This window comes from Cervus elaphus, chromosome 22 (genome assembly GCF_910594005.1).
Source record: "Cervus elaphus chromosome 22, mCerEla1.1, whole genome shotgun sequence".
Lineage (NCBI taxonomy): Eukaryota > Metazoa > Chordata > Mammalia > Artiodactyla > Cervidae > Cervus > Cervus elaphus.
In genome coordinates, this window is record NC_057836.1 from 65,757,017 (window position 1) to 65,829,105 (window position 72,089).

Sequence of the window (72,089 nt, forward strand, 5' to 3'; positions counted from 1 at the left end):
GGTACGCGGAGATCAGTGCCTCCAAAGGAGACGATGCCTGACTCCTTCTGAAACTTGATAGGAGTCCCAGGATTCCTGTGGCACGTGGAAAGGGACCCTTGGTCTCCCGCCTCAGCTGGAGAGGCGTCCCAATTGCCCTGCCAAGCCTCGAGGAGAATCCCGAGTTGTCCCTCGCAACTAGGCAGGAGTCCTGACATCTCTGAAGAAACACGTGTGTGAAAGGGCCATCCCCGACGTAACTCGAGAATATACCCCAGGTTCCCGCCGCAACTCGAGAAAAACCATGAGACTTCCCCCTCACCACGAGATGAGGCCCGATTCCCCTTCACTGCGTGCAGAGCATTTCCGTGTTGCCCATCACACATGAAAGGAGCCTTGATTTCCTTGATGGCACTCCAGAGAAACACCAAGAACACTGTTTCAAGGCTAGAGAGATCCCGAGGTCACTGTAGCAACACAGAAGAGCTCCGTGGACCAAAAATTAACTCGAGATGAGAGCTTAGTCCCTGGCTTCGACTCCAGAGGAATACCACCTTACCACAAGCACCTCAAGAGGAGGCTTCCCTCAGCTCTAGCTATGTGAGAGGGACCCTGAGTTTACGGCCTCAAGTGGAATGGACACCGCGATGCCCTGACTCGAAATAAGGCCGGATATCCCTGCAGTGACTTGAATGCAGACTCGTCTTGCATCTCCCAAGACGAAAGGATGTCTGAATCCCCTGTGCAGACCATAGAGAAAGACCTACTTCCCCACCTAATCGCGAATGTAGGCCTCACATCCCTCGAAAACTCCAGAGGTACGAGGAGATCAGTGCCTCCAAAGGAGACGATGCCTGACTCCTTCTGAAACTTGATAGGAGTCCCAGGATTCCTGTGGCACGTGGAAAGGGACCCTTGGTCTCCCGCCTCAGCTGGAGAGGCGTCCCAATTGCCCTGCCAAGCCTCGAGGAGAATCCCGAGTTGTCCCTCGCAACTATGCAGGAGTCCTGACATCGCTGAACAAACACGTGGGTGGAAGGGCCATCCCCGTCGTAACTCGAGAATATACCCCAGGTTCCCGCCGCAACTCGAGAAAAACCATGAGACTTCCCCCTCGCCCCGAGATGAGGCCCGATTCCCCTGCAGTGCGTGCAGAGCAATTCCGTGTTGCACATCACACATGAAAGGAGCCTTGATTTCCTTGATGGCACTGCAGAGAAACCCCAAAAACACTGTTTCAAGGCTAGAGGGATCCTGAGGTCACTGTAGCAACACGAAAGAGCTCCGTGGACCAAAAATCAACTCGAGATGAGAGGTTAGTCCCTGGCTTCGACTCCAGAGGAATACCACCTTACCACAAGCACCTCAAGAGGAGGCTTCTCTCAGCTCTAGGTATGTGAGAGGAACCCTGAGTTTGCGGCCTCAAGTGGAATGGCCACCGCGATGCCCTGACTCGAAATAAGGCTGAATATCCCTGCAGTGACTTGAATGCAGGTTCGTCTAGCATCTCCCAAGACGAAAGGAGGTCTGAACCACAAGTGGAGACCACAGAGAAAGACCTTGTTCCCCACATCATCGCGACCGGAGGCCTCACATCCTTTGAAAACTCCAGAGGTACGCGGAGATCAGTGCCTCCAAAGGAGACGATGCCTGACTCCTCGTGAAACTTGATACGAGTCCCAGGATTCCTGTGGCACGTGGAAAGGGACCCTTGGTCTCCCGCCTCAGCTGGAGAGGCGTCCCAATTGCCCTGCCAAGCCTCGAGGAGAATAACGCGTTGTCCCTCGCAAGTAGGCAGGAGTCCTTACGTCGCTGAAGAAACACGTGTGTGGAAGGGCCACCCCGGCGTAACTCGAGAATATACCCCAGGTTCCTGCCGCAACTCGAGAAAAACCATGATACTTCCCCCTCGCCGCGAGATGAGGCCCGATTCCCCTGCACTGCGTGCAGAGCAATTCCGTGTTGCACATCACACATGAAAGGAGCCTTGATTTCCTTGATGGCACTCCAGAGAAACCCCAAGAACACTGTTTCAAGGCTAGAGGGATCCTGAGGTCACTGTAGCAACACGAAAGTGCTCCGTGGACCAAAAATCAACTCGAGATGAGAGGTTAGTCCATGGCTTCGACTCCAGAGGAATACCACCTTACCACAAGCACCTCAAGAGGAGGCTTCTCTCAGCTCTAGCTATGTGAGAGGGACCCTGAGTTTACGGCCTCAAGTGGAATGGAGACCGCGATGCTATGACTCAAAATAAGGCCGGATATCCCAGCAGTGACTTGAATGCAGGCTCGTCTTGCATCTCCCAAGACGAAAGGATGTCTGAATCCCCTGTGGAGACCACAGAGAAAGACCTAGTTCCCCAGCTCATGGCGACCGGAGGCCTCACATCCTTTGAAAACTCCAGAGGTACGCGGAGATCAGTGCCTCCAAAGGAGACGATGCCTGACTCCTCGTGAAACTTGATAGGAGTCCCAGGATTCCTGTGGCACGTGGAAAGGGGCCCTTGGTCTCCCGCCTCAGCTTGAGAGGCGTCCCAATTGCCCTGCCAAGCCTCGAGGAGAATCCCGAGTTGTCCCTCGCAACTATGCAGGAGTCCTGACACCGCTGAACAAACACGTGGGTGGAAGGGCCATCCCCGTCGTAACTCGAGAATATACCCCAGGTTCCCGCCGCAACTCGAGAAAAACCATGAGACTTCCCCCTCGCCGCGAGATGAGGCCCGATTTCCCTGCACTGCGTGCAGAGCAATTCCGTGTTGCACATCACACATGAAAGGAGCCTTGATTTCCTTGATGGCACTGCAGAGAAACCCCAAAAACACTGTTTCAAGGCTAGAGGGATCCTGAGGTCACTGTAGCAACACGAAAGAGCTCCGTGGAACAAAAATCAACTCGAGATGAGAGGTTAGTCCCTGGCTTCGACTCCAGAGGAATACCACCTTACCACGAGGACCTCAAGAGGAGGCTTCTCTCAGCTCTAGGTATGTGAGAGGAACCCTGAGATTGCGGCCTCAAGTGGAATGGCCACCGCGATGCCCTGACTCGAAATAAGGCTGAATATCCCTGCAGTGACTTGAATGCAGGTTCGTCTTGCATCTCCCAAGACGAAAGGAGGTCTGAACCACAAGTGGAGACCACAGAGAAAGACCTTGTTCCCCACATCATCGCGACCGGAGGCCTCACATCCTTTGAAAACTCCAGAGGTACGCGGAGATCAGTGCCTCCAAAGGAGACGATGCCTGACTCCTCGTGAAACTTGATACGAGTCCCAGGATTCCTGTGGCACGTGGAAAGGGACCCTTGGTCTCCCGCCTCAGCTGGAGAGGCGTCCCAATTGCCCTGCCAAGCCTCGAGGAGAATCCCGCGTTGTCCCTCGCAAGTAGGCAGGAGTCCTTACGTCGCTGAAGAAACACGTGTGTGGAAGGGCCATCCCCGGCGTAACTCGAGAATATACCCCAGGTTCCTGCCGCAACTCGAGAAAAACCATGATACTTCCCCCTCGCCGCGAGATGAGGCCCGATTCCCCTGCAGTGCGTGCAGAGCAATTCCGTGTTGCACATCACACATGAAAGGAGCCTTGATTTCCTTGATGGCACTCCAGAGAAACCCCAAGAACACTGTTTCAAGGCTAGAGGGATCCTGAGGTCACTGTAGCAAAACGAAAGTGCTCCGTGGACCAAAAATCAACTCGAGATGAGAGGTTAGTCCCTGGCTTCGACTCCAGAGGAATACCACCTTACCACAAGCACCTCAAGAGGAGGCTTCTCTCAGCTCTAGCTATGTGAGAGGGACCCTGAGTTTGCGGCCTCAAGTGGAATGGAGACCGCGATGCTCTGACTCGAAATAAGGCCGGATATCCCTGCAGTGACTTGAATGCAGGCTCGTCTTGCATCTCCCAAGACGAAAGGATGTCTGAATCCCCTGTGGAGACCACAGAGAAAGACCTAGTTCCCCACCTCATCGCGACCGGAGGCCTCACATCCTTTGAAAACTCCAGAGGTACGCGGAGATCAGTGCCTCCAAAGGAGACGATGCCTGACTCCTCGTGAAACTTGATAGGAGTCCCAGGATTCCTGTGGCACGTGGATAGGGACACTTGGTCTCCCGCCTCAGCTGGAGGGGCGTCCCAATTGCCTTGCCAAGCCTCGAGGAGAACCCCGAGTTGTCCCTCGCAACTAGGCAGGAGTCCTGACGTCGCTGAAGAAACACGTGGGTGGAAGGGCCATGCCCGTCGTAACTCGAGAATATACCCCAGGTTCCCGCCGCAACTCGAGAAAAACCATGAGACTTCCCCCTCGCCGCGAGATGAGGCCCGATTCCCCTGCACTGCGTGCAGAGCCATTCCGTGTTGCACATCACACATGAAAGGAGCCTTGATTTCCTTGATGGCACTCCAGAGAAACCCCAAGAACACTGTTTCAAGGCTAGAGGGATCCTGAGGTCACTGTAGCAACACGAAAGAGCTCCGTGGACCAAAAATCAACTCGAGATGAGAGGTTAGTCCCTGGCTTCGACTCCAGAGGAATACCACCTTACCACAAGCACCTCAGGAGGAGGCTTCTCTCAGCTCTAGGTATGTGAGAGGGACCCTGAGTTTGCGGCCTCAAGTGGAATGGACACCGCGATGCCCTGACGCGAAATAAGGCCGGATATCCCTGCAGTGACTTGAATGCAGGCTCGTCTTGCATCTCCCAAGACGAAAGGATGTCTGAATCCCCTGTGGAGACCACAGAGAAAGACCTAGTTCCCCAGCTCATCGCGACCGGAGGCCTCACATCCCTTGAAAACTCCAGGGGTACGCGGAGATCAGTGCCTCCAAAGGAGACGATGCCTGACTCCTCGTGAAACTTGATAGGAGTCCCAGGATTCCTGTGGCACGTGGAAAGGGACCCTTGGTCTCCCGCCTCAGCTGGAGAGGCGTTCCAATTGCCCTGCCAAGCCTCGAGGAGAACCCCGAGTTGTCCCTCGCAACTAGGCAGGAATCCTGACGTCGCTGAACAAACACGTGGTTGGATGGGCCATCCCCTTCGTACTTCGAGAATATACCCCAGGTTCCCGCCACAACTCGAGAAATACCATGAGACTTCCCCCTCGCCGCGAGATGAGGCCCGATTCCCCTGCACTGCGTGCAGAGCAATTCCGTGTTGCACATCACACATGAAAGGAGCCTTGATTTCCTTGACGGCACTCCAGCGAAATCCCAAGAACACTGTTTCAAGGCTAGAAGGATCCTGAGGTCACTGTAGCAACACGAAAGAGCTCCGTGGACCAAAAATCAACTCGAGATGAGAGGATAGTCCCTGGCTTCGACTCCAGAGGAATACCACCTTACCACAAGCACCTCAGGAGGAGGCTTCTCTCAGCTCTAGCTATGTGAGAGGGACCCTGAGTTTGCGGCCTCAAGTGGAATGGACACCGCGATGCCCTGACGCGAAATAAGGCCGGATATCCCTGCAGTGACTTGAATGCAGGCTCGTCTTGCATCTCCCAAGACGAAAGGATGTCTGAATCCCCTGTGGAGACCACAGAGAAAGACCTAGTTCCCCAGCTCATCGCGACCGGAGGCCTCACATCCTTTGAAAACTCCAGAGGTACGCGGAGATCAGTGCCTCCAAAGGAGACGATGCCTGACTCCTCGTGAAACTTTATAGGAGTCCCAGGATTCCTGTGGCACGTGGAAAGGGACCCTTGGTCTCCCGCCTCAGCTGGAGAGCCGTCCCAATTGCCCTGCCAAGCCTCAAGGAGAATCCCGAGTTGTCCCTCGGAACTAGGCAGGAGTCCTGCCATCGCTGAACTAACACGTGTGTGGAAGGGTCATCCCCGTCGTAACTCGAGAATATACCCCAGGTTCCCGCCGCAACTCGAGAAAAACCATGAGACTTCCCCCTCGCCGCGAGATGAGGCCCGATTACCCTGCACTGCGTGCAGAGCATTTCCGTGTTGCACATCACACATGAAAGGAGCCTTGATTTCCTTGACGGCACTCCAGCGAAACCCCAAGAATACTGTTTCAAGGCTATAGGGATCCTGAGGTCACTGTAGCAACACGAAAGAGCTCCGTGGACCAAAAATCAACTCGAGATGAGAGCTTAGTCCCTGGCTTCGACTCCAGAGGAATACCACCTTACCACAAGCACCTCAAGAGGAGGCTTCTCTCAGCTCTAGCTATGTGAGAGGGACCCTGAGTTTGCGGCCTCAAGTGGAATGGACACCGCGATGCCCTGACTCGAAATAAGGCCGGATATCCCTGCAGTGACTTGAATGCAGTCCTCGTCTTGCATCTCCCAAGACGAAAGGGTGTCTGAATCCCCTGTGGAGACCACAGAAAAAGACCTAGTTCCCCACCTCATCGCGACCGAAGGCCTCACATCCCTTGAAAACTCCAGAGGTACGCGGAGACAAGTGCCTCCAAAGGAGACGATGCCTGACTCCTAGTGAAACTTGATAGGAGTCCCAGAATTCCTGTTTCACGTGGAAAGGGACCCTTGGTCTCCCGCCTCAGCTGGAGAGGTGTCCCAATTGCCCTGCTAAGCCTCGAGGAGAATCCCGAGTTGTCCCTCGCAACTAGGCAGGAGTCCTGCCGTCGCTGAACTAACACGTGTGTGGAAGTGCCATCCCCGTCGTAACTCGAGAATATACCCCAGGTTCCCGCCGCAACTCGAGAAAAACCATGAGACTTCCCCCTCGCCGCGAGATGAGGCCCGATTCCCCTGCACTGCGTGCAGAGCAATTCCGTGTTGCACATCACACTTGAAAGGAGCCTTGATTCCCTTGATGGCACTCCAGAGAAACCCCAAGAACACTGGTTCAAGGCTAGAGGGATCCCGAGGTCACTGTAGCAACACGAAAGAGCTCCGTGGGCCAAAAATCAACTCGAGATGAGAGGTTAGTCCCTGGCTTCGACTCCAGAGGAATACCACCTTACCACAAGCACCTCAAGAGGAGGCTTCTCTCAGCTCTAGGTATGTGAGAGGGACCCTGAGTTTGCGGCCTCAAGTGGAATGGACACCGCGATGCCCTGACTCGAAATAAGGCCGGATATTCCTGCAGTGACTTGAATGCAGGCTCGTCTTGCATCTCCCAAGACGAAAGGATGTCTGAATCCCCTGTGGAGACCACAGATAAAGACCTAGTTTCCCACCTCATCGCGACCGGAGGCCTCACATCCTTTGAAAACTCCAGAGGTACGCGGAGATCAGTGCCTCCAAAGGAGACGATGCCTGACTCCTCGTGAAACTTGATAGGAGTCCCAGGATTCCTGTGGCACGTGGAAAGGGACACTTGGTCTCCCGCCTCAGCTGGAGAGGCGTCCCAATTGCCCTGCCAAGCCTCGAGGAGAACCCCAAGTTGTCCCTCGCAATTAGGCAGGAGTCCTGACTTCGCTGAACAAACACGTGGTTGGAAGGGCCATCCCCGTCGTAACTCGAGAATATACCCCCGATTCCCGCCGTAACTCGAGAAAAACCATGAGACTTCCCCCTCGCCGCGAGATGAGGCCCGATTCCCCTGCACTGCGTGCAGAGCAATTCCGTGTTGCACATCACACATGAAAGGAGCCTTGATTTCCTTGACGGCACTCCAGCGAAAACCCAAGAACACTGTTTCAAGGCTACAGGGATCCTGAGGTCACTGTAGCAAAACGAAAGAGCTCCGTGGACCAAAAATCAACTAGAGATGAGAGCTTAGTCCCTGGCTTCGACTCCAGAGGAATACCACCTTACCACAAGCACCTCAGGAGGAGGCTTCTCTCAGCTCTAGCTATGTGAGAGGGACCCTGAGTTTGCGGCCTCAAGTGGAATGGACACCGCGATGCCCTGCCGCGAAATAAGGCCTGATATCCCTACAGTGACTTGAATGCAGGCTCGTCTTGCATCTCCCAAGACGAAAGGATGTCTGAATCCACTGTGGAGACCACAGAGAAAGACCTAGTTCCCCACCTCATCGCGACCGGAGGCCTGACATCCCTTGAAAACTCCAGAGGTACGCGGAGATCAGTGCCTCCAAAGGAGACGATGCCTGACTCCTCGTGAAACTTGATAGGAGTCCCAGGATTCCTGTGGCACGTGGAAAGGGACACTTGGTCTCCCGGCTCAGCTGGAGAGGCCTCCCAATTGCCCTGCCAAGCCTCGAGAAGAACCCCGAGTTGTCCCTCGCAACTAGGCAGAAGTCCTGACTTCGCTGAACAAACACGTGGTTGGAAGGGCCATCCCCGTGGTAACTCGAGAATATACCCCAGGTTCCCGCCGCACCTCGAGAAAAACCATGAGACTTCCCCCTCGTCGCGAGATGAGGCCCGATTCCGCTGCACTGCGTGCAGAGCAATTCCGTGTTGCACATCACACATGAAAGGAGCCTTGATTTCCTTGATGGCACTCCAGAGAAACCCCAAGAACACTGTTTCAAGGCTAGAGGGATCCTGAGGTCACTTTAGAAACACGAAAGAGCTCCGTGGACCAAAAATCAACTCGAGATGAGAGGTTAGTCCCTGGCTTCGACTCCAGAGGAATACCACCTTACCACAAGCACCTCAAGAGGAGGCTTCTCTCAGCTCTAGGTATGTGAGAGGGACCCTGACTTTGCGGCCTCAAGTGGAATGGACACCGCGATGCCCTGACTCGAAATAAGGCCGGATATCCCTGCAGTGACTTGAATGCAGGCTCGTCTTGCATCTCCCAAGATGACAGGATGTCTGAATCCCCTGTGGAGACCACAGAGAAAGACCTAGTTCCCCACCTCATCGCGACCGGAGGCCTCACATCCTTTGAAAACTCCAGAGGTACGCAGAGATCAGTGCCTCCAAAGGAGACGCTGCCTGACTCCTCGTGAAACTTTATAGGAGTCCCAGGATTCCTGTGTCACGTGAAAAGGGACACTTGGTCTCCCACCTCAGGTGGAGAGGCGTCCCAATTGCCCTGCCAAGCCTCGAGGAGAATCCCGAGTTGTCCCTCGCAACTAGGCAGAAGTCTGACGTCGCTGAACAAACACGTGTGTGAAAGGGCCATCCCCGTCGTAACTCGAGAATATACCCCACGTTCCCACCGAAACTCGAGAAAAACCATGATACTTCCCCCTCGCCGTGAGATGAGGCACGATTCCCCTGCACTGCATGCAGAGCAATTCCGTGTTGCACATCACACATGAAAGGAGCCTTGATTTCCTTGATGGCACTCCAGAGAAACCCCAAGAACACTGTTTCAAGGCTAGAGGGATCCTGAGGTCACTGTAGCAACACGAAAGAGCTCCGTGGACCAAAAATCAACTCGAGATGAGAGTTTAGTCCCTGGCTTCGACTTCAGAGGAATACCACCTTACCACAAGCACCTCAAGAGGAGGCTTCTCTCAGCTCTAGGTATGTGAGAGGGACCCTAATTTTGCGGCCTCAAGTGGAATGGACACTGCGATGCCCTGATGAGAAATAAGGCCGGATATCCGTCCAGTGACTTAAATGCAGGCTCGTCTTGCATCTCCCAAGACGAAAGGATGTCTGAATCCCCTGTGGAGACCACAGAGAAAGACCTAGTTCCCCACCTCATGGCGACCGGAGGCCTCACATCCTTTGAAAACTCCAGAGGTACGCGGAGATCAGTGCCTCCAAAGGAGACGATGCCTGACTCCTCGTGTAACTTTATAGGAGTCCCAGGATTCCTGTGGCACGTGGAAAGGGACCCTTGGTCTCCCGCCTCAGCTGGAGAGGCGTCCCAATTGCCCTGCCAAGCCTCGAGGAGAATCCCGAGTTGTCCCTCGCAACTAGGCAGGAGTCCTGACGTCGCTGAACAAACAGGTGTGTGGAAGGGCCATGCCCGTCGTAACTCTAGAATATACCCCAGGTTCCCGCCGCAACTCGAGAAAAACCATGAGACTTCCCCCTCGCCGCGAGATGAGGCCCGATTCCCTGCACTGCGTGCTGAGCAATTCCGTGTTGCACATCACACATGAAAGGAGCCTTGATTTCCTTGATGGCACTCCATAGAAACCCCAAGAACACTGTTTCAAGGCTAGAGGGATCCTGAGGTCACTGTAGCAACACGAAAGAGCTCCGTGGACCAAAAATCGACTAGAGATGAGAGGTTAGTCCCTAGCTTCGACTCCAGAGGAATACCACCTTACCACAAGCACCTCAAGAGGAGGCTTCTCTCAGCTCTAGGTATGTGAGAGGGACCCTGAGTTTGCGGCCTCAAGTGGAATGGACACCGCGATGCCCTGATGCGAAATAAGGCCGGATATCCCTGCAGTGACTTGAATGCAGGCTCGTCTTGCATCTTCCAAGACGAAAGGATGTCTGAATCCCCTGTGGAGACCACAGAGAAAGACCTAGTTCCCCACCTCATCGCGACCAGAGGCCTCACATTCTTTGAAAACTCCAGAGGTACGCGGAGATCAGTGCCTCCAAAGGAGACGATGCCTGACTCCTCGTGAAAATTTATAGGAGTCCCAGGATTCCTGTAGCACGTGGAAAGGGACCCTTGGTGTCCCGCCTCAGCTGGAGAGGCGTCCCAATTGCCCTGCCAAACCTGGAGCAGAATCCGGAGTTGTCCCTCGGAACTAGGCAGGAGGCCTGACGTCGCTGAAGAAACACGTGTGTGGAAGGGCCATCCCCGTCGTAACTCGAGAATATACCCCAGGTTCCCGCCGCAACTTGAGAAAAACCATGAGACTTCCCCCTCGCCGTGAGATGAGGCCCGATTCCCCTGCACTGCATGCAGAGCAATTCCGTGTTGCACATCACACATGAAAGGAGCCTTGATTTCCTTGATGGCACTCCAGAGAAAACCCAAGAACACTGTTTCAAGGCTAGAGGGATCCTGAGGTCACTGTAGCCACACGAAAGAGCTCCGTGGACCAAAAATCAACTAGAGATGAGAGGTTAGTCTCTCGCTTCGACTCCAGAGGAATACCACCTTACCACAAGCACCTCAAGAGGAGGCTTCTCTCAGCTCTAGCTATGTGAGAGGGACCCTGAGTTTGCGGCCTCAAGTGGAATGGAGACCGCGATGCCCTGACTTGAAATAAGGCTGGATATTCCTGCAGTGACTTGAATGCAGGCTCGTCTTGCATCTCCCAAGACGAAAGGATGTCTGAATCCCCTGTGGAGACCACAGAGAAAGACCTAGTTCCCCACCTCATCCCGACCGGAGGCCTCACATCCTTTGAAAACTCCAGAGGTACGCGGAGATCAGTGCCTCCAAAGGAGACGATGCCTGACTCCTCGTGAAACTTGATAGGAGTCCCAGAATTCCTGTGGCACGTGGAAAGGGACCCTTGGTCTCCCGCCTCAGCTGGAGAGGCGTCCCAATTGCCCTGCCAAGCCTCGAGGAGAATCCCGAGTTGTCCCTCGCAACTAGGCAGGAGTCCTGACGTCGCTGAACAAACACGTGGGTGGAAGGGCCATCCCCGTCGTAACTCGAGAATATACCCCAGGTTCCCGCCGCAACTCGAGAAAAACCATGAGACTTCCCCCTCGCCATGAGATGAGGCCCGATTCCCCAGCACTGCATGCAGAGCAATTCCGTGTTGCACATCAAACAAGAAAGGAGCCTTGATTTCCTTGATGGCACTCCAGAGAAACCCCAAGGACAGTGTTTCAAGGCTAGAGGGATCCTGAGGTCACTGTAGCAACACGAAAGAGCTCCGTGGACCAAAAATCAACTCGAGATGAGAGCTTAGTCCCTGGCTTCGACTCCAGAGGAATACCACCTTACCACAAGCACCTCAAGAGGAGGCTTCTCTCAGCTCTAAGTATGTGAGAGGGACCCTGATTTTGCGGCCTCAAGTGGAATGGACACCGCGATGCCCTGACTCGAAATAAGGCCGAATACCCCTGCAGTGACTTGAATGCAGGCTCGTCTTGCATCTCCCAAGATGAAAGGATGTCTGAATCTCTTTTGGAGACCACAGAGAAAGACCTAGTTCCCCACCTCATGGCGACCGGAGGCCTCACATCCTTTGAAAACTCCAGAGGTACGCGGAGATCAGTGCCTCCAAAGGAGACGATGCCTGACTCCTCGTGAAACTTGATAGGAGTCCCAGGATTCCTGTAGCACGTGGAAAGGGACCCTTGGTCTCCCGCCTCAGCTGGAGAGGCGTCCCAATTGCCCTGCCAAGCCTCGAGGAGAATCCCGAGTTGTCCCTCAGAACTAGGCAGGAGTTCTGACGTCGCTGAAGAAACACGTGTGTGGAAGGGCCATCCCCGTCGTAACTCGAGAATATACCCCAGGTTCCCGCCGCAACTCGAGAAAAACCATGAGACTTCCCCCTCGAGGCGAAATGAGGCCCGATTCCCCTGCACTGCATGCAGAGCAATTCCGTGTTGCACATCACACATGAAAGGAGCCTTGATTTCCTTGATGGCACTCCAGAGAAACCCCAAGAACACTGTTTCAAGGCTAGAGGGATCCTGAGGTCACTGTAGCAACACGAAAGTGCTCCGTGGACCAAAAATCAACTTGAGATGAGAGGTTAGTCCCTGGCTTCGACTCCAGAGGAATACCACCTTACCACAAGCACCTCAAGAGGAGGCTTCTCTCAGCTCTAGCTATGTGAGAGGTACCCTGAGTTTGCGGCCTCAAGTGGAATGCACACCGCGATGCCCTGACTCGAAATAAGGCCGGATATCCCTGCAGTAACTTGAATGCAGGCTCGTCTTGAATCTCCCAAGACGAAAGGGTGTCTGAATCCCCTGTGGAGGCCACAGAGAAAGACCTAGTTCCCCACCTCATCGCGACCGGAGGCCTCACATCCTTTGAAAACTCCAGAGGTACGCGGAGATCAGTGCCTCCAAAGGAGACGATGCCTGACTCCTCGTGAAACTTTACAGGAGTCCCAGGATTCCTGTAGCACGTGGAAAGGGACTCTTGGTCTCCCGCCTCAGCTGGAGAGGCGTCCCAATTGCCCTGCCAAGCCTCGAGGAAAACCCCGAGTTGTCCCTCGCAACTAGGCAGAAGTCCTGACGTCGCTGAACAAACACGAGGTTGGAAGGACCATCCCCGTCGTACTTCGAGAATATACCCCAGGTTCCCGCTGCAACTCGAGAAAAACCATGAGACTTCCCCCTCGCCGCGAGATGAGGCCCGATTCCCCTGCACTGCATGCAGAGCAATTCCGTGTTGCACATCACACATGAAAGGAGCCTGGATTTCCCTGACGGCACTCCAGCAAAACCCCAAGAACACTGTTTCAAGGCTAGAGGGATCCTGAGGTCACTGTAGCAACACAAAAGAGCTCCGTGGACCAAAAATCAACTCTAGATGAAAGCTTACTTCCTGGCTTCGACTCCAGAGGAATACCACCTTACCACAAGCACCTCAAGAGGAGGTTTCTCTAAGCTCTAGGTATGTGAGAGGGACCCTGAGTTTGCGGCCTCAAGTGGAATGGACACCGCGATGCCATGACGCCAAATAAGGCCGGATATCCCTGCAGTGACTTGAATGCAGGCTCGTCTTGCATCTCCCAAGATGAAAGGATGTCTGAATCCCCTGTGGAGACCACACAGAAAGACCTAGTTCCCCACCTCATCGCGACCCGAGGCCTCACATCCTTTGAAAACTCCAGAGGTACGCGGAGATCACTTCCTCCAAAGGAGACGATGCCTGACTCCTCGTGAAACATTATAGTTGTCCCAGGATTCCTGTGGCACGTGGAAAGGGACCCTTGGTCTCCCGCCTCAGCTGGAGAGGCGTTCCAATTGCCCTGCCAAGCCTCGAGGAGAATCCCGAGTTGTCCCTCGCAACTAGGCAGGAGTCCTGACGTCGCTGAACAAACACGTGTGTGGAAGGGCCATCCCCGTCGTAACTCGAGAATATACAACAGGTTCCCCCCGCAACTCGAGTAAAACCATGAGACTTCCCCCTCGCCGCGAGATGAGGCCCGATTCCCCTGCACTGGGTGCAGAGCAATTCCGTGTTGCACATCACACATGAAAGGAGCCTTGATTTTCTTGATGGCGCTCCAGAGAAACCCCAAGAACACTGTTTCAAGGCTAGAGGGATCCTGAGGTCACTATAGCAACACGAAAGAGCTCCGTGGACCAAAAATCAACTCGAGATGAGAGGTTAGTCCCTGGCTTCGACTCCAGAGGAATACCACCTTACCACAAGCACCTCAAGAGGAGGCTTCTCTCAGCTCTAAGTATGTGAGAGGGACCCTGATTTTGCGGCCTCAAGTGGAATGGACACCGCGATGCCCTGACTCGAAATAAGGCCGAATACCCCTGCAGTGACTTGAATGCAGGCTCGTCTTGCATCTCCCAAGATGAAAGGATGTCTGAATCTCCTTAGGAGACCACAGAGAAAGACCTAGTTCCCCACCTCATGGCGACCGGAGGCCTCACATCCTTTGAAAACTCCAGAGGTACGCGGAGATCAGTGCCTCCAAAGGAGACGATGCCTGACTCCTCGTGAAACTTTATAGGAGTCCCAGGATTCCTGTAGCACGTGGAAAGGGACCCTTGGTCTCCCGCCTCAGCTGGAGAGGCGTCCCAATTGCCCTGCCAAGCCTCGAGGAGAATCCCGAGTTGTCCCTCAGAACTAGGCAGGAGTCCTGACGTCGCTGAAGAAACACGTGTGTGGAAGGGCCATCCCCGTCGTAACTCGAGAATATACCCCAGGTTCCCGCCGCAACTCGAGAAAAACCATGAGACTTCCCCCTCGAGGCGAAATGAGGCCCGATTCCCCTGCACTGCATGCAGAGCAATTCCGTGTTGCACATCACACATGAAAGGAGCCTTGATTTCCTTGATGGCACTCCAGAGAAACCCCAAGAACACTGTTTCAAGGCTAGAGGGATCCTGAGGACACTGTAGCAACACGAAAGAGCTCCGTGGACCAAAAATCAACTAGAGATGAGAGGTTAGTCCCTGGCTTCGACTCCAGAGGAATACCACCTTACCACAAGCACCTCAAGAGAAGGCTTCTCTCAGCTCTAGCTATGTGAGAGGGACCCTGATATTGCGGCCTCAAGTGGAATGGACACCGCGATGCCCTGACTCGAAATAAGGCCGGATATCCCTGCAGTGACTTGAATGCAGGCTCGTCTTGCATCTCCCAAGATGAAAGGATGTCTGAATCCCCTGTGGAGACCACAGAGAAAGAACTAGTTCCCCACCTCATGGCGACCGGAGGCCTCACATCCTTTGAAAACTCCTGAGGTACGCAGATATCAGTGCCTCCAAAGGAGACGATGCCTGACTCCTCGTGAAACTTTATAGGAGTCCCAGGATTCCTGTGGCACGTGGAAAGGGACCCTTGGTCTCCCGCCTCAGCTGGAGAGGCGTCGCAATTGCCCTGCCAAGCCTCGAGGAGAACCCAGAGTTGTCCCTCGCAACTAGGCAGGAGTCCTGACATCGCTGAAGAAACACGTGGGTGGAAGGGCCATCCCCGTCGTAACTCGAGAATATACCCCAGGTTCCCGCTGCAACTCGAGAAAAACCATGAGACTTCCCCCTCGACGCGATATGAGGCCCGATTCCCCTGCACTGCATGCAGAGCAATTCCGTGTTGCACATCACACATGAAAGGAGCCTTGATTTCCTTAATGGCACTCCAGAGAAACCCCAAGAACACTGTTTCAAGGCTAGAGGGATCCTGAGGTCACTGTAGCCACACGAAAGAGCTCCGTGGACCAAAAATCAACTAGAGATGAGAGGTTAGTCCCTCGCTTCGACTCCAGAGGAATACCACCTTACCACAAGCACCTCAAGAGGAGGCTTCTCTCAGCTCTAGCTATGTGAGAGTGACCCTGAGTTTGCGGCCTCAAGTGGAATGGAGACCGCGATGCCCTGACTCGAAATAAGGCTGGATATTCCTGCAGTGACTTGAATGCAGGCTCGTCTTGCATCTCCCAAGACGAAAGGATGTCTGAATCCCCTGTGGAGACCACAGAGAAAGACCTAGTTCCCCACCTCATCGCGACCGGAGGCCTCACATCCTTTGAAAACTCCAGAGGTACGCGGAGATCAGTGCCTCCAAAGGAGACGATGCCTGACTCCTCGTGAAACTTGATAGGAGTCCGAGAATTCCTGTGGCACGTGGAAAGGGACCCTTGGTCTCCCGCCTCAGCTGGAGAGGCGTCCCAATTGCCCTGCCAAGCCTCGAGGAGAATCCCGAGTTGTCCCTCGCAACTAGGCAGGAGTCCTGACGTCGCTGAACAAACACGTGTGTGGAAGGGCCATGCCCGTCGTAACTCTAGAATATACCCCAGGTTCCCGCCGCAACTCGAGAAAAACCATGAGACTTCCCCCTCGACGCGATATGAGGCCCGATTCCCCTGCACTGCATGCAGAGCAATTCCGTGTTGCACATCACACATGAAAGGAGCCTTGATTTCCTTGATGGCACTCCAGAGAAACCCCAAGAACACTGTTTCAAGGCTAGAGGGATCCCGAGGTCGCTGTAGCAACACGAAAGAGCTCCGTGGACCAAAAATCAACTCGACATGAGATTTTAGTCCCTGGATTCGACTCCAGAGGAATACCACGTTACCACAAGCACCTCAAGAGGAGGCTTCTCTCAGCTCTAGGTATGTGAGAGGGACCCTGAGTTTGCGGCCTCAAGTGGAATGGAAACCACGATGGCCTGACTCGAAATAAGGCCGGATATCCCTGCAGTGACTTGAATGCAGGCTCGTCTTGCATCTCCCAAGACGAAAGGATGTCTGAATCCCCTGTGGAGACCACAGAGAAAGACCTACTTCCCCACCTCATCGCGACCGGAGGCCTCACATTCTTTGAAAACTCCAGAGGTACGCAGAGATCAGTGCCTCCAAAGGAGACGATGCCTGACTCCTCGTGAAACTTGATAGGAGTCCCAGGATTCCTGTGGCACGTGGAAAGGGACCCTTGGTCTCCCGCCTCAGCTGGAGAGGCATCCCAATTGCCCTGCCAAGCCTCGAGGAGAATCCCGAGTTTTCCCTCGCAACTAGGCAGGAGTCCTGACGTCGCTGAAGAAACACGTGGGTGGAAGGGCCATCCCAGTCGTAACTCGAGAATATACCCCAGGTTACCATCGCAACACGAGAAAAACCATTAGACTTCCCGCTCGCCGCAAAATGAGGTCCAATACCCTGCACTGCGTGCAGAGCAATTCCGTGTTGCACATCACACATGAAAGGAGCCTTGATTTCCTTGATGGCACTCCAGAGAAACCCCAAGAACACTGTTTCAAGGCGAGAGGGATCCGGAGGTCACTGTAGCAACATGAAAGAGCTCCGTGGACCAAAAATCAACTTGAGATGAGAGGTTAGTCCCTGGCTTCGACTCCAGAGGAATACCACGTTACCACAAGCACCTCAAGAGGAGGTTTCTCTTAGCTCTACGTATGTGAGAGGGACCCTGAGTTTGCGGCCTCAAGTGGAATGGAAACCGCGATGCCCTGACTCGAAATAAGGCCTGATATCCCTGCAGTGACTTGAATGCAGGCTCGTCTTGCATCTCCCAAGACGAAAGGATGTCTGAATCCCCTGTGGAGACCACAGAGAAAGACCTAGTTCCCCACCTCATCGCGACCGGAGGCCTCACATCCCTTGAAAACTCCAGAGGTACGCGGAGATCAGTGCCTCCAAAGGAGACGATGCCTGACTCCTCGTGAAACTTGATAGGAGTCCCAGGATTACTGTGGCACGTGGAAAGGGACCCTTGGTCTCCCGCCTCAGCTGGAGAGCCGTCCCAATTGCCCTGCCAAGCCTCGAGGAGAATCCCGAGTTGTCCTTCGCAACTAGGCAGGAGTCCTGCCGTCGCTGAACTAACACGTGTGTGGAAGGGTCATCCCCGTCGTAACTCGAGAATATACCCCAGGTTCCCGCCGCAACTCGAGAAAAACCATGAGACTTCCCCCTCACCGCGAGATGAGGCCCGATTCCCCTGCACTGCGTGCAGACCATTTCCGTGTTGCACATCACACATGAAAGGAGCCTTGATTTCCTTGACGGCACTCCAGCGAAACCCCAAGAATACTGTTTCAAGGCTAGAGGGATCCTGAGGTCACTGTAGCAACACGAAAGAGCTCCGTGGACCAAAAATCAACTCGAGATGAGAGCTTAGTCCCTGGCTTCGACTCCAGAGGAATACCACCTTACCACAAGCACCTCAAGAGGAGGCTTCTCTCAGCTCTATCTATGTGAGAGGGACCCTGAGTTTGCGGCCTCAAGTTTAATGGACACTGCGATGCCCTGACTCGAAATAAGGCCGGATATCCCTGCAGTGACTTGAATGCAGGCCTCGTCTTGCATCTCCCAAGACGAAAGGGTGTCTGAATCCCCTGTGGAGACCACAGAGAAACACCTAGTTCCCCACTTCATCGCGACCGGAGGCCTCACATCCCTTGAAAACTCCAGAGGTACGCGGAGACAAGTGCCTCCAAAGGAGACGATGCCTGACTCCTAGTGAAACTTGATAGGAGTCCCAGGATTCCTGTTTCACGTGGAAAGGGACCCTTGGTCTCCCGCCTCAGCTCAAGAGGTGTCCCAATTGCCCTGCTAAGCCTCGAGGAGAATCCCGAGTTGTCCCTCGCAACTAGGCAGGAGTCCTGCCGTCGCTGAACTAACACGTGTGTGGAAGTGCCATCCCCGTCGTAACTCGAGAATATACCCCAGGTTCCCGCCGCAACTCGAGAAAAACCATGAGACTTCCCCCTCGCCGCGAGATGAGGCCCGATTCCCCTGCACTGCGTGCAGAGCAATTCCCTGTTGCACATCACACATGAAAGGAGCCTTGATTTCCTTGATGGCACTCCAGAGAAACCCCAAGAACACTGTTTCAAGGCTAGAGGGATCCCGAGGTCACTGTAGCAACACAGAAGAGCTCCGTGGACCAAAAATCAACTCGAGATGAGAGGTTAGTCCCTGGCTTCGACTCCAGAGGAATACCACCTTACCACAAGCACCTCAAGAGGCGGCTTCTCTCAGCTCTAGGTATGTGAGAGGGACCCTGAGTTTTCGGCCTCAAGTGGAATGGACACCGCGATGCCCTGACTCGAAATAAGGCCGGATATCCCTGCAGTGACTTGAATGCAGGCTCGTCTTGCATCTCCCAAGACGAAAGGATGTCTGAATCCCCTGTGGAGACCACAAAGAAAGACCTTCTTCCCCACCTCATCGCGACCGGAGGCCTCACATCCTTTAAAAACTCCAGAGGTACGCGGAGATCAGTGCCTCCAAAGGAGACGATGCCTGACTCCTCGTGAAACTTGATAGGAGTTCCAGGATTCCTGTGACACGTGGAAAGGGACCCTCGGTCTCCCGCCTCAGCTGGAGAGGCGTCCCAATTTCCCTGCCAAGCCTCGAGGAGAATCCCGAGTTGTCCCTCGCAACTAGGCAGGAGTCCTGCCGTCGCTGAACAAACACGTGTGTGGAAGGGCCATCCCCGTCCTAACTCGAGAATATACCCCAGGTTCCCGCCGCAACTCGAGAATAACCATGAGACTTCCCCCTCGCCGCGAGATGAGGCCCGATTCCCCTGCACTGCATGCAGAGCAATTCCGTGTTGCACATCACACATGAAAGGAGCCTTGATTTCGTTGATGGCACTCCAGAGAAACCCCAAGAACACTTTTTCAAGGCTGGAGGGATCCTGAGGTCACTGTAGCAACACGAAAGAGCTGCGTGGACCAAAAATCAACTCGAGATGAGAGGTTAGTCCCTGGCTTCGACTCCAGAGGAATACCACCTTACCACAAGCACCTCAAGAGGAGGCTTCTCTCAGCTCTAGGTATGTGAGAGGGACCCTGACTTTGCGGCCTCAAGTGGAATGGACACCGCGATGCCCTGACTCGAAATAAGGCCGGATATCCCTGCAGTGACTTGAATGCAGGCTCGTCTTGCATCTCCCAAGATGACAAGATGTCTGAATCCCCTGTGGAGACCACAGAGAAAGACCTAGTTCCCCACCTCATCGCGACCGGAGGCCTCACATCCTTTGAAAACTCCAGAGGTACGCAGAGATCAGTGCCTCCAAAGGAGACGATGCCTGACTCCTCGTGAAACTTTATAGGAGTCCCAGGATTCCTGTGGCACGTGAAAAGGGACACTTGGTCTCCCGCCTCAGCTGGAGAGGCGTCCCAATTGCCCTGCCAAGCCTCGAGGAGAATCCCGAGTTGTCCCTCGCAACTAGGCAGAAGTCTGACGTCGCTGAACAAACACGTGTGTGGAAGGGCCATCCCCGTCGTAACTCGAGAATATACCCCACGTTCCCACCGCAACTCGAGAAAAACCATGATACTTCCCCCTCGCCGTGAGATGAGGCACGATTCCCCTGCACTGCATGCAGAGCAATTCCGTGTTGCACATCACACATGAAAGGAGCTTGATTTCCTTGATGGCACTCCAGAGAAACCCCAAGAACACTGTTTCAAGGCTAGAGGGATCCTGAGGTCACTGTAGCAACACGAAAGAGCTCCGTGGACCAAAAATCAACTCGAGATGAGAGTTTAGTCCCTGGCTTCGAATTCAGAGGAATACCACCTTACCACAAGCACCTCAAGAGGAGGCTTCTCTCAGCTCTAGGTATGTGAGAGGGACCCTAATTTTGCGGCCTCAAGTGGAATGGACACTGCGATGCCCTAACGAGAAATAAGGCCGGATATCCCTCCAGTGACTTAAATGCAGGGTCGTCTTGCATCTCCCAATATGAAAGGATGTCTGAATCCCCTGTGGAGACCACAGAGAAAGACCTAGTTCCCCACCTCATGGCGACCGGAGGCCTCACATCCTTTGAAAACTCCAGAGGTACTCGGAGATCAGTGCCTCCAAAGGAGACGATGCCTGACTCCTCGTGTAACTTTATAGGAGTCCCAGGATTCCTGTGGCACGTGGAAAGGGACCCTTGGTCTCCCGCCTCAGCTGGAGAGGCGTCCCAATTGCCCTGCCAAGCCTCGAGGAGAATCCCGAGTTGTCCCTCGCAACTAGGCAGGAGTCCTGACGTCGCTGAACAAACAGGTGTGTGGAAGGGCCATGCCCGTCGTAACTCTAGAATATACCCCAGGTTCCCGCCGCAACTCGAGAAAAACCATGAGACTTCCCCCTCGCCGCGAGATGAGGCCCGATTCCCTGCACTGGGTGCTGAGCAATTCCGTGTTGCACATCACACATGAAAGGAGCCTTGATTTCCTTGATGGCACTCCATAGAAACCCCAAGAACACTGTTTCAAGGCTAGAGGGATCCTGAGGTCACTGTAGCAACACGAAAGAGCTCTGTGGACCAAAAATCAACTAGAGATGAGAGGTTAGACCCTGGCTTCAACTCCAGAGGAATACCACCTTGCACAAGCACCTCAAGAAGAGGCTTCTCTTAGCTCTAGGTATGTGAGAGGGACCCTGAGTTTGCGGCCTCAAATGGAATGGACACCGCGATGCCCTGACGCGAAATAAGGCCGGATATCCCTGCAGTGACTTGAATGCAGGCTCGTCTTGCATCTCCCAAGATGAAAGGATGTCTGAATCCCCTGTGGAGACCACAGAGAAAGACCTAGTTCCCCACCTCATCGCGACCGGAGGCCTCACATCCTTTGAAAACTCCAGAGGTACGCGGAGATCAGTGCCTCCAAAGGAGACGATGCCTGACTCCTTCTGAAACTTGATAGGAGTCCCAGGATTCCTGTGGCACGTGGAAAGGGACCCTTGGTCTCCCGCCTCAGCTGGAGAGGCGTCCCAATTGCCCTGCCAAGCCTCGAGGAGAATCCCGAGTTGTCCCTCGCAACTAGGCAGGAGTCCTGACATCTCTGAAGAAACACGTGTGTGAAAGGGCCATCCCCGACGTAACTCGAGAATATACCCCAGGTTCCCGCCGCAACTCGAGAAAAACCATGAGACTTCCCCCTCACCACGAGATGAGGCCCGATTCCCCTTCACTGCGTGCAGAGCATTTCCGTGTTGCCCATCACACATGAAAGGAGCCTTGATTTCCTTGATGGCACTCCAGAGAAACACCAAGAACACTGTTTCAAGGCTAGAGAGATCCCGAGGTCACTGTAGCAACACAGAAGAGCTCCGTGGACCAAAAATTAACTCGAGATGAGAGCTTATTCCCTGGCTTCGACTCCAGAGGAATACCACCTTACCACAAGCACCTCAAGAGGAGGCTTCCCTCAGCTCTAGCTATGTGAGAGGGACCCTGAGTTTACGGCCTCAAGTGGAATGGACACCGCGATGCCCTGACTCGAAATAAGGCCGGATATCCCTGCAGTGACTTGAATGCAGACTCGTCTTGCATCTCCCAAGACGAAAGGATGTCTGAATCCCCTGTGCAGACCATAGAGAAAGACCTACTTCCCCACCTAATCGCGAATGTAGGCCTCACATCCCTCGAAAACTCCAGAGGTACGAGGAGATCAGTGCCTCCAAAGGAGACGATGCCTGACTCCTTCTGAAACTTGATAGGAGTCCCAGGATTCCTGTGGCACGTGGAAAGGGACCCTTGGTCTCCCGCCTCAGCTGGAGAGGCGTCCCAATTGCCCTGCCAAGCCTCGAGGAGAATCCCGAGTTGTCCCTCGCAACTATGCAGGAGTCCTGACATCGCTGAACAAACACGTGGGTGGAAGGGCCATCCCCGTCGTAACTCGAGAATATACCCCAGGTTCCCGCCGCAACTCGAGAAAAACCATGAGACTTCCCCCTCGCCCCGAGATGAGGCCCGATTCCCCTGCAGTGCGTGCAGAGCAATTCCGTGTTGCACATCACACATGAAAGGAGCCTTGATTTCCTTGATGGCACTGCAGAGAAACCCCAAAAACACTGTTTCAAGGCTAGAGGGATCCTGAGGTCACTGTAGCAACACGAAAGAGCTCCGTGGACCAAAAATCAACTCGAGATGAGAGGTTAGTCCCTGGCTTCGACTCCAGAGGAATACCACCTTACCACAAGCACCTCAAGAGGAGGCTTCTCTCAGCTCTAGGTATGTGAGAGGAACCCTGAGTTTGCGGCCTCAAGTGGAATGGCCACCGCGATGCCCTGACTCGAAATAAGGCTGAATATCCCTGCAGTGACTTGAATGCAGGTTCGTCTAGCATCTCCCAAGACGAAAGGAGGTCTGAACCACAAGTGGAGACCACAGAGAAAGACCTTGTTCCCCACATCATCGCGACCGGAGGCCTCACATCCTTTGAAAACTCCAGAGGTACGCGGAGATCAGTGCCTCCAAAGGAGACGATGCCTGACTCCTCGTGAAACTTGATACGAGTCCCAGGATTCCTGTGGCACGTGGAAAGGGACCCTTGGTCTCCCGCCTCAGCTGGAGAGGCGTCCCAATTGCCCTGCCAAGCCTCGAGGAGAATCCCGCGTTGTCCCTCGCAAGTAGGCAGGAGTCCTTACGTCGCTGAAGAAACACGTGTGTGGAAGGGCCACCCCGGCGTAACTCGAGAATATACCCCAGGTTCCTGCCGCAACTCGAGAAAAACCATGATACTTCCCCCTCGCCGCGAGATGAGGCCCGATTCCCCTGCACTGCGTGCAGAGCAATTCCGTGTTGCACATCACACATGAAAGGAGCCTTGATTTCCTTGATGGCACTCCAGAGAAACCCCAAGAACACTGTTTCAAGGCTAGAGGGATCCTGAGGTCACTGTAGCAACACGAAAGAGCTCCGTGGACCAAAAATCAACTCGAGATGAGAGGTTAGTCCCTGGCTTCGACTCCAGAGGAATACCACCTTACCACAAGCACCTCAGGAGGAGGCTTCTCTCAGCTCTAGGTATGTGAGAGGGACCCTGAGTTTGCGGCCTCAAGTGGAATGGACACCGCGATGCCCTGACGCGAAATAAGGCCGGATATCCCTGCAGTGACTTGAATGCAGGCTCGTCTTGCATCTCCCAAGACGAAAGGATGTCTGAATCCCCTGTGGAGACCACAGAGAAAGACCTAGTTCCCCAGCTCATCGCGACCGGAGGCCTCACATCCCTTGAAAACTCCAGGGGTACGCGGAGATCAGTGCCTCCAAAGGAGACGATGCCTGACTCCTCGTGAAACTTGATAGGAGTCCCAGGATTCCTGTGGCACGTGGAAAGGGACCCTTGGTCTCCCGCCTCAGCTGGAGAGGCGTTCCAATTGCCCTGCCAAGCCTCGAGGAGAACCCCGAGTTGTCCCTCGCAACTAGGCAGGAATCCTGACGTCGCTGAACAAACACGTGGTTGGATGGGCCATCCCCTTCGTACTTCGAGAATATACCCCAGGTTCCCGCCACAACTCGAGAAATACCATGAGACTTCCCCCTCGCCGCGAGATGAGGCCCGATTCCCCTGCACTGCGTGCAGAGCAATTCCGTGTTGCACATCACACATGAAAGGAGCCTTGATTTCCTTGACGGCACTCCAGCGAAATCCCAAGAACACTGTTTCAAGGCTAGAAGGATCCTGAGGTCACTGTAGCAACACGAAAGAGCTCCGTGGACCAAAAATCAACTCGAGATGAGAGGATAGTCCCTGGCTTCGACTCCAGAGGAATACCACCTTACCACAAGCACCTCAGGAGGAGGCTTCTCTCAGCTCTAGCTATGTGAGAGGGACCCTGAGTTTGCGGCCTCAAGTGGAATGGACACCGCGATGCCCTGACGCGAAATAAGGCCGGATATCCCTGCAGTGACTTGAATGCAGGCTCGTCTTGCATCTCCCAAGACGAAAGGATGTCTGAATCCCCTGTGGAGACCACAGAGAAAGACCTAGTTCCCCAGCTCATCGCGACCGGAGGCCTCACATCCTTTGAAAACTCCAGAGGTACGCGGAGATCAGTGCCTCCAAAGGAGACGATGCCTGACTCCTCGTGAAACTTTATAGGAGTCCCAGGATTCCTGTGGCACGTGGAAAGGGACCCTTGGTCTCCCGCCTCAGCTGGAGAGGCGTCCCAATTGCCCTGCCAAGCCTCAAGGAGAATCCCGAGTTGTCCCTCGGAACTAGGCAGGAGTCCTGCCATCGCTGAACTAACACGTGTGTGGAAGGGTCATCCCCGTCGTAACTCGAGAATATACCCCAGGTTCCCGCCGCAACTCGAGAAAAACCATGAGACTTCCCCCTCGCCGCGAGATGAGGCCCGATTACCCTGCACTGCGTGCAGAGCATTTCCGTGTTGCACATCACACATGAAAGGAGCCTTGATTTCCTTGACGGCACTCCAGCGAAACCCCAAGAATACTGTTTCAAGGCTATAGGGATCCTGAGGTCACTGTAGCAACACGAAAGAGCTCCGTGGACCAAAAATCAACTCGAGATGAGAGCTTAGTCCTTGGCTTCGACTCCAGAGGAATACCACCTTACCACAAGCACCTCAAGAGGAGGCTTCTCTCAGCTCTAGCTATGTGAGAGGGACCCTGAGTTTGCGGCCTCAAGTGGAATGGACACCGCGATGCCCTGACTCGAAATAAGGCCGGATATCCCTGCAGTGACTTGAATGCAGTCCTCGTCTTGCATCTCCCAAGACGAAAGGGTGTCTGAATCCCCTGTGGAGACCACAGAAAAAGACCTAGTTCCCCACCTCATCGCGACCGAAGGCCTCACATCCCTTGAAAACTCCAGAGGTACGCGGAGACAAGTGCCTCCAAAGGAGACGATGCCTGACTCCTAGTGAAACTTGATAGGAGTCCCAGAATTCCTGTTTCACGTGGAAAGGGACCCTTGGTCTCCCGCCTCAGCTGGAGAGGTGTCCCAATTGCCCTGCTAAGCCTCGAGGAGAATCCCGAGTTGTCCCTCGCAACTAGGCAGGAGTCCTGCCGTCGCTGAACTAACACGTGTGTGGAAGTGCCATCCCCGTCGTAACTCGAGAATATACCCCAGGTTCCCGCCGCAACTCGAGAAAAACCATGAGACTTCCCCCTCGCCGCGAGATGAGGCCCGATTCCCCTGCACTGCGTGCAGAGCAATTCCGTGTTGCACATCACACTTGAAAGGAGCCTTGATTCCCTTGATGGCACTCCAGAGAAACCCCAAGAACACTGGTTCAAGGCTAGAGGGATCCCGAGGTCACTGTAGCAACACGAAAGAGCTCCGTGGGCCAAAAATCAACTCGAGATGAGAGGTTAGTCCCTGGCTTCGACTCCAGAGGAATACCACCTTACCACAAGCACCTCAAGAGGAGGCTTCTCTCAGCTCTAGGTATGTGAGAGGGACCCTGAGTTTGCGGCCTCAAGTGGAATGGACACCGCGATGCCCTGACTCGAAATAAGGCCGGATATTCCTGCAGTGACTTGAATGCAGGCTCGTCTTGCATCTCCCAAGACGAAAGGATGTCTGAATCCCCTGTGGAGACCACAGATAAAGACCTAGTTTCCCACCTCATCGCGACCGGAGGCCTCACATCCTTTGAAAACTCCAGAGGTACGCGGAGATCAGTGCCTCCAAAGGAGACGATGCCTGACTCCTCGTGAAACTTGATAGGAGTCCCAGGATTCCTGTGGCACGTGGAAAGGGACACTTGGTCTCCCGCCTCAGCTGGAGAGGCGTCCCAATTGCCCTGCCAAGCCTCGAGGAGAACCCCAAGTTGTCCCTCGCAATTAGGCAGGAGTCCTGACTTCGCTGAACAAACACGTGGTTGGAAGGGCCATCCCCGTCGTAACTCGAGAATATACCCCCGATTCCCGCCGCAACTCGAGAAAAACCATGAGACTTCCCCCTCGCCGCGAGATGAGGCCCGATTCCCCTGCACTGCGTGCAGAGCAATTCCGTGTTGCACATCACACATGAAAGGAGCCTTGATTTCCTTGACGGCACTCCAGCGAAAACCCAAGAACACTGTTTCAAGGCTACAGGGATCCTGAGGTCACTGTAGCAAAACGAAAGAGCTCCGTGGACCAAAAATCAACTAGAGATGAGAGCTTAGTCCCTGGCTTCGACTCCAGAGGAATACCACCTTACCACAAGCACCTCAGGAGGAGGCTTCTCTCAGCTCTAGCTATGTGAGAGGGACCCTGAGTTTGCGGCCTCAAGTGGAATGGACACCGCGATGCCCTGCCGCGAAATAAGGCCTGATATCCCTACAGTGACTTGAATGCAGGCTCGTCTTGCATCTCCCAAGACGAAAGGATGTCTGAATCCACTGTGGAGACCACAGAGAAAGACCTAGTTCCCCACCTCATCGCGACCGGAGGCCTGACATCCCTTGAAAACTCCAGAGGTACGCGGAGATCAGTGCCTCCAAAGGAGACGATGCCTGACTCCTCGTGAAACTTGATAGGAGTCCCAGGATTCCTGTGGCACGTGGAAAGGGACACTTGGTCTCCCGGCTCAGCTGGAGAGGCCTCCCAATTGCCCTGCCAAGCCTCGAGAAGAACCCCGAGTTGTCCCTCGCAACTAGGCAGAAGTCCTGACTTCGCTGAACAAACACGTGGTTGGAAGGGCCATCCCCGTGGTAACTCGAGAATATACCCCAGGTTCCCGCCGCACCTCGAGAAAAACCATGAGACTTCCCCCTCGTCGCGAGATGAGGCCCGATTCCGCTGCACTGCGTGCAGAGCAATTCCGTGTTGCACATCACACATGAAAGGAGCCTTGATTTCCTTGATGGCACTCCAGAGAAACCCCAAGAACACTGTTTCAAGGCTAGAGGGATCCTGAGGTCACTTTAGAAACACGAAAGAGCTCCGTGGACCAAAAATCAACTCGAGATGAGAGGTTAGTCCCTGGCTTCGACTCCAGAGGAATACCACCTTACCACAAGCACCTCAAGAGGAGGCTTCTCTCAGCTCTAGGTATGTGAGAGGGACCCTGACTTTGCGGCCTCAAGTGGAATGGACACCGCGATGCCCTGACTCGAAATAAGGCCGGATATCCCTGCAGTGACTTGAATGCAGGCTCGTCTTGCATCTCCCAAGATGACAGGATGTCTGAATCCCCTGTGGAGACCACAGAGAAAGACCTAGTTCCCCACCTCATCGCGACCGGAGGCCTCACATCCTTTGAAAACTCCAGAGGTACGCAGAGATCAGTGCCTCCAAAGGAGACGCTGCCTGACTCCTCGTGAAACTTTATAGGAGTCCCAGGATTCCTGTGTCACGTGAAAAGGGACACTTGGTCTCCCACCTCAGGTGGAGAGGCGTCCCAATTGCCCTGCCAAGCCTCGAGGAGAATCCCGAGTTGTCCCTCGCAACTAGGCAGAAGTCTGACGTCGCTGAACAAACACGTGTGTGAAAGGGCCATCCCCGTCGTAACTCGAGAATATACCCCACGTTCCCACCGAAACTCGAGAAAAACCATGATACTTCCCCCTCGCCGTGAGATGAGGCACGATTCCCCTGCACTGCATGCAGAGCAATTCCGTGTTGCACATCACACATGAAAGGAGCCTTGATTTCCTTGATGGCACTCCAGAGAAACCCCAAGAACACTGTTTCAAGGCTAGAGGGATCCTGAGGTCACTGTAGCAACACGAAAGAGCTCCGTGGACCAAAAATCAACTCGAGATGAGAGTTTAGTCCCTGGCTTCGACTTCAGAGGAATACCACCTTACCACAAGCACCTCAAGAGGAGGCTTCTCTCAGCTCTAGGTATGTGAGAGGGACCCTAATTTTGCGGCCTCAAGTGGAATGGACACTGCGATGCCCTGATGAGAAATAAGGCCGGATATCCGTCCAGTGACTTAAATGCAGGCTCGTCTTGCATCTCCCAAGACGAAAGGATGTCTGAATCCCCTGTGGAGACCACAGAGAAAGACCTAGTTCCCCACCTCATGGCGACCGGAGGCCTCACATCCTTTGAAAACTCCAGAGGTACGCGGAGATCAGTGCCTCCAAAGGAGACGATGCCTGACTCCTCGTGTAACTTTATAGGAGTCCCAGGATTCCTGTGGCACGTGGAAAGGGACCCTTGGTCTCCCGCCTCAGCTGGAGAGGCGTCCCAATTGCCCTGCCAAGCCTCGAGGAGAATCCCGAGTTGTCCCTCGCAACTAGGCAGGAGTCCTGACGTCGCTGAACAAACAGGTGTGTGGAAGGGCCATGCCCGTCGTAACTCTAGAATATACCCCAGGTTCCCGCCGCAACTCGAGAAAAACCATGAGACTTCCCCCTCGCCGCGAGATGAGGCCCGATTCCCTGCACTGCGTGCTGAGCAATTCCGTGTTGCACATCACACATGAAAGGAGCCTTGATTTCCTTGATGGCACTCCATAGAAACCCCAAGAACACTGTTTCAAGGCTAGAGGGATCCTGAGGTCACTGTAGCAACACGAAAGAGCTCCGTGGACCAAAAATCGACTAGAGATGAGAGGTTAGTCCCTAGCTTCGACTCCAGAGGAATACCACCTTACCACAAGCACCTCAAGAGGAGGCTTCTCTCAGCTCTAGGTATGTGAGAGGGACCCTGAGTTTGCGGCCTCAAGTGGAATGGACACCGCGATGCCCTGATGCGAAATAAGGCCGGATATCCCTGCAGTGACTTGAATGCAGGCTCGTCTTGCATCTTCCAAGACGAAAGGATGTCTGAATCCCCTGTGGAGACCACAGAGAAAGACCTAGTTCCCCACCTCATCGCGACCAGAGGCCTCACATTCTTTGAAAACTCCAGAGGTACGCGGAGATCAGTGCCTCCAAAGGAGACGATGCCTGACTCCTCGTGAAAATTTATAGGAGTCCCAGGATTCCTGTAGCACGTGGAAAGGGACCCTTGGTGTCCCGCCTCAGCTGGAGAGGCGTCCCAATTGCCCTGCCAAACCTGGAGCAGAATCCGGAGTTGTCCCTCGGAACTAGGCAGGAGGCCTGACGTCGCTGAAGAAACACGTGTGTGGAAGGGCCATCCCCGTCGTAACTCGAGAATATACCCCAGGTTCCCGCCGCAACTTGAGAAAAACCATGAGACTTCCCCCTCGCCGTGAGATGAGGCCCGATTCCCCTGCACTGCATGCAGAGCAATTCCGTGTTGCACATCACACATGAAAGGAGCCTTGATTTCCTTGATGGCACTCCAGAGAAAACCCAAGAACACTGTTTCAAGGCTAGAGGGATCCTGAGGTCACTGTAGCCACACGAAAGAGCTCCGTGGACCAAAAATCAACTAGAGATGAGAGGTTAGTCCCTCGCTTCGACTCCAGAGGAATACCACCTTACCACAAGCACCTCAAGAGGAGGCTTCTCTCAGCTCTAGCTATGTGAGAGGGACCCTGAGTTTGCGGCCTCAAGTGGAATGGAGACCGCGATGCCCTGACTTGAAATAAGGCTGGATATTCCTGCAGTGACTTGAATGCAGGCTCGTCTTGCATCTCCCAAGACGAAAGGATGTCTGAATCCCCTGTGGAGACCACAGAGAAAGACCTAGTTCCCCACCTCATCCCGACCGGAGGCCTCACATCCTTTGAAAACTCCAGAGGTACGCGGAGATCAGTGCCTCCAAAGGAGACGATGCCTGACTCCTCGTGAAACTTGATAGGAGTCCCAGAATTCCTGTGGCACGTGGAAAGGGACCCTTGGTCTCCCGCCTCAGCTGGAGAGGCGTCCCAATTGCCCTGCCAAGCCTCGAGGAGAATCCCGAGTTGTCCCTCGCAACTAGGCAGGAGTCCTGACGTCGCTGAACAAACACGTGGGTGGAAGGGCCATCCCCGTCGTAACTCGAGAATATACCCCAGGTTCCCGCCGCAACTCGAGAAAAACCATGAGACTTCCCCCTCGCCATGAGATGAGGCCCGATTCCCCAGCACTGCATGCAGAGCAATTCCGTGTTGCACATCAAACAAGAAAGGAGCCTTGATTTCCTTGATGGCACTCCAGAGAAACCCCAAGGACAGTGTTTCAAGGCTAGAGGGATCCTGAGGTCACTGTAGCAACACGAAAGAGCTCCGTGGACCAAAAATCAACTCGAGATGAGAGCTTAGTCCCTGGCTTCGACTCCAGAGGAATACCACCTTACCACAAGCACCTCAAGAGGAGGCTTCTCTCAGCTCTAAGTATGTGAGAGGGACCCTGATTTTGCGGCCTCAAGTGGAATGGACACCGCGATGCCCTGACTCGAAATAAGGCCGAATACCCCTGCAGTGACTTGAATGCAGGCTCGTCTTGCATCTCCCAAGATGAAAGGATGTCTGAATCTCTTTTGGAGACCACAGAGAAAGACCTAGTTCCCCACCTCATGGCGACCGGAGGCCTCACATCCTTTGAAAACTCCAGAGGTACGCGGAGATCAGTGCCTCCAAAGGAGACGATGCCTGACTCCTCGTGAAACTTGATAGGAGTCCCAGGATTCCTGTAGCACGTGGAAAGGGACCCTTGGTCTCCCGCCTCAGCTGGAGAGGCGTCCCAATTGCCCTGCCAAGCCTCGAGGAGAATCCCGAGTTGTCCCTCAGAACTAGGCAGGAGTTCTGACGTCGCTGAAGAAACACGTGTGTGGAAGGGCCATCCCCGTCGTAACTCGAGAATATACCCCAGGTTCCCGCCGCAACTCGAGAAAAACCATGAGACTTCCCCCTCGAGGCGAAATGAGGCCCGATTCCCCTGCACTGCATGCAGAGCAATTCCGTGTTGCACATCACACATGAAAGGAGCCTTGATTTCCTTGATGGCACTCCAGAGAAACCCCAAGAACACTGTTTCAAGGCTAGAGGGATCCTGAGGTCACTGTAGCAACACGAAAGTGCTCCGTGGACCAAAAATCAACTTGAGATGAGAGGTTAGTCCCTGGCTTCGACTCCAGAGGAATACCACCTTACCACAAGCACCTCAAGAGGAGGCTTCTCTCAGCTCTAGCTATGTGAGAGGTACCCTGAGTTTGCGGCCTCAAGTGGAATGCACACCGCGATGCCCTGACTCGAAATAAGGCCGGATATCCCTGCAGTAACTTGAATGCAGGCTCGTCTTGAATCTCCCAAGACGAAAGGGTGTCTGAATCCCCTGTGGAGGCCACAGAGAAAGACCTAGTTCCCCACCTCATCGCGACCGGAGGCCTCACATCCTTTGAAAACTCCAGAGGTACGCGGAGATCAGTGCCTCCAAAGGAGACGATGCCTGACTCCTCGTGAAACTTTACAGGAGTCCCAGGATTCCTGTAGCACGTGGAAAGGGACTCTTGGTCTCCCGCCTCAGCTGGAGAGGCGTCCCAATTGCCCTGCCAAGCCTCGAGGAAAACCCCGAGTTGTCCCTCGCAACTAGGCAGAAGTCCTGACGTCGCTGAACAAACACGAGGTTGGAAGGACCATCCCCGTCGTACTTCGAGAATATACCCCAGGTTCCCGCCGCAACTCGAGAAAAACCATGAGACTTCCCCCTCGCCGCGAGATGAGGCCCGATTCCCCTGCACTGCATGCAGAGCAATTCCGTGTTGCACATCACACATGAAAGGAGCCTGGATTTCCCTGACGGCACTCCAGCAAAACCCCAAGAACACTGTTTCAAGGCTAGAGGGATCCTGAGGTCACTGTAGCAACACAAAAGAGCTCCGTGGACCAAAAATCAACTCGAGATGAAAGCTTACTTCCTGGCTTCGACTCCAGAGGAATACCACCTTACCACAAGCACCTCAAGAGGAGGTTTCTCTAAGCTCTAGGTATGTGAGAGGGACCCTGAGTTTGCGGCCTCAAGTGGAATGGACACCGCGATGCCATGACGCCAAATAAGGCCGGATATCCCTGCAGTGACTTGAATGCAGGCTCGTCTTGCATCTCCCAAGATGAAAGGATGTCTGAATCCCCTGTGGAGACCACACAGAAAGACCTAGTTCCCCACCTCATCGCGACCCGAGGCCTCACATCCTTTGAAAACTCCAGAGGTACGCGGAGATCACTTCCTCCAAAGGAGACGATGCCTGACTCCTCGTGAAACATTATAGTTGTCCCAGGATTCCTGTGGCACGTGGAAAGGGACCCTTGGTCTCCCGCCTCAGCTGGAGAGGCGTTCCAATTGCCCTGCCAAGCCTCGAGGAGAATCCCGAGTTGTCCCTCGCAACTAGGCAGGAGTCCTGACGTCGCTGAACAAACACGTGTGTGGAAGGGCCATCCCCGTCGTAACTCGAGAATATACAACAGGTTCCCCCCGCAACTCGAGTAAAACCATGAGACTTCCCCCTCGCCGCGAGATGAGGCCCGATTCCCCTGCACTGGGTGCAGAGCAATTCCGTGTTGCACATCACACATGAAAGGAGCCTTGATTTTCTTGATGGCGCTCCAGAGAAACCCCAAGAACACTGTTTCAAGGCTAGAGGGATCCTGAGGTCACTATAGCAACACGAAAGAGCTCCGTGGACCAAAAATCAACTCGAGATGAGAGGTTAGTCCCTGGCTTCGACTCCAGAGGAATACCACCTTACCACAAGCACCTCAAGAGGAGGCTTCTCTCAGCTCTAAGTATGTGAGAGGGACCCTGATTTTGCGGCCTCAAGTGGAATGGACACCGCGATGCCCTGACTCGAAATAAGGCCGAATACCCCTGCAGTGACTTGAATGCAGGCTCGTCTTGCATCTCCCAAGATGAAAGGATGTCTGAATCTCCTTAGGAGACCACAGAGAAAGACCTAGTTCCCCACCTCATGGCGACCGGAGGCCTCACATCCTTTGAAAACTCCAGAGGTACGCGGAGATCAGTGCCTCCAAAGGAGACGATGCCTGACTCCTCGTGAAACTTTATAGGAGTCCCAGGATTCCTGTAGCACGTGGAAAGGGACCCTTGGTCTCCCGCCTCAGCTGGAGAGGCGTCCCAATTGCCCTGCCAAGCCTCGAGGAGAATCCCGAGTTGTCCCTCAGAACTAGGCAGGAGTCCTGACGTCGCTGAAGAAACACGTGTGTGGAAGGGCCATCCCCGTCGTAACTCGAGAATATACCCCAGGTTCCCGCCGCAACTCGAGAAAAACCATGAGACTTCCCCCTCGAGGCGAAATGAGGCCCGATTCCCCTGCACTGCATGCAGAGCAATTCCGTGTTGCACATCACACATGAAAGGAGCCTTGATTTCCTTGATGGCACTCCAGAGAAACCCCAAGAACACTGTTTCAAGGCTAGAGGGATCCTGAGGACACTGTAGCAACACGAAAGAGCTCCGTGGACCAAAAATCAACTAGAGATGAGAGGTTAGTCCCTGGCTTCGACTCCAGAGGAATACCACCTTACCACAAGCACCTCAAGAGAAGGCTTCTCTCAGCTCTAGCTATGTGAGAGGGACCCTGATATTGCGGCCTCAAGTGGAATGGACACCGCGATGCCCTGACTCGAAATAAGGCCGGATATCCCTGCAGTGACTTGAATGCAGGCTCGTCTTGCATCTCCCAAGATGAAAGGATGTCTGAATCCCCTGTGGAGACCACAGAGAAAGAACTAGTTCCCCACCTCATGGCGACCGGAGGCCTCACATCCTTTGAAAACTCCTGAGGTACGCAGATATCAGTGCCTCCAAAGGAGACGATGCCTGACTCCTCGTGAAACTTTATAGGAGTCCCAGGATTCCTGTGGCACGTGGAAAGGGACCCTTGGTCTCCCGCCTCAGCTGGAGAGGCGTCGCAATTGCCCTGCCAAGCCTCGAGGAGAACCCAGAGTTGTCCCTCGCAACTAGGCAGGAGTCCTGACATCGCTGAAGAAACACGTGGGTGGAAGGGCCATCCCCGTCGTAACTCGAGAATATACCCCAGGTTCCCGCTGCAACTCGAGAAAAACCATGAGACTTCCCCCTCGACGCGATATGAGGCCCGATTCCCCTGCACTGCATGCAGAGCAATTCCGTGTTGCACATCACACATGAAAGGAGCCTTGATTTCCTTAATGGCACTCCAGAGAAACCCCAAGAACACTGTTTCAAGGCTAGAGGGATCCTGAGGTCACTGTAGCCACACGAAAGAGCTCCGTGGACCAAAAATCAACTAGAGATGAGAGGTTAGTCCCTCGCTTCGACTCCAGAGGAATACCACCTTACCACAAGCACCTCAAGAGGAGGCTTCTCTCAGCTCTAGCTATGTGAGAGTGACCCTGAGTTTGCGGCCTCAAGTGGAATGGAGACCGCGATGCCCTGACTCGAAATAAGGCTGGATATTCCTGCAGTGACTTGAATGCAGGCTCGTCTTGCATCTCCCAAGACGAAAGGATGTCTGAATCCCCTGTGGAGACCACAGAGAAAGACCTAGTTCCCCACCTCATCGCGACCGGAGGCCTCACATCCTTTGAAAACTCCAGAGGTACGCGGAGATCAGTGCCTCCAAAGGAGACGATGCCTGACTCCTCGTGAAACTTGATAGGAGTCCGAGAATTCCTGTGGCATGTGGAAAGGGACCCTTGGTCTCCCGCCTCAGCTGGAGAGGCGTCCCAATTGCCCTGCCAAGCCTCGAGGAGAATCCCGAGTTGTCCCTCGCAACTAGGCAGGAGTCCTGACGTCGCTGAACAAACACGTGTGTGGAAGGGCCATGCCCGTCGTAACTCTAGAATATACCCCAGGTTCCCGCCGCAACTCGAGAAAAACCATGAGACTTCCCCCTCGACGCGATATGAGGCCCGATTCCCCTGCACTGCATGCAGAGCAATTCCGTGTTGCACATCACACATGAAAGGAGCCTTGATTTCCTTGATGGCACTCCAGAGAAACCCCAAGAACACTGTTTCAAGGCTAGAGGGATCCCGAGGTCGCTGTAGCAACACGAAAGAGCTCCGTGGACCAAAAATCAACTCGACATGAGATTTTAGTCCCTGGCTTCGACTCCAGAGGAATACCACGTTACCACAAGCACCTCAAGAGGAGGCTTCTCTCAGCTCTAGGTATGTGAGAGGGACCCTGAGTTTGCGGCCTCAAGTGGAATGGAAACCACGATGGCCTGACTCGAAATAAGGCCGGATATCCCTGCAGTGACTTGAATGCAGGCTCGTCTTGCATCTCCCAAGACGAAAGGATGTCTGAATCCCCTGTGGAGACCACAGAGAAAGACCTACTTCCCCACCTCATCGCGACCGGAGGCCTCACATTCTTTGAAAACTCCAGAGGTACGCAGAGATCAGTGCCTCCAAAGGAGACGATGCCTGACTCCTCGTGAAACTTGATAGGAGTCCCAGGATTCCTGTGGCACGTGGAAAGGGACCCTTGGTCTCCCGCCTCAGCTGGAGAGGCATCCCAATTGCCCTGCCAAGCCTCGAGGAGAATCCCGAGTTTTCCCTCGCAACTAGGCAGGAGTCCTGACGTCGCTGAAGAAACACGTGGGTGGAAGGGCCATCCCAGTCGTAACTCGAGAATATACCCCAGGTTACCATCGCAACACGAGAAAAACCATTAGACTTCCCGCTCGCCGCAAAATGAGGTCCGATACCCTGCACTGCGTGCAGAGCAATTCCGTGTTGCACATCACACATGAAAGGAGCCTTGATTTCCTTGATGGCACTCCAGAGAAACCCCAAGAACACTGTTTCAAGGCGAGAGGGATCCGGAGGTCACTGTAGCAACATGAAAGAGCTCCGTGGACCAAAAATCAACTTGAGATGAGAGGTTAGTCCCTGGCTTCGACTCCAGAGGAATACCACGTTACCACAAGCACCTCAAGAGGAGGTTTCTCTTAGCTCTACGTATGTGAGAGGGACCCTGAGTTTGCGGCCTCAAGTGGAATGGAAACCGCGATGCCCTGACTCGAAATAAGGCCTGATATCCCTGCAGTGACTTGAATGCAGGCTCGTCTTGCATCTCCCAAGACGAAAGGATGTCTGAATCCCCTGTGGAGACCACAGAGAAAGACCTAGTTCCCCACCTCATCGCGACCGGAGGCCTCACATCCCTTGAAAACTCCAGAGGTACGCGGAGATCAGTGCCTCCAAAGGAGACGATGCCTGACTCCTCGTGAAACTTGATAGGAGTCCCAGGATTACTGTGGCACGTGGAAAGGGACCCTTGGTCTCCCGCCTCAGCTGGAGAGCCGTCCCAATTGCCCTGCCAAGCCTCGAGGAGAATCCCGAGTTGTCCTTCGCAACTAGGCAGGAGTCCTGCCGTCGCTGAACTAACACGTGTGTGGAAGGGTCATCCCCGTCGTAACTCGAGAATATACCCCAGGTTCCCGCCGCAACTCGAGAAAAACCATGAGACTTCCCCCTCACCGCGAGATGAGGCCCGATTCCCCTGCACTGCGTGCAGACCATTTCCGTGTTGCACATCACACATGAAAGGAGCCTTGATTTCCTTGACGGCACTCCAGCGAAACCCCAAGAATACTGTTTCAAGGCTAGAGGGATCCTGAGGTCACTGTAGCAACACGAAAGAGCTCCGTGGACCAAAAATCAACTCGAGATGAGAGCTTAGTCCCTGGCTTCGACTCCAGAGGAATACCACCTTACCACAAGCACCTCAAGAGGAGGCTTCTCTCAGCTCTATCTATGTGAGAGGGACCCTGAGTTTGCGGCCTCAAGTTTAATGGACACTGCGATGCCCTGACTCGAAATAAGGCCGGATATCCCTGCAGTGACTTGAATGCAGGCCTCGTCTTGCATCTCCCAAGACGAAAGGGTGTCTGAATCCCCTGTGGAGACCACAGAGAAACACCTAGTTCCCCACTTCATCGCGACCGGAGGCCTCACATCCCTTGAAAACTCCAGAGGTACGCGGAGACAAGTGCCTCCAAAGGAGACGATGCCTGACTCCTAGTGAAACTTGATAGGAGTCCCAGGATTCCTGTTTCACGTGGAAAGGGACCCTTGGTCTCCCGCCTCAGCTCAAGAGGTGTCCCAATTGCCCTGCTAAGCCTCGAGGAGAATCCCGAGTTGTCCCTCGCAACTAGGCAGGAGTCCTGCCGTCGCTGAACTAACACGTGTGTGGAAGTGCCATCCCCGTCGTAACTCGAGAATATACCCCAGGTTCCCGCCGCAACTCGAGAAAAACCATGAGACTTCCCCCTCGCCGCGAGATGAGGCCCGATTCCCCTGCACTGCGTGCAGAGCAATTCCCTGTTGCACATCACACATGAAAGGAGCCTTGATTTCCTTGATGGCACTCCAGAGAAACCCCAAGAACACTGTTTCAAGGCTAGAGGGATCCCGAGGTCACTGTAGCAACACGAAAGAGCTCCGTGGACCAAAAATCAACTCGAGATGAGAGGTTAGTCCCTGGCTTCGACTCCAGAGGAATACCACCTTACCACAAGCACCTCAAGAGGCGGCTTCTCTCAGCTCTAGGTATGTGAGAGGGACCCTGAGTTTTCGGCCTCAAGTGGAATGGACACCGCGATGCCCTGACTCGAAATAAGGCCGGATATCCCTGCAGTGACTTGAATGCAGGCTCGTCTTGCATCTCCCAAGACGAAAGGATGTCTGAATCCCCTGTGGAGACCACAAAGAAAGACCTTCTTCCCCACCTCATCGCGACCGGAGGCCTCACATCCTTTAAAAACTCCAGAGGTACGCGGAGATCAGTGCCTCCAAAGGAGACGATGCCTGACTCCTCGTGAAACTTGATAGGAGTTCCAGGATTCCTGTGACACGTGGAAAGGGACCCTCGGTCTCCCGCCTCAGCTGGAGAGGCGTCCCAATTTCCCTGCCAAGCCTCGAGGAGAATCCCGAGTTGTCCCTCGCAACTAGGCAGGAGTCCTGCCGTCGCTGAACAAACATGTGGGTGGAAGGGCCATCCCCGTCCTAACTCGAGAATATACCCCAGGTTCCCGCCGCAACTCGAGAATAACCATGAGACTTCCCCCTCGCCGCGAGATGAGGCCCGATTCCCCTGCACTGCATGCAGAGCAATTCCGTGTTGCACATCACACATGAAAGGAGCCTTGATTTCGTTGATGGCACTCCAGAGAAACCCCAAGAACACTTTTTCAAGGCTGGAGGGATCCTGAGGTCACTGTAGCAACACGAAAGAGCTGCGTGGACCAAAAATCAACTCGAGATGAGAGCTTTGTCCCTGGCTTCGACTTCAGAGGAATACCACGTTACCACAAGCACCTCAAGAGGAGGCTGCTCTCAGCTCTAGGTATGTGAGAGGGACCCTGAGTTTGCGGCCTCAAGTGGAAAGGACACCACGATGACCTGACTCGAAATAAGGCTGGATATCCCTGCAGTGACTTGAATGCAGGCTCGTCTTGCATCTCCCTAGATGAAAGGATGTCTGAATCCCCTGTGGAGACGACAGAGAAAGACCTAGTTCCCCACCTCATGACGACCGGAGGCCTCACATCCTTTGAAAACTCCAGAGGTACGCGGAGATCAGTGCCTCCAAAGGAGACGATGCCTGACTCCTCGTGAAACTTTATAGGAGTCCCAGGATTCTTGTGGCACGTGGAAAGGGACCCTTGGTCTCCCGCCTCAGCTGGAGAGGCGTCCCAATTGCCCTGCCAAGCCTCGAGGGGAACCCCGCGTTGTCCCTCGCAACTAGGCAGGAGTCCTGACGTCGCAGAGGAAACACGTGGGTGGAAGGGCCATCCCCGTCGTAACTCGAGAATATACCCCAGGTTCCCGCCGCAACTCGAGAGAAACCATGAGACTTCCCCCTCGCGCGAGATGAGGCCCGATTCCCCTGCAGTGCGTGCAGAGCAATTCCGTGTTGCACATCACACATGAAAGGAGCCTTGATTTCCTTGATGGCACTCCAGAGAAACCCCAAGAACACTGTTTCAAGGCTAGAGGGATCCTGAGGTCACTGTAGCAACACGAAAGAGCTCCGTGGACCAAAAATCAACTCGAGATGAGAGGTTAGTCCCTGGCTTCGACTCCAGAGGAATACCACCTTACCACAAGCACCTCAAGAGGAGTCTTCTCTCAGCTCTAGCTATGTGAGAGGGACCCTGAGTTTGCGGCCTCAAGTGGAATGGACACCGCGATGCCCTGACTCGAAATAAGGCCGGATATCCCTGCAGTGACTTGAATGCAGGCTCGTCTTGCATCTCCCAAGACGAAAGGATGTCTGAATCCCCTGTGGAGACCACAGAGAAAGACCTAGTTTCCCACCTCATCGCGACCGGAGGCCTCACATCCTTTGAAAACTCCAGAGGTACGCAGAGATCAGTGCATCCAAAAGAGATGATGCCTGACTCCTCGTGAAACTTTATAGGAGTCCCAGGATTGCTGTAGCACGTGGAAAGGGACCCTTGGTCTCCCGCCTCAGCTGGAGAGGCGTCCCAATTGCCCTGCCAAGCCTCGAGGAGAATCCCAAGTTGTCCCTCGCAACTAGACAGGAGTCCTGACGATGCTGAAGAAACACGTTTGTGGAAGGGCCATTCCCGTCGTAACTCGAGAATATACCCCAGGTTCCCGCTGCAACTCGAGAAAAACCATGAGACTTCCCCCTCGCCGCGAGATGAGGCCCGATTCCCCTGCACTGCGTGCAGAGCAATTCCGTGTTGCACATCACACATGAAAGGAGCCTTGATTTCCTGGATGGCACTCCAGAGAAACCCCAAGAACACTGTCTCAAGGCTAGAGGGATCCCGAGGTCACTGTAGCAACACGAAAGAGCTCCGTGTACCAAAAATCAACTCGAGATGAGAGGTTAGTCCCTGGCTTCGACTCCAGAGGAATACCACCTTACCACAAGCACCACAAGAGGAGGCTTCTCTCAGCTCTAGGTATGTGAGAGGGACCCTGAGTTTGCGGCCTCAAGTGGAATGGACACCGCGATGCCCTGACTCGAAATAAGGCCAGATATCCCTGCAGTAACTTGAATGCAGGCTCGTCTTGCATCTCCCAAGACGAAAGGATGTCTGAATCCCCTGTGGAGACCACAGAGAAAGACCTACTTCCCCACTTCATCGTGACCGGAGGCCTCTCATCCTTCGAAAACTCCAGAGGTACGCGGAGATCAGTGCCTCCAAAGGAGACGATGCCAGACTCCTCGTGAAACTTGATTGGAGTCCCAGGATTCCTGTGGCACGTGGAAAGGGACCCTTGGTCTCCCGCCTCAGTTGGAGAGGCGTTCCAATTGCCCTGCCAAGCCTCGAGGAGAACCCCGAGTTGTCCCTCGCAACTAGGCAGGAGTCCTGACGTCGCTGAACAAACACGTGGTTGGATGGGCCATCCCCTTCGTAATTCGAGAATATACCCCAGGTTCCCGCCACAACTCGAGAAAAACCATGAGACTTCCCCCTCGCCGCGAGATGAGGCCCGATTCCCCTGCACTGCGTGCAGAGCAATTCCGTGTTGCACATCACACATGAAAGGAGCCTTGATTTCCTTGATGGCACTCCAGCGAAATCCCAAGAACACTGTTTCAAGGCTAGAGGGATCCTGAGGTCACTGTAGCAACACGAAAGAGCTCCGTGGACCAAAAATCAACTCGAGATGAGAGGTTAGTCCCTGGCTTCGACTCCAGAGGAATACCACCTTACCACAAGCACCTCAGGAGGAGGCTTCTCTCAGCTCTAGCTATGTGAGAGGGACCCTGAGTTTGCGGCCTCAATTGGAATGGACACCGCGATGCCCTGACGCGAAATAAGGCCGGATATCCCTGCAGTGACTTGAATGCAGGCTCGTCTTGCATCTCCCAAGACGAAAGGATGTCTGAATCCCCTGTGGAGACCATAGAGAAAGACCTAGTTCCCCACCTCATCGCGACCGGAGGCCTCACATCCCTTGAAAACTCCAGAGGTACGCGGAGATCAGTGCCTCCAAAGGAGACGATGCCTGACTCCTCGTGAAACTTTATAGGAGTCCCAGGATTCCTGTGGCACGTGGAAAGGGACCCTTGGTCTCCCGCCTCAGCTGGAGAGCCGTCCCAATTGCCCTGCCAAGCCTCGAGGAGAATCCCGAGTTGTCCTTCGCAACTAGGCAGGAGTCCTGCCGTCGCTGAACTAACACGTGTGTGGAAGGGTCATCCCCGTCGTAACTCGAGAATATACCCCAGGTTCCCGCCACAACTTGAGAAAAACCATGAGACTTCCCCCTCGCCGCGAGATGAGGCCCGATTCCCCTGCACTGCGTGCAGACCATTTCCGTGTTGCACATCACACATGAAAGGAGCCTTGATTTCCTTGACGGCACTCCAGCGAAACCCCAAGAATACTGTTTCAAGGCTAGAGGGATCCTGAGGTCACTGTAGCAACACGAAAGAGCTCCGTGGACCAAAAATCAACTCGAGATGAGAGCTTAGTCCCTGGCTTCGACTCCAGAGGAATACCACCTTACCACAAGCACCTCAAGAGGAGGCTTCTCTCAGCTCTATCTATGTGAGAGGGACCCTGAGTTTGCGGCCTCAAGTTTAATGGACACTGCGATGCCCTGACTCGAAATAAGGCCGGATATCCCTGCAGTGACTTGAATGCAGGCCTCGTCTTGCATCTCCTAAGACGAAAGGGTGTCTGAATCCCCTGTGGAGACCACAGAGAAACACCTAGTTCCCCACTTCATCGCGACCGGAGGCCTCACATCCCTTGAAAACTCCAGAGGTACGCGGAGACAAGTGCCTCCAAAGGAGACGATGCCTGACTCCTAGTGAAACTTGATAGGAGTTCCAGGATTCCTGTTTCACGTGGCAAGGGACCCTTGGTCTCCCGCCTCAGCTCAAGAGGTGTCCCAATTGCCCTGCTAAGCCTCGAGGAGAATCCCGAGTTGTCCCTCGCAACTAGGCAGGAGTCCTGCCGTCGCTGAACTAACACGTGTGTGGAAGTGCCATCCCCGTCGTAACTCGAGAATATACCCCAGGTTCCCGCCGCAACTCGAGAAAAACCATGAGACATCCCCCTCGCCGCGAGATGAGGCCCGATTCCCCTGCACTGCGTGCAGAGCAATTCCCTGTTGCACATCACACATGAAAGGAGCCTTGATTTCCTTGATGGCACTCCAGAGAAACCCCAAGAACACTGTTTCAAGGCTAGAGGGATCCCGAGGTCACTGTAGCAACACGAAAGAGCTCCGTGGACCAAAAATCAACTCGAGATGAGAGGTTAGTCCCTGGCTTCGACTCCAGAGGAATACCACCTTACCACAAGCACCTCAAGAGGCGGCTTCTCTCAGCTCTAGGTATGTGAGAGGGACCCTGAGTTTTCGGCCTCAAGTGGAATGGACACCGCGATGCCCTGACTCGAAATAAGGCCGGATATCCCTGCAGTGACTTGAATGCAGGCTCGTCTTGCATCTCCCAAGACGAAAGGATGTCTGAATCCCCTGTGGAGACCACAAAGAAAGACCTTCTTCCCCACCTCATCGCGACCGGAGGCCTCACATCCTTTAAAAACTCCAGAGGTACGCGGAGATCAGTGCCTCCAAAGGAGACGATGCCTGACTCCTCGTGAAACTTGATAGGAGTCCCAGGATTCCTGTGACACGTGGAAAGGGACCCTCGGTCTCCCGCCTCAGCTGGAGAGGCGTCCCAATTTCCCTGCCAAGCCTCGAGGAGAATCCCGAGTTGTCCCTCGCAACTAGGCAGGAGTCCTGCCGTCGCTGAACAAACATGTGGGTGGAAGGGCCATCCCCGTCCTAACTCGAGAATATACCCCAGGTTCCCGCCGCAACTCGAGAATAACCATGAGACTTCCCCCTCGCCGCGAGATGAGGCCCGATTCCCCTGCACTGCGTGCAGAGCAATTCCGTGTTGCACATCACACATGAAAGGAGCCTTGATTTCGTTGATGGCACTCCAGAGAAACCTCAAGAACACTTTTTCAAGGCTGGAGGGATCCTGAGGTCACTGTAGCAACACGAAAGAGCTGCGTGGACCAAAAATCAACTCGAGATGAGAGCTTTGTCCCTGGCTTCGACTTCAGAGGAATACCACGTTACCACAAGCACCTCAAGAGGAGGCTGCTCTCAGCTCTAGGTATGTGAGAGGGACCCTGAGTTTGCGGCCTCAAGTGGAAAGGACACCACGATGACCTGACTCGAAATAAGGCTGGATATCCCTGCAGTGACTTGAATGCAGGCTCGTCTTGCATCTCCCTAGATGAAAGGATGTCTGAATCCCCTGTGGAGACGACAGAGAAAGACCTAGTTCCCCACCTCATGACGACCGGAGGCCTCACATCCTTTGAAAACTCCAGAGGTACGCGGAGATCAGTGCCTCCAAAGGAGACGATGCCTGACTCCTCGTGAAACTTTATAGGAGTCCCAGGATTCTTGTGGCACGTGGAAAGGGACCCTTGGTGTCCCGCCTCAGCTGGAGAGGCGTCCCAATTGCCCTGCCAAGCCTCGAGGGGAACCCCGCGTTGTCCCTCGCAACTAGGCAGGAGTCCTGACGTCGCAGAGGAAACACGTGGGTGGAAGGGCCATCCCCGTCGTAACTCGAGAATATACCCCAGGTTCCCGCCGCAACTCGAGAGAAACCATGAGACTTGCCCCTCGCGCGAGATGAGGCCCGATTCCCCTGCAGTGCGTGCAGAGCAATTCCGTGTTGCACATCACACATGAAAGGAGCCTTGATTTCCTTGATGGCACTCCAGAGAAACCCCAAGAACACTGTTTCAAGGCTAGAGGGATCCTGAGGTCACTGTAGCAACACGAAAGAGCTCCGTGGACCCAAAATCAACTAGAGATGAGAGGTTAGTCCCTGGCTTCGACTCCAGAGGAATACCACCTTACCACAAGCACCTCAAGAGGAGGCTTCTCTCAGCTCTAGGTATGTGAGAGGGACCCTGAGTTTGCGGCCTCAAGTGGAATGGACACTGCGATGCCCTGACTCGAAATAAGGCCGGATATCCCTGCAGTGACTTGAATGCAGGCTCGTCTTGCATCTCCCAAGACGAAAGGATGTCTGAATCCCCTGTGGAGACCATAGAGAAAGACCTAGTTCCCCAGCTCATCGCGACCGGAGGCCTCACATCCTTTGAAAACTCCAGAGGTACGCGGAGATCAGTGCCTCCAAAGGAGACGATGCCTGACTCCTTGTGAAACTTGATAGGATTCCCAGGATTCCTGTGGCACGTGGAAAGGGACCCTTGGTCTCCCGCCTCAGCTGGAGAGGCGTCCCAAATGCCCTGCCAAGCCCCCAGGAGAATCCCGAGTTGTCCCTCGCAACTAGGCAGGAGTCCTGACGTCGCTGAACAAACACGTCTGTGGAAGGTCCATTCCCGCCGTAACTCGAGAATATTCCCCAGGTTCCCGCCGCAACTCGAGAAAAACCATGAGACTTCCCCCTCGCCGCGAGATGAGGCCCGATTCCCCTGCACTGCGTGCAGAGCAATTCCGTGTTGCACATCACACATGAAAGGAGCCATGATTTCCTTGATGGCACTCCAGAGAAACCCCAAGAACACTGTTTCAAGGCTAGAGGGATCCTGAGGTCACTGTAGCAACACGAAAGAGCTCCGTGGACCAAAAATCAACTTGAGATGAGAGGTTAGTCCCTGGCTTCGACTCCAGAGGTATACCACCTTACCACAAGCACCTCAAGAGGAGGCTTCTCTCAGCTCTAGCTATGTGAGAGAGACCCTGAGTTTGCGGCCTCAAGTGGAATGGACACCGCGATGCCCTGACTCGAAATAAGGCCGGATATCCCTGCAGTGACTTGAATGCAGGCTCGTCTTGCATCTCCCAAGACGAAAGGATGTCTGAATCCCCTGTGGAGACCACAGAGAAAGACCTACTTCCCCACCTCATCGCGACCGGAGGACTCACATCCTTTAAAAACTTCAGAGGTACGCGGAGATCAGTGCCTCCAAAGGAGACGATGCCTGACTCCTCGTGAAACTTGACAGGAGTCCCAGGATTCCTGTGGTACGTGGAAAGGGACCCTTGGTCTCCCGCCTCAGCTGGAGAGGCGTCCCAATTGCCCTGCCAAGCCTCGAGGAGAACCCCGAGTTGTCCCTCGCAACTAGGCAGGAGTCCTGACGTCGCTGAAGAAACAGGTGTGTGGAAGGGCCATCCCCGTCGTAACTCGAGAATATACCCCAGGTTCCCGCCGCAACTCGAGAAAAACCATGAGACTTCCCCCTCGCTGCGAGATGAGGCCCGATTCCCCTGCACTGCGTGCAGAGCAATTCCGTGTTGCACATCACACATAAAAGGAGCCTTGATTTCCTTGATGGCACTCCAGAAAAACCCCAAGAACACTGTTTCAAGGCTAGAGGGATCCTGAGGTCACTGTAGCAACACGAAAGAGCTCCGTGGACCAAAAATCAACTAGAGATGAGAGGTTAGTCCCTGGCTTCGACTTCAGAGGAATACCACCTTACACAAGCACCTCAAGAGGAGGCTTCTCTCAGCTCTAGGTATGTGAGAGGGACCCTGAGTTTGCGGCCTCAAGTGGAATGGACACCGCGATGCCCTGACTCGAAATAAGGCCGGATATCCCTGCAGTGACTTGAATGCAGGCTCGTCTTGCATCTTCCAAGACGAAAGGATGTCTGAATCCCCTGTGGAGACCACAGAGAAAGACCTAGTTCCCCACCTCATGGCGACCGGAGGCCTCACATCCTTTGAAAACTCCAGAGGTACGCGGAGATCAGTGCCTCCAAAGGAGACAATGCCTGACTCCTCGTGAAAATTTATAGGAGTCCCAGGATTCCTGTAGCACGTGGAAAGGGACCCTTGGTGTCCCGCCTCAGCTGGAGAGGCGTCCCAATTGCCCTGCCAAACCTGGAGCAGAATCCGGAGTTGTCCCTCGGAACTAGGCAGGAGGCCTGACGTCGCTGAAGAAACACGTGGGTGAAAGGGCCATCCCCGTCGTAACTCGAGAATATACCCCAGGTTCCCGCCGCAACTTGAGAAAAACCATGAGACTTCCCCCTCGCCGTGAGATGAGGCCCGATTCCCCTGCACTGCATGCAGAGCAATTCCGTGTTGCACATCACACATGAAAGGAGCCTTGATTTCCTTGATGGCACTCCAGAGAAACCCCAAGAACACTGTTTCAAGGCTAGAGGGATCCTGAGGTCACTGTAGCCACACGAAAGAGCTCCGTGGACCAAAAATCAACTAGAGATGAGAGGTTAGTCCCTCGCTTCGACTCCAGAGGAATACCACCTTACCACAAGCACCTCAAGAGGAGGCTTCTCTCAGCTCTAGCTATGTGAGAGGGACCCTGAGTTTGCGGCCTCAAGTGGAATGGAGACCGCGATGCCCTGACTCGAAATAAGGCTGGATATTCCTGCAGTGACTTGAATGCAGGCTCGTCTTGCATCTCCCAAGACGAAAGGATGTCTGAATCCCCTGTGGAGACCACAGAAAAAGACCTAGTTCCCCACCTCATCGCGACCGGAGGCCTCACATCCTTTGAAAACTCCAGAGGTACGCGGAGATCAGTGCCTCCAAAGGAGACGATGCCTGACTCCTCGTGAAACTTGATAGGAGTCCCAGAATTCCTGTGGCACGTGGAAAGGGACCCTTGGTCTCCCGCCTCAGCTGGAGAGGCGTCCCAATTGCCCTGCCAAGCCTCGAGGAGAATCCCGAGTTTTCCCTCGCAACTAGGCAGGAGTCCTGACGTCACTGACAAACACGTGGGTGGAAGGGCCATCCCCGTCGTAACTCGAGAATATACCCCAGGTTCCCGCCGCAACTCGAGAAAAACCATGAGACTTCCCCCTCGCCATGAGATGAGGCCCGATTCCCCTGCACTGCATGCAGAGCAATTCCGTGTTGCACATCAAACAAGAAAGGAGCCTTGATTTCCTTGATGGCACTCCAGAGAAACCCCAAGGACACTGTTTCAAGGCTAGAGGGATCCTGAGGTCACTGTAGCAACACGAAAGAGCTCCGTGGACCAAAAATCAACTAGAGATGAGAGCTTAGTCCCTGGCTTCGACTCCAGAGGAATACCACCTTACCACAAGCACCTCAAGAGGAGGCTTCTCTCAGCTCTAGCTATGTGAGAGGTACCCTGAGTTTGCGGCCTCAAGTGGAATGCACACCGCGATGCCCTGACTCGAAATAAGGCCGGATATCCCTGCAGTAACTTGAATGCAGGCTCGTCTTGAATCTCCCAAGACGAAAGGGTGTCTGAATCCCCTGTGGAGGCCACAGAGAAAGACCTAGTTCCCCACCTCATCGCGACCGGAGGCCTCACATCCTTTGAAAACTCCAGAGGTACGCGGAGATCAGTGCCTCCAAAGGAGACGATGCCTGACTCCTCGTGAAACTTTACAGGAGTCCCAGGATTCCTGTAGCACGTGGAAAGGGACCCTTGGTCTCCCGCCTCAGCTGGAGAGGCGTCCCAATTGCCCTGCCAAGCCTCGAGGAAAACCCCGAGTTGTCCCTCGCAACTAGGCAGAAGTCCTGACGTCGCTGAACAAACACGAGGTTGGAAGGGCCATCCCCGTCGTACTTCGAGAATATACCCCAGGTTCCCGCCGCAACTCGAGAAAAACCATGAGACTTCCCCCTCGCCGCGAGATGAGGCCCGATTCCCCTGCACTGCATGCAGAGCAATTCCGTGTTGCACATCACACATGAAAGGAGCCTGGATTTCCCTGACGGCACTCCAGCAAAACCCCAAGAACACTGTTTCAAGGCTAGAGGGATCCTGAGGTCACTGTAGCAACACAAAAGAGCTCCGTGGACCAAAAATCAACTCGAGATGAGAGCTTACTTCCTGGCTTCGACTCCAGAGGAATACCACCTTACCACAAGCACCTCAAGAGGAGGCTTCTCTAAGCTCTAGGTATGTGAGAGGGACCCTGAGTTTGCGGCCTCAAGTGGAATGGACACCGCGATGCCATGACGCCAAATAAGGCCGGATATCCCTGCAGTGACATGAATGCAGGCTCGTCTTGCATCTCCCAAGATGAAAGGATGTCTGAATCCCCTGTGGAGACCACAGAGAAAGACCTAGTTCCCCACCTCATCGCGACCCGAGGCCTCACATCCTTTGAAAACTCCAGAGGTACGCGGAGATCACTTCCTCCAAAGGAGACGATGCCTGACTCCTCGTGAAACATTATAGTTGTCCCAGGATTCCTGTGGCACGTGGAAAGGGACCCTTGGTCTCCCGCCTCAGCTGGAGAGGCGTCCCAATTGCCCTGCCAAGCCTCGAGGAGAATCCCGAGTTGTCCCTCGCAACTAGGCAGGAGTCCTGACGTCGCTGAACAAACACGTGTGTGGAAGGGCCATCCCCGTCGTAACTCGAGAATATACAACAGGTTCCCCCCGCAACTCGAGTAAAACCATGAGACTTCCCCCTCGCCGCGAGATGAGGCCCGATTCCCCTGCACTGGGTGCAGAGCAATTCCGTGTTGCACATCACACATGAAAGGAGCCTTGATTTCCTTGATGGCGCTCCAGAGAAACCCCAAGAACACTGTTTCAAGGCTAGAGGGATCCTGAGGTCACTATAGCAACACGAAAGAGCTCCGTGGACCAAAAATCAACTCGAGATGAGAGGTTAGTCCCTGGCTTCGACTCCAGAGGAATACCACCTTACCACAAGCACCTCAAGAGGAGGCTTCTCTCAGCTCTAAGTATGTGAGAGGGACCCTGATTTTGCGGCCTCAAGTGGAATGGACACCGCGATGCCCTGACTCGAAATAAGGCCGAATACCCCTGCAGTGACTTGAATGCAGGCTCGTCTTGCATCTCCCAAGATGAAAGGATGTCTGAATCTCCTTAGGAGACCACAGAGAAAGACCTAGTTCCCCACCTCATCGCGACCGGAGGCCTCACATCCTTTGAAAACTCCAGAGGTACGCGGAGATCAGTGCCTCCAAAGGAGACGATGCCTGACTCCTCGTGAAAATTTATAGGAGTCCCAGGATTCCTGTGGCACGTGGAAAGGGACCCTTGGTCTCCCGCCTCAGCTGGAGAGGCGTCCCAATTGCCCTGCCAAGCCTCGAGGAGAATCCCGAGTTGTCCCTCAGAACTAGGCAGGAGTCCTGACGTCACTGAAGAAACACGTGTGTGGAAGGGCCATCCCCGTCGTAACTCGAGAATATACCCCAGGTTCCCGCCGCAACTCGAGAAAAACCATGAGACTTCCCCCTCGAGGCGAAATGAGGCCCGATTCCCCTGCACTGCATGCAGAGCAATTCCGTGTTGCACATCACACATGAAAGGAGCCTTGATTTCCTTGATGGCACTCCAGAGAAACCCCAAGAACACTGTTTCAAGGCTAGAGGGATCCTGAGGACACTGTAGCAACACGAAAGAGCTCCGTGGACCAAAAATCAACTCGAGATGAGAGGTTAGTCCCTGGCTTCGACTCCAGAGGAATACCACCTTACCACAAGCACCTCAAGAGGAGGCTTCTCTCAGCTCTAGGTATGTGAGAGGGACCCTGAGTTTCCGGCCTCAAGTGGAATGGACACCGCGATAGTCTGGCTCGAAATAAGGCCGCATATCCCTGCAGTGACTTGAATGCAGGCTCGTCTTGCATCTCCCAAGACGAAAGGATGACTGAATCTCCTGTGGAGACCACAGAGAAAGACCTAGTTCCCCACCTCATCGCGACCGGAGGCCTCACATCCTTTGAAAACTCAAGAGGTACACGGAGATCAGTGCCTCCAAAGGAGACGATGCCTGACTCCTCGTGAAACTTGATAGGATTCCCAGGATTCCTGTGGCACGTGGAAAGGGACCCTTGGTCTCCCGCCTCAGCTGGAGAGGCGTCCCAATTGCCCTGCCAAGCCTCGAGGAGAATCCCGAGTTGTCCCTCGCAACTAGGCAGGAGTCCTGCCGTCGCTGAACAAACATGTGGGTGGAAGGGCCATCCCCGTCGTAACTCGAGAATATACCCCAGGTTCCCGCCGCAACTCGAGAAAAACCATGAGACTTCCCCCTCGCCGTGAGATGAGGCACGATTCCCCTGCAATGCATGCAGAGCAATTCAGTGTTGCACATCAAACATGAAAGTAGCCTTGATTTCCTTGATGGCACTCCAGAGAAACCCCAAGAACACTGTTTCAAGGCTAGAGGGATCCTGAGGTCACTGTAGCAACACGAAAGTGCTCCGTGGACCAAAAATCAACTTGAGATGAGAGGTTAGTCCCTGGCTTCGACTCCAGAGGAATACCACCTTACCACAAGCACCTCAAGAGGAGGCTTCTCTCAGCTCTAGCTATGTGAGAGGTACCCTGAGTGTGCGGCCTCAAGTGGAATGCACACCGCGATGCCCTGACTCGAAATAAGGCCGGATATCCCTGCAGTAACTTGAATGCAGGCTCGTCTTGAATCTCCCAAGACGAAAGGATGTCTGAATCCCCTGTGGAGACCACAGAGAAAGACCTAGTTCCCCACCTCATCGCGACCGGAGGCCTCACATCCTTTGAAAACTCCAGAGGTACGCGGAGATCAGTGCCTCCAAAGGAGACGATGCCTGACTCCTCGTGAAAGTTTACAGAAGTCCCAGGATTCCTGTAGCACGTGGAAAGGGACCCTTGGTCTCCCGCCTCAGCTGGAGAGGCGTCCCAATTGCCCTGCCAAGCCTCGAGGAAAACCCCGAGTTGTCCCTCGCAACTAGGCAGAAGTCCTGACGTCGCTGAACAAACACGAGGTTGGAAGGGCCATCCCCGTCGTACTTCGAGAATATACCCCAGGTTCCCGCCGCAACTCGAGAAAAACCGTGAGACTTTCCCCTCGCCCGCGAGATGAGGCCCGATTCCCCTGCACTGCATGCAGAGCAATTCCGTGTTGCACATCACACATGAAAGGAGCCTGGATTTCCCTGACGGCACTCCAGCAAAACCCCAAGAACACTGTTTCAAGGCTAGAGGGATCCTGAGGTCACTGTGGCAACACAAAAGAGTTCCGTGGACCAAAAATCAACTCGAGATGAGAGCTTACTCCCTGGCTTCGACTCCAGAGGAATACCACCTTACCACAAGCACCTCAAGAGGAGGCTTCTCTAAGCTCTAGGTATGTGAGAGGGACCCTGAGTTTGCGGCCTCAAGTGGAATGGACACCGCGATGCAATGACGCCAAATAAGGCCGGATATCCCTGCAGTGACTTGAATGCAGGCTCGTCTTGCATCTCCCAAGATGAAAGGATGTCTGAATCCCCTGTGGAGACCACAGAGAAAGACCTAGTTCCCCACCTCATCGCGACCCGAGGCCTCACATCCTTTGAAAACTCCAGAGGTACGCGGAGATCAGTTCCTCCAAAGGAGACGATGCCTGACTCCTTGTGAAACATTATAGTTGTCCCAGGATTCCTGTGGCACGTGGAAAGGGACCCTTGGTCTCCCGCCTCAGCTGGAGAGGCGTCCCAATTGCCCTGCCAAGCCTCGAGGAGAATCCCGAGTTGTCCCTCGCAACTAGGCAGGAGTCCTGACGTCGCTGAACAAACACGTGTGTGGAAGGGCCATCCCCGTCGTAACTCGAGAATATACAACAGGTTCCCCCCAAAACTCGAGTAAAACCATGAGACTTCCCCCTCGCCGCGAGATGAGTCCCGATTCCCCTGCACTGGGTGCAGAGCAATTCCGTGTTGCACATCACACATGAAAGGAGCCTTGATTTCCTTGATGGCGCTCCAGAGAAACCCCAAGAACACTGTTTCAAGGCTAGAGGGATCCTGAGGTCACTATAGCAACACGAAAGAGCTCCGTGGACCAAAAATCAACTCGAGATGAGAGGTTAGTCCCTGGCTTCGACTCCAGAGGAATACCACCTTACACAAGCACCTCAAGAGGAGGCTTCTCTCAGCTCTAGGTATGTGAGAGGGACCCTGAGTTTGCGGCCTCAAGTGGTATGGACACCGCGATGCCCTAATGCGAAATAAGGCCGGATATCCCTGCAGTGACTTGAATGCAGGCTCGTCTTGCATCTTCCAAGACGAAAGGATGTCTGAATCCCCTGTGGAGACCACAGAGAAAGACCTAGTTCCCACCTCATCGCGACCAGAGGCCTCACATCCTTTGAAAACTCCAGAGGTACGCGGAGATCAGTGCCTCCAAAGGAGACGATGCCTGACTCCTCGTGAAACTTTACAGGAGTCCCAGGATTCCTGTAGCACGTGGAAAGGGACCCTTGGTCTCCCGCCTCAGCTGGAGAGGCGTCCCAATTGCCCTGCCAAGCCTCGAGGAAAACCCCGAGTTGTCCCTCGCAACTAGGCAGAAGTCCTGACGTCGCTGAACAAACACGAGGTTGGAAGGGCCATCCCCGTCGTACTTCGAGAATATACCCCAGGTTCCCGCCGCAACTCGAGAAAAACCATGAGACTTCCCCCTCGCCGCGAGATGAGGCCCGATTCCCCTGCACTGCATGCAGAGCAATTCCGTGTTGCACATCACACATGAAAGGAGCCTGGATTTCCCTGACGGCACTCCAGCAAAACCCCAAGAACACTGTTTCAAGGCTAGAGGGATCCTGAGGTCACTGTAGCAACACAAAAGAGCTCCGTGGACCAAAAATCAACTCGAGATGAGAGCTTACTTCCTGGCTTCGACTCCAGAGGAATACCACCTTACCACAAGCACCTCAAGAGGAGGCTTCTCTAAGCTCTAGGTATGTGAGAGGGACCCTGAGTTTGCGGCCTCAAGTGGAATGGACACCGCGATGCCATGACGCCAAATAAGGCCGGATATCCCTGCAGTGACATGAATGCAGGCTCGTCTTGCATCTCCCAAGATGAAAGGATGTCTGAATCCCCTGTGGAGACCACAGAGAAAGACCTAGTTCCCCACCTCATCGCGACCCGAGGCCTCACATCCTTTGAAAACTCCAGAGGTACGCGGAGATCACTTCCTCCAAAGGAGACGATGCCTGACTCCTCGTGAAACATTATAGTTGTCCCAGGATTCCTGTGGCACGTGGAAAGGGACCCTTGGTCTCCCGCCTCAGCTGGAGAGGCGTCCCAATTGCCCTGCCAAGCCTCGAGGAGAATCCCGAGTTGTCCCTCGCAACTAGGCAGGAGTCCTGACGTCGCTGAACAAACACGTGTGTGGAAGGGCCATCCCCGTCGTAACTCGAGAATATACAACAGGTTCCCCCCGCAACTCGAGTAAAACCATGAGACTTCCCCCTCGCCGCGAGATGAGGCCCGATTCCCCTGCACTGGGTGCAGAGCAATTCCGTGTTGCACATCACACATGAAAGGAGCCTTGATTTCCTTGATGGCGCTCCAGAGAAACCCCAAGAACACTGTTTCAAGGCTAGAGGGATCCTGAGGACACTGTAGCAACACGAAAGAGCTCCGTGGACCAAAAATCAACTCGAGATGAGAGGTTAGTCCCTGGCTTCGACTCCAGAGGAATACCACCTTACCACAAGCACCTCAAGAGGAGGCTTCTCTCAGCTCTAAGTATGTGAGAGGGACCCTGATTTTGCGGCCTCAAGTGGAATGGACACCGCGATGCCCTGACTCGAAATAAGGCCGAATACCCCTGCAGTGACTTGAATGCAGGCTCGTCTTGCATCTCCCAAGATGAAAGGATGTCTGAATCTCCTTAGGAGACCACAGAGAAAGACCTAGTTCCCCACCTCATGGCGACCGGAGGCCTCACATCCTTTGAAAACTCCAGAGGTACGCGGAGATCAGTGCCTCCAAAGGAGACGATGCCTGACTCCTCGTGAAAATTTATAGGAGTCCCAGGATTCCTGTCGCACGTGGAAAGGGACCCTTGGTCTCCCGCCTCAGCTGGAGAGGCGTCCCAATTGCCCTGCCAAGCCTCGAGGAGAATCCCGAGTTGTCCCTCGCAACTAGGCAGGAGTCCTGCCGTCGCTGAACAAACATGTGGGTGGAAGGGCCATCCCCGTCCTAACTCGAGAATATACCCCAGGTTCCCGCCGCAACTCGAGAAAAACCATGAGACTTCCCCCTCGAGGCGAAATGAGGCCCGATTCCCCTGCACTGCATGCAGAGCAATTCCGTGTTGCACATCACACATGAAAGGAGCCTTGATTTCCTTGATGGCACTCCAGAGAAACCCCAAGAACACTGTTTCAAGGCTAGAGGGATCCTGAGGACACTGTAGCAACACGAAAGAGCTCCGTGGACCAAAAATCAACTCGAGATGAGAGGTTAGTCCCTGGCTTCGACTCCAGAGGAATACCACCTTACCACAAGCACCTCAAGAGGAGGCTTCTCTCAGCTCTAGGTATGTGAGAGGGACCCTGAGTTTCCGGCCTCAAGTGGAATGGACACCGCGATAGTCTGGCTCGAAATAAGGCCGCATATCCCTGCAGTGACTTGAATGCAGGCTCGTCTTGCATCTCCCAAGTTGAAAGGATGTCTGAATCCCCTGTGGAGACCACAGAGAAAGACCTAGTTCCCCACCTCATCGCGACCGGAGGCCTCACATCCTTTGAAAACTCAAGAGGTACGCGGAGATCAGTGCCTCCAAAGGAGACGATGCCTGACTCCTCGTGAAACTTGATAGGATTCCCAGGATTCCTGTGGCACGTGGAAAGGGACCCTTGGTCTCCCGCCTCAGCTGGAGAGGCGTCCCAATTGCCCTGCCAAGCCTCGAGGAGAATCCCGAGTTGTCCCTCGCAACTAGGCAGGAGTCCTGCCGTCGCTGAACAAACATGTGGGTGGAAGGGCCATCCCCGTCGTAACTCGAGAATATACCCCAGGTTCCCGCCGCAACTCGAGAAAAACCATGAGACTTCCCCCTCGCCGTGAGATGAGGCACGATTCCCCTGCAATGCATGCAGAGCAATTCAGTGTTGCACATCAAACATGAAAGTAGCCTTGATTTCCTTGATGGCACTCCAGAGAAACCCCAAGAACACTGTTTCAAGGCTAGAGGGATCCTGAGGTCACTGTAGCAACACGAAAGTGCTCCGTGGACCAAAAATCAACTTGAGATGAGAGGTTAGTCCCTGGCTTCGACTCCAGAGGAATACCACCTTACCACAAGCACCTCAAGAGGAGGCTTCTCTCAGCTCTAGCTATGTGAGAGGTACCCTGAGTTTGCGGCCTCAAGTGGAATGCACACCGCGATGCCCTGACTCGAAATAAGGCCGGATATCCCTGCAGTAACTTGAATGCAGGCTCGTCTTGAATCTCCCAAGACGAAAGGATGTCTGAATCCCCTGTGGAGACCACAGAGAAAGACCTAGTTCCCCACCTCATCGCGACCGGAGGCCTCACATCCTTTGAAAACTCCAGAGGTACGCGGAGATCAGTGCCTCCAAAGGAGACAATGCCTGACTCCTCGTGAAACTTTACAGAAGTCCCAGGATTGCTGTAGCACGTGGAAAGGGACCCTTGGTGTCCCGCCTCAGCTGGAGAGGCGTCCCAATTGCCCTGCCAAGCCTCGAGGAAAACCCCGAGTTGTCCCTCGCAACTAGGCAGAAGTCCTGACGTCGCTGAACAAACACGAGGTTGGAAGGGCCATCCCCGTCGTACTTCGAGAATATACCCCAGGTTCCCGCCGCAACTCGAGAAAAACCGTGAGACTTCCCCCTCGCCCGCGAGATGAGGCCCGATTCCCCTGCACTGCATGCAGAGCAATTCCGTGTTGCACATCACACATGAAAGGAGCCTGGATTTCCCTGACGGCACTCCAGCAAAACCCCAAGAACACTGTTTCAAGGCTAGAGGGATCCTGAGGTCACTGTGGCAACACAAAAGAGTTCCGTGGACCAAAAATCAACTCGAGATGAGAGCTTACTCCCTGGCTTCGACTCCAGAGGAATACCACCTTACCACAAGCACCTCAAGAGGAGGCTTCTCTAAGCTCTAGGTATGTGAGAGGGACCCTGAGTTTGCGGCCTCAAGTGGAATGGACACCGCGATGCAATGACGCCAAATAAGGCCGGATATCCCTGCAGTGACTTGAATGCAGGCTCGTCTTGCATCTCCCAAGATGAAAGGATGTCTGAATCCCCTGTGGAGACCACAGAGAAAGACCTAGTTCCCCACCTCATCGCGACCCGAGGCCTCACATCCTTTGAAAACTCCAGAGGTACGCGGAGATCAGTTCCTCCAAAGGAGACGATGCCTGACTCCTTGTGAAACATTATAGTTGTCCCAGGATTCCTGTGGCACGTGGAAAGGGACCCTTGGTCTCCCGCCTCAGCTGGAGAGGCGTCCCAATTGCCCTGCCAAGCCTCGAGGAGAATCCCGAGTTGTCCCTCGCAACTAGGCAGGAGTCCTGACGTCGCTGAACAAACACGTGTGTGGAAGGGCCATCCCCGTCGTAACTCGAGAATATACAACAGGTTCCCCCCGCAACTCGAGTAAAACCATGAGACTTCCCCCTCGCCGCGAGATGAGGCCCGATTCCCCTGCACTGGGTGCAGAGCAATTCCGTGTTGCACATCACACATGAAAGGAGCCTTGATTTCCTTGATGGCGCTCCAGAGAAACCCCAAGAACACTGTTTCAAGGCTAGAGGGATCCTGAGGTCACTATAGCAACACGAAAGAGCTCCGTGGACCAAAAATCAACTCGAGATGAGAGGTTAGTCCCTGGCTTCGACTCCAGAGGAATACCACCTTACACAAGCACCTCAAGAGGAGGCTTCTCTCAGCTCTAGGTATGTGAGAGGGACCCTGAGTTTGCGGCCTCAAGTGGTATGGACACCGCGATGCCCTAATGCGAAATAAGGCCGGATATCCCTGCAGTGACTTGAATGCAGGCTCGTCTTGCATCTTCCAAGACGAAAGGATGTCTGAATCCCCTGTGGAGACCACAGAGAAAGACCTAGTTCCCACCTCATCGCGACCAGAGGCCTCACATCCTTTGAAAACTCCAGAGGTACGCGGAGATCAGTGCCTCCAAAGGAGACGATGCCTGACTCCTCGTGAAACTTTACAGGAGTCCCAGGATTCCTGTAGCACGTGGAAAGGGACCCTTGGTCTCCCGCCTCAGCTGGAGAGGCGTCCCAATTGCCCTGCCAAGCCTCGAGGAAAACCCCGAGTTGTCCCTCGCAACTAGGCAGAAGTCCTGACGTCGCTGAACAAACACGAGGTTGGAAGGGCCATCCCCGTCGTACTTCGAGAATATACCCCAGGTTCCCGCCGCAACTCGAGAAAAACCATGAGACTTCCCCCTCGCCGCGAGATGAGGCCCGATTCCCCTGCACTGCATGCAGAGCAATTCCGTGTTGCACATCACACATGAAAGGAGCCTGGATTTCCCTGACGGCACTCCAGCAAAACCCCAAGAACACTGTTTCAAGGCTAGAGGGATCCTGAGGTCACTGTAGCAACACAAAAGAGCTCCGTGGACCAAAAATCAACTCGAGATGAGAGCTTACTTCCTGGCTTCGACTCCAGAGGAATACCACCTTACCACAAGCACCTCAAGAGGAGGCTTCTCTAAGCTCTAGGTATGTGAGAGGGACCCTGAGTTTGCGGCCTCAAGTGGAATGGACACCGCGATGCCATGACGCCAAATAAGGCCGGATATCCCTGCAGTGACATGAATGCAGGCTCGTCTTGCATCTCCCAAGATGAAAGGATGTCTGAATCCCCTGTGGAGACCACAGAGAAAGACCTAGTTCCCCACCTCATCGCGACCCGAGGCCTCACATCCTTTGAAAACTCCAGAGGTACGCGGAGATCACTTCCTCCAAAGGAGACGATGCCTGACTCCTCGTGAAACATTATAGTTGTCCCAGGATTCCTGTGGCACGTGGAAAGGGACCCTTGGTCTCCCGCCTCAGCTGGAGAGGCGTCCCAATTGCCCTGCCAAGCCTCGAGGAGAATCCCGAGTTGTCCCTCGCAACTAGGCAGGAGTCCTGACGTCGCTGAACAAACACGTGTGTGGAAGGGCCATCCCCGTCGTAACTCGAGAATATACAACAGGTTCCCCCCGCAACTCGAGTAAAACCATGAGACTTCCCCCTCGCCGCGAGATGAGGCCCGATTCCCCTGCACTGGGTGCAGAGCAATTCCGTGTTGCACATCACACATGAAAGGAGCCTTGATTTCCTTGATGGCGCTCCAGAGAAACCCCAAGAACACTGTTTCAAGGCTAGAGGGATCCTGAGGACACTGTAGCAACACGAAAGAGCTCCGTGGACCAAAAATCAACTCGAGATGAGAGGTTAGTCCCTGGCTTCGACTCCAGAGGAATACCACCTTACCACAAGCACCTCAAGAGGAGGCTTCTCTCAGCTCTAAGTATGTGAGAGGGACCCTGATTTTGCGGCCTCAAGTGGAATGGACACCGCGATGCCCTGACTCGAAATAAGGCCGAATACCCCTGCAGTGACTTGAATGCAGGCTCGTCTTGCATCTCCCAAGATGAAAGGATGTCTGAATCTCCTTAGGAGACCACAGAGAAAGACCTAGTTCCCCACCTCATGGCGACCGGAGGCCTCACATCCTTTGAAAACTCCAGAGGTACGCGGAGATCAGTGCCTCCAAAGGAGACGATGCCTGACTCCTCGTGAAAATTTATAGGAGTCCCAGGATTCCTGTCGCACGTGGAAAGGGACCCTTGGTCTCCCGCCTCAGCTGGAGAGGCGTCCCAATTGCCCTGCCAAGCCTCGAGGAGAATCCCGAGTTGTCCCTCGCAACTAGGCAGGAGTCCTGCCGTCGCTGAACAAACATGTGGGTGGAAGGGCCATCCCCGTCCTAACTCGAGAATATACCCCAGGTTCCCGCCGCAACTCGAGAAAAACCATGAGACTTCCCCCTCGAGGCGAAATGAGGCCCGATTCCCCTGCACTGCATGCAGAGCAATTCCGTGTTGCACATCACACATGAAAGGAGCCTTGATTTCCTTGATGGCACTCCAGAGAAACCCCAAGAACACTGTTTCAAGGCTAGAGGGATCCTGAGGACACTGTAGCAACACGAAAGAGCTCCGTGGACCAAAAATCAACTCGAGATGAGAGGTTAGTCCCTGGCTTCGACTCCAGAGGAATACCACCTTACCACAAGCACCTCAAGAGGAGGCTTCTCTCAGCTCTAGGTATGTGAGAGGGACCCTGAGTTTCCGGCCTCAAGTGGAATGGACACCGCGATAGTCTGGCTCGAAATAAGGCCGCATATCCCTGCAGTGACTTGAATGCAGGCTCGTCTTGCATCTCCCAAGTTGAAAGGATGTCTGAATCCCCTGTGGAGACCACAGAGAAAGACCTAGTTCCCCACCTCATCGCGACCGGAGGCCTCACATCCTTTGAAAACTCAAGAGGTACGCGGAGATCAGTGCCTCCAAAGGAGACGATGCCTGACTCCTCGTGAAACTTGATAGGATTCCCAGGATTCCTGTGGCACGTGGAAAGGGACCCTTGGTCTCCCGCCTCAGCTGGAGAGGCGTCCCAATTGCCCTGCCAAGCCTCGAGGAGAATCCCGAGTTGTCCCTCGCAACTAGGCAGGAGTCCTGCCGTCGCTGAACAAACATGTGGGTGGAAGGGCCATCCCCGTCGTAACTCGAGAATATACCCCAGGTTCCCGCCGCAACTCGAGAAAAACCATGAGACTTCCCCCTCGCCGTGAGATGAGGCACGATTCCCCTGCAATGCATGCAGAGCAATTCAGTGTTGCACATCAAACATGAAAGTAGCCTTGATTTCCTTGATGGCACTCCAGAGAAACCCCAAGAACACTGTTTCAAGGCTAGAGGGATCCTGAGGTCACTGTAGCAACACGAAAGTGCTCCGTGGACCAAAAATCAACTTGAGATGAGAGGTTAGTCCCTGGCTTCGACTCCAGAGGAATACCACCTTACCACAAGCACCTCAAGAGGAGGCTTCTCTCAGCTCTAGCTATGTGAGAGGTACCCTGAGTTTGCGGCCTCAAGTGGAATGCACACCGCGATGCCCTGACTCGAAATAAGGCCGGATATCCCTGCAGTAACTTGAATGCAGGCTCGTCTTGAATCTCCCAAGACGAAAGGATGTCTGAATCCCCTGTGGAGACCACAGAGAAAGACCTAGTTCCCCACCTCATCGCGACCGGAGGCCTCACATCCTTTGAAAACTCCAGAGGTACGCGGAGATCAGTGCCTCCAAAGGAGACAATGCCTGACTCCTCGTGAAACTTTACAGAAGTCCCAGGATTGCTGTAGCACGTGGAAAGGGACCCTTGGTGTCCCGCCTCAGCTGGAGAGGCGTCCCAATTGCCCTGCCAAGCCTCGAGGAAAACCCCGAGTTGTCCCTCGCAACTAGGCAGAAGTCCTGACGTCGCTGAACAAACACGAGGTTGGAAGGGCCATCCCCGTCGTACTTCGAGAATATACCCCAGGTTCCCGCCGCAACTCGAGAAAAACCGTGAGACTTCCCCCTCGCCCGCGAGATGAGGCCCGATTCCCCTGCACTGCATGCAGAGCAATTCCGTGTTGCACATCACACATGAAAGGAGCCTGGATTTCCCTGACGGCACTCCAGCAAAACCCCAAGAATACTGTTTCAAGGCTAGAGGGATCCTGAGGTCACTGTGGCAACACAAAAGAGTTCCGTGGACCAAAAATCAACTCGAGATGAGAGCTTACTCCCTGGCTTCGACTCCAGAGAAATACCACCTTACCACAAGCACCTCAAGAGGAGGCTTCTCTAAGCTCTAGGTATGTGAGAGGGACCCTGAGTTTGCGGCCTCAAGTGGAATGGACACCGCGATGCCATGACGCCAAATAAGGCCGGATATCCCTGCAGTGACTTGAATGCAGGCTCGTCTTGCATCTCCCAAGATGAAAGGATGTCTGAATCCCCTGTGGAGACCACAGAGAAAGACCTAGTTCCCCACCTCATCGCGACCCGAGGCCTCACATCCTTTGAAAACTCCAGAGGTACGCGGAGATCAGTTCCTCCAAAGGAGACGATGCCTGACTCCTCGTGAAACATTATAGTTGTCCCAGGATTCCTGTGGCACGTGGAAAGGGACCCTTGGTCTCCCGCCTCAGCTGGAGAGGCGTCCCAATTGCCCTGCCAAGCCTCGAGGAGAATCCCGAGTTGTCCCTCGCAACTAGGCAGGAGTCCTGACGTCGCTGAACAAACACGTGTGTGGAAGGGCCATCCCCGTCGTAACTCGAGAATATACAACAGGTTCCCCCCGAAACTCGAGTAAAACCATGAGACTTCCCCCTCGCCGCGAGATGAAGCCCGATTTCCCTGCACTGGGTGCAGAGCAATTCCGTGTTGCACATCACACATGAAAGGAGCCTTGATTTCCTTGATGGCGCTCCAGAGAAACCCCAAGAACACTGTTTCAAGGCTAGAGGGATCCTGAGGTCACTATAGCAACACGAAAGAGCTCCGTGGACCAAAAATCAACTCGAGATGAGAGGTTAGTCCCTGGCTTCGACTCCAGAGGAATACCACCTTACACAAGCACCTCAAGAGGAGGCTTCTCTCAGCTCTAGGTATGTGAGAGGGACCCTGAGTTTGCGGCCTCAAGTGGTATGGACACCGCGATGCCCTAATGCGAAATAAGGCCGGATATCCCTGCAGTGACTTGAATGCAGGCTCGTCTTGCATCTCCCAAGATGAAAGGATGTCTGAATCCCCTGTGGAGACCATAGAGAAAGACCTAGTTCCCCACCTCATGACGACCGGAGGCCTCACATCATTTGAAAACTCCAGAGGTACGCGGAGATCAGTGCCTCCAAAGGAGACGATGCCTGACTCCTCGTGAAACTTGATAGGATTCCCAGGATTCCTGTGGCACGTGGAAAGGGACCCTTGGTCTCCCGCCTCAGCTGGAGAGGCGTCCCAATTGCCCTGCCAAGCCTCGAGGAGAATCCCGAGTTGTCCCTCGCAACTAGGCAGGAGTCCTGACGTCGCTGAAGAAACACGTGGGTGGAAGGTCCATCCCCGTCGTAACTCGAGAATATTCCCCAGGTTACCGCCGCAACTCGAGAAAAACCATGAGACGTCCCACTCGCCTCGAGATGAGGCCCGATTCCCCTGCACTGCGTGAACAGCAATTCCGTGTTGCACATCACACATGAAAGGAGCCTTGATTTCCTTGATGGCACTCCAGAGAAACCCCAAGAACACTGTTTCAAGGCTAGAGGGATCCTGAGGTCACTGTAGCAACACGAAAGAACTCCGTGGACCAAAAATCAACTCGAGATGAGAGGTTAGTCCCTGGCTTCGACTCCAGAGGAATACCACCTTATACAAGCACCTCAAGAGGAGGCTTCTCTCAGCTCTAGGTATGTGAGAGGGACCCTGAGTTTGCGGCCTCAAGTGGTATGGACACCGCGATGCCCTGATGCGAAATAAGGCCGGATATCCCTGCAGTGACTTGAATGCAGGCTCGTCTTGCATCTTCCAAGACGAAAGGATGTCTGAATCCCCTGTGGAGACCACAGAGAAAGACCTAGTTCCCCACCTCATCGCGACCAGAGGCCTCACATCCTTTGAAAACTCCAGAGGTACGCGGAGATCAGTGCCTCCAAAGGAGACGATGCCTGACTCCTCGTGAAACTTGACAGGAGTCCCAGGATTCCTGTGGCACGTGGAAAGGGACCCTTGGTCTCCCGCCTCAGCTGGAGAGGCGTCCCAATTGCCCTGCCAAACCTGGAGCAGAATCCGGAGTTGTCCCTCGGAACTAGGCAGTAGGCCTGACGTCGCTGAAGAAACACGTGGGTGGAAGGGCCATCCCCGTCGTAACTCGAGAATATACCCCAGGTTCCCGACGCAACTTGAGAAAAACCATGAGACTTCCCCCTCGCCGTGAGATGAGGCCCGATTTCCCTGCACTGCATGCAGAGCAATTCCGTGTTGCACATCAAACAAGAAAGGAGCCTTGATTTCCTTGATGGCGCTCCAGAGAAACCCCAAGAACACTGTTTCAAGGCTAGGGGGATCCTGAGGTCACTGTAGCAACACGAAAGAGCTCCGTGGACCAAAAATCAACTCGAGATGGGAGCTTAGTCCCTGGCTTCGACTCCAGAGGAATACCACCTTACCACAAGCACCTCAAGAGGAGGCTTCTCTCAGCTCTAGCTATGTGAGAGGGACCCTGATATTGCGGCCTCAAGTGGAATGGACACCGCGATGCCCTGACTCGAAATAAGGCCTGATATCCCTGCAGTGACTTGAATGCAGGCTCGTCTTGCATCTCCCAAGACGAAAGGATGTCTGAATCCCCTGTGGAGACCACAGAGAAAGACCTAGTTCCCCACCTCATGACGACCGGAGGCCTCACATCCGTTGAAAACTCCAGAGGTACGCGGAGATCAGTGCCTCCAAAGGAGACGATGCCTGACTCCTCGTGAAACTTGATAGGAGTCCCAGGATTCCTGTGGCACGTGGAAAGGGACCCTTGGTCTCCCGCCTCAGCTGGAGAGGCGTCCCAATTGCCCTGCCAAGCCTCGAGGAGAACCCCGAGTTGTCCCTCGCAACTAGGCAGGAGTCCTGACGTCGCTGAACAAACACGTGTGTGGAAGGGCCATCCCAGGCGTAACTCGAGAATATACCCCAGGTTCCCGCCGCAACTCGAGAAAAACCATGAGACTTCCCCCTCGCCGCGAGATGAGGCCCGATTCCCCTGCCCTGCGTGCAGAGCAATTCCGTGTTGCACATCACACATGAAAGGAGCCTTGATTTCCTTGATGGCACTCCAGAGAAACCCCAAGAACACTGTTTCAAGGCTAGAGGGATCCTGAGGTCACTGTAGCAACAAGAAAGAGCTCCGTGGACCAAAAATCAACTCGAGATGAGAGGTTAGTCCCTGGCTTCGACTCCAGAGGAATACCACCTTACACAAGCACCTCAAGAGGAGGCTTCTCTCAGCTCTAGGTATGTGAGAGGGACCCTGACTTTGCGGCCTCAAGTGGAATGGACACCGCGATGCCCTGGCTCGAAATAAGGCTGGATATCCCTGCAGTGACATGAATGCAGGCTCGTCTTGCATCTCCCAAGACGAAAGGATGTCTGAATCCCCTGTGGAGACCACAGAGAAAGACATAGTTCCCCACCTCATGGCGACCGGAGGCCTCACATCCTTTGAAAACTCCAGAGGTACGCGGAGATCAGTGCCTCCACAGGAGACGATGCCTGACTCCTCGTGAAACTTGATAGGAGTCCCAGGATTCCTGTGACACGTGGAAAGGGACCCTCGGTCTCCCGCCTCAGCTGGAGAGGCGTCCCAATTGCCCTGCCAAGCCTCGAGGAGAATCCCGAGTTGTCCCTCGCAACTAGGCAGGAGTCCTGCCGTCGCTGAACAAACATGTGGGTGGAAGGGCCATCCCCGTCCTAACTCGAGAATATACCCCAGGTTCCCGCCGCAACTCGAGAATAACCATGAGACTTCCCCCTCGTCGCGAGATGAGGCCCGATTCCCCTGCACTGCGTGCAGAGCAATTCCGTGTTGCACATCACACATGAAAGGAGCCTTGATTTCCTTGATGGCACTCCAGGGAAACCCCAAGAACACTTTTTCAAGGCTAGAGGGATCCTGAGGTCACTGTAGCAACACGAAAGAGCTGCGTGGACCAAAAATCAACTCGAGATGAGAGCTTAGTCCCTGGCTTCGACTTCAGAGGAATACCACGTTACCACAAGCACCTCAAGAGGAGGCTTCTCTCAGCTCTAGGTATGTGAGAGGGACCCTGAGTTTGCGGCCTCAAGTGGAATGGACACCACGATGACCTGACTCGAAATAAGGCTGGATATCCCTGCAGTGACTTGAATGCAGGCTCGTCTTGCATCTCCCAAGATGAAAGGATGTCTGAATCCCCTGTGGAGACGACAGAGTAAGACCTAGTTCCCCACCTCATGACGACCGGAGGCCTCACATCCTTTGAAAACTCCAGAGGTACGCGGAGATCAGTGCCTCCAAAGGAGACGATGCCTGACTCCTCGTGAAACTTTATAGGAGTCCCAGGATTCTTGTGGCACGTGGAAAGGGACCCTTGGTGTCCCGCCTCAACTGGAGAGGCGTCCCAATTGCCCTGCCAAGCCTCGAGGGGAACCCCGCGTTGTCCCTCGAAACTAGGCAGGAGTCCTGACGTCGCTGAAGAAACACGTGGGTGGAAGGGCCATCCCCGTCGTAACTCGAGAATATACCCCAGGTTCCCGCCGCAAATCCAGAGAAACCATGAGACTTCCCCCTCGCGCGAGATGAGGCCCGATTCCCCTGCACTGCGTGCAGAGCAATTCCGTGTTGCACATCACACATGAAAGGAGCCTTGATTTCCTTGATGGCACTCCAGAGAAACCCCAAGAACACTGTTTCAAGGCTAGAGGGATCCTGAGGTCACTGTAGCAACACGAAAGAGCTCCGTGGACCAAAAATCAACTAGAGATGAGAGGTTAGTCCCTGGCTTCGACTCCAGAGGAATACCACCTTACCACAAGCACCTCAAGAGGAGGCTTCTTTCAGCTCTAGGTATGTGAGAGGGACCCTGAGTTTGCGGCCTCAAGTGGAATGGACACTGCGATGCCCTGACTCGAAATAAGGCCGGATATCCCTGCAGTGACTTGAATGCAGGCTCGTCTTGCATCTCCCAAGACGAAAGGATGTCTGAATCCCCTGTGGAGACCATAGAGAAAGACCTAGTTCCCCACCTCATCGCGACCGGAGGCCTCACATCATTTGAAAACTCCAGAGGTACGCGGAGATCAGTGCCTCCAAAGGAGACGATGCCTGACTCCTCGTGAAACTTGATAGGAGTCCCAGGATTCCTGTGGCACGTGGAAAGGGACCCTTGGTCTCCCGCCTCAGCTGGAGAGGCGTCCCAATTGCCCTGCCAAGCCTCGAGGAGAATCCCGAGTTGTCCCTCGCAACTAGGCAGGAGTCCTGACGTCGCTGAACAAACACGTGTGTGGAAGGTCCATTCCCGCCGTAACTCGAGATTATTCCCCAGGTTCCCGCCGCAACTCGAGAAAAACCATGAGACTTCCCACTCGCCGCGAGATGAGGCCCGATTCCCCTGCACTGCGTGCAGAGCAATTCCGTGTTGCACAACACACATGAAAGGAGCCTTGATTTCCTTGATGGCACTCCAGAGAAACCCCAAGAACACTGTTTCAAGGCTAGAGGGATCCTGACGTCACTGTAGCAACACGAAAGAGCTCCGTGGACTAAAAATCAACTCGAGATGAGAGGTTAGTCCCTGGCTTCGACTCCAGAGGAATACCACCTTACCACAAGCACCTCAAGAGGAGGCTTCTCTCAGCTCTAGCTATGTGAGAGGGACCCTGACTTTGCGGCCTCAAGTGGAATGGAGACCGCGATGCCCTGACTCGAAATAAGGCCGGATATCCCTGCAGTGACTTGAATGCAGGCTCGTCTTGCATCTCCCAAGACGAAAGGATGTCTGAATCCCCTGTGGAGACCACAGAGAAAGACCTAGTTCCCCACCTCATCGCGACCGGAGGCCTCACATCCTTTGAAAACTCCAGAGGTACGCGGAGATCAGTGCCTCCACAGGAGACGATGCCTGACTCCTCGTGAAACTTGATAGGAGTCCCAGGATTCCTGTGGCACGTGGAAAGGGACCCTTGGTCTCCCGCCTCAGCTGGGGATGGGTCCCAATTGCCCTGCCAAGCCTCGAGGAGAATCCCGAGTTGTCCCTCGCAACTAGGCAGGAGTCCTGACGTCGCTGAACAAACACGTGTGTGGAAGGGCCATCCCCGTCGTAACTCGAGAATATACCCCAGGTTCCCGCCGCAACTTGAGAAAAACCATGAGACTTCCCCCTCGCCGTGAGATGAGGCCCGATTCCCCTGCACTGCATGCAGAGCAATTCCGTGTTGCACATCAAACAAGAAACGAGCCTTGATTTCCTTGATGGCACTCCAGAGAAACCCCAAGAACACTGTTTCAAGGCTAGGGGGATCCTGAGGTCACTGTAGTAACACAAAAGAGCACCGTGGACCAAAAATCAACTCGAGATGAGAGGTTAGTCCCTGACTTCGACTCCAGAGGAATACCACCTTACCACAAGCACCTCAAGAGGAGGCTTCTCTCAGCTCTAGCTATGTGAGAGGGACCCTGATATTGTGGCCTCAAGTGGAATGGACACCGCGATGCCCTGACTCGAAATAAGGCCGGATATCCCTGCAGTGACTTGAATGCAGGCTCGTCTTGCATCTCCCAAGATGAAAGGATGTCTGAATCCCCTGTGGAGACCACAGAGAAAGAACTAGTTCCCCACCTCATGGCGACCGGAGGCCTCACATCCTTTGAAAACTCCTGAGGTACGCAGATATCAGTGCCTCCAAAGGAGACGATGCCTGACTCCTCGTGAAACTTTATAGGAGTCCCAGGATTCCTGTGGCACGTGGAAAGGGACCCTTGGTCTCCCGCCTCAGCTGGAGAGGCGTCCCAATTGCCCTGCCAAGCCTCGAGGAGAACCCAGAGTTGTCCCTCGCAACTAGGCAGTAGTCCTGACATCGCTGAAGAAACACGTGGGTGGAAGGGCCATCCCCGTCGTAACTCGAGAATATACCCCAGGTTCCCGCCGCAACTCGAGAAAAACCATGAGACTTCCCACTCGACGCGATATGAGGCCCGATTCCCCTGCACTGCGTGCAGAGCAATTCCGTGTTGCACATCACACATGAAAGGAGCCTTGATTTCCTTGATGGCACTCCAGGGAAACCCCAAGAACACTGTTTCAAGGCTAGAGGGATCCTGAGGTCACTGTAGCGACACGAAAGAGCTGCGTGGACCAAAAATCAACTCGAGATGAGAGCTTAGTCCCTGGCTTCGACTTCAGAGGAATACCACGTTACCACAAGCACCTCAAGAGGAGGCTTCTCTCAGCTCTAGGTATGTGAGAGGGACCCTGAGTTTGCGGCCTCAAGTGGAATGGACACTGCGATGCCCTGAATCGAAATAAGTCCGGATATCCCTGCAGTGACTTGAATGCAGGCTCGTCTTGCATCTCCCAAGACGAAAGGATGTCTGAATCCCCTGTGGAGACCATAGAAAAAGACCTAGTTCCCCACCTCATCGCGACCGGAGGCCTCACATCATTTGAAAACTCCAGAGGTACGCGGAGATCAGTGCCTCCAAAGGAGACGATGCCTGACTCCTGGTGAAACTTGATAGGATTCCCAGGATTCCTGTGGCACGTGGAAAGGGACCCTTTGTCTCCCGCCTCAGCTGGAGAGGCGTCCCAATTGCCCTGCCAAGCCTCGAGGAGAATCCCGAGTTGTCCCTCGCAACTAGGCAGGAGTCCTGACGTCGCTGAACAAACACGTGTGTGGAAGGTCCATTCCCGCCGTAACTCGAGATTATTCCCCAGGTTCCCGCCGCAACTCGAGAAAAACCATGAGACTTCCCACTCGCCGCGAGATGAGGCCCGATTCCCCTGCACTACGTGCAGAGCAATTCCGTGTTGCACATCACACATGAAAGGAGCCTTGATTTCCTTGATGGCACTCCAGAGAAACCCCAAGAACACTGTTTCAAGGCTAGAGGGATCCTGACGTCACTGTAGCAACACGAAAGAGCTCCGTGGACTAAAAATCAACTCGAGATGAGAGGTTAGTCCCTGGCTTCGACTCCAGAGGAATACCACCTTACCACAAGCACCTCAAGAGGAGGCTTCTCTCAGCTCTAGCTATGTGAGAGGGACCCTGAGTTGGCGGCCTCAAGTGGAATGGAGACCGCGATGCCCTGACTCGAAATAAGGACGGATATCCCTGCAGTGACTTGAATGCAGGCTCGTCTTGCATCTCCCAAGACGAAAGGATGTCTGAATCCCCTGCGGAGACCACAGAGAAAGACCTAGTTCCCCACCTCATCGCGACCGGAGGCCTCACATGCTTTGAAAACTCCAGAGGTACGCGGAGATCAGTGCCTCCAAAGGAGACGATGCCTGACTCCTCGTGAAACTTGATAGGAGTCCCAGGATTGCTGTGGCACGTGGAAAGGGACTCTTGGTCTCCCGCCTCAGCTGGAGAGGCATCCCATTTGCCCTGCCAAGCCTTGAGGAGAACCCCGAGTTGTCCCTCGCAACTAGGCAGGAGTCCTGACGTCGCTGAACAAACACATGTGTGGAAGGGCCATCCCCGTCGTAACTCGAGAATATAACCCAGGTTCCCGCCGCAACTTGAGAAAAACCATGAGACTTCCCCCTCGCTGCGAGATGAGGCCCGATTCCCCTGCACTGCGTGCAGAGCAATTCCGTGTTGCACATCACACATGAAAGGAGCCTTGATTTCCTTGATGGCACTCCAGAAAAACCCCAAGAACACTGCTTCAAGGCTAGAGGGATCCTGAGGTCACTGTAGAAACACGAAAGAGCTCCGTGGACCAAAAATCAACTAGAGATGAGAGGTTAGTCCCTGGCTTCGACTCCAGAGGAATACCACCTTACACAAGCACCTCAAGAGGAGGCTTCTCTCAGCTCTAGGTATGTGAGAGGGACCCTGAGTTTGCGGCCTCAAATGGAATGGACACCGCGATGCCCTGATGCGAAATAAGGCCGGATATCGCTGCAGTGACTTGAATGCAGGCTCGTCTTGCATCTTCCAAGACGAAAGGATGTCTGAAACCCCTGTGGAGACCACAGAGAAAGACCTAGTTCCCCACCTCATCGCGACCAGAGGCCTCACATCCTTTGAAAACTCCAGAGGTACGCGGAGATCAGTGCCTCCAAAGGAGACGATGCCTGACTCCTCGTGAAACTTGATAGGAGTCCCAGGATTCATGTAGCACGTGGAAAGGGACCCTTGGTGTCCCGCCTCAGCTGGAGAGGCGTCCCAATTGCCCTGCCAAACCTGGAGCAGAATCCGGAGTTGTCCCTCGGAACTAGGCAGGAGGCCTGACGTCGCTGAAGAAACACGTGGGTGGAAGGGCCATCCCCGTCGTAACTCGAGAATATACCCCAGGTTCCCGCCGCAACTTGAGAAAAACCATGAGACTTCCCCCTCGCCGTGAGATGAGGCCCGATTCCCCTGCACTGCATGCAGAGCAATTCTGTGTTGCACATCAAACAAGAAAGGAGCCTTGATTTCCTTGATAGCACTCCAGAGAAACCCCAAGAACACTGTTTCAAGGCTAGGGGGATCCTGAGGTCTCTGTAGCAACACTAAAGAGCACCGTGGACCAAAAATCAACTCGAGATGAGAGGTTAGTCCCTGACTTCGACTCCAGAGGAATACCACCTTACCACAAGCACCTCAAGAGGAGGCTTCTCTCAGCTCTAGCTATGTGAGAGGGACCCTGATATTGTGGCCTCAAGTGGAATGGACACCGCGATGCCCTGACTCGAAATAAGGCCGGATATCCCTGCAGTGACTTGAATGCAGGCTCGTCTTGCATCTCCCAAGATGAAAGGATGTCTGAATCCCCTGTGGAGACCACAGAGAAAGAACTAGTTCCCCACCTCATGGCGACCGGAGGCCTCACATCCTTTGAAAACTCCTGAGGTACGCAGATATCAGTGCCTCCAAAGGAGACGATGCCTGACTCCTCGTGAAACTTGATAGGAGTCCCAGGATTCCTGTGGCACGTGGAAAGGGACCCTTGGTCTCCCGCCTCAGCTGGAGAGGCGTCCCAATTGCCCTGCCAAGCCTCGAGGAGAACCCCGAGTTGTCCCTCGCAACTAGGCAGGAGTCCTGACGTTGCTGAACAAACACGTGGGTGGAAGGGCCATCCCCGTCGTACCTCGAGAATATACCCCAGGTTCCCGCCGTAACTCGAGAAAAACCATGAGACTTCCCCCTCGCCGCGAGATGAGGCCCGATTCCCCTGCCCTGCGTGCAGAGCAATTCCGTGTTGCACATCACACATGAAAGGAGCCTTGATTTCCTTGATGGCACTCCAGAGAAACCCCAAGAACACTGTTTCAAGGCTAGAGGGATCCTGAGGTCACTGTAGCAACACGAAAGAGCTCCGTGGACCAAAAATCAACTCGAGATGAGAGGTTAGTCCCTGGCTTCGACTCGAGAGGAATACCACCTTACACAAGCACCTCAAGAGGAGGCTTCTCTCAGCTCTAGGTATGTGAGAGGGACCCTGACTTTGCGGCCTCAAGTGGAAAGGACACCGGGATGCCCTGGCTCGAAATAAGGCTGGATATCCCTGCAGTGACTTGAATGCAGGCTCGTCTTGCATCTCCCAAGACGAAAGGATGTCTGAATCGCCTGTGGAGACCACAGAGAAAGACCTAGTTCCCCACCTCATCGCGACCGGAGGCCTCACATCCTTTGAAAACTCCAGAGGTACGCGGAGGTCAGTGCCTCCAAAGGAGACGATGCCTGACTCCTCGTGAAACTTGACAGGTGTCCCAGGATTCCTGTGGCACGTGGAAAGGGACCCTTGGTCTCCCGCCTCAGCTGGAGAGGCGTCCCAATTGTCTGCCAAGCCTCGAGGAGAATCCCGAGTTGTCCCTCACAACTAGGCAGGAGTCCTGACGTCGCTGAAGAAACACGTGGGTGGAAGGGCCATCCCCGTCGTAACTCGAGAATATACCCCAGGTTCCCGCCGCAACTCGAGAAAAACCATGAGACGTCCCCCTCGCCGCGAGATGAGGCCCGATTCCCCTGCACTGCGTGCAGAGCAATTCCGTGTTGCACATCACACATGAAAGGAGCCTTGATTTCCTTGATGGCAATCCAGAGAAACCCCAAGAACACTGTTTCAAGGCTAGAGGGATCCTGAGGACACTGTAGCAACACGAAAGAGCTC